Source organism: Schistocerca piceifrons, chromosome 3 (assembly GCF_021461385.2).
Source record: "Schistocerca piceifrons isolate TAMUIC-IGC-003096 chromosome 3, iqSchPice1.1, whole genome shotgun sequence".
Classification (NCBI taxonomy): domain Eukaryota; kingdom Metazoa; phylum Arthropoda; class Insecta; order Orthoptera; family Acrididae; genus Schistocerca; species Schistocerca piceifrons.
The window spans coordinates 599,069,546-599,141,634 of record NC_060140.1 but is presented as its reverse complement, the minus strand read 5'-3'; positions in this window follow the sequence as shown (position 1 = coordinate 599,141,634).

Genomic DNA, 72,089 nt, shown 5'->3' with positions numbered 1-72,089 from the left:
AATACAATATTGTCAATGTTTAACAACTACCATCACAGTTTCTTACTTAAGTAATTTATAGTGATATCCCAGTAGCAAAACAATTAGCATTGTGCAGCAACAATGCTCTAGATACTTGCTACAGTAAAGTATATTAGACTGGTGCAAAAGTTCGTATCGTTTTTGTTTCGCATGTTATTCTGGTTGCTAAGAGTCTATTTTTTATATGTAGTTCACTGTTGCTATTTGACTTTACATATTGTCATTTTTTCACGTGGAGATGGCATGACAAGGGGAGAAATCGGAACATTTCCGACATATTCTTCTGTTTGAGTTCACTAGAAGGGTGACAGCAGCAGAGGCAGTCAGAAATATTTGTGTCTTGTTTTGAAATAGCGCCACTGGAGATATCACGATAAGAAAATGGCTTTATGGTTGTAAGGAGGATGGTTTTGATATTAACGACTCTAGGCGTTCAGGGAGAGCTTCCGTGTTTAATGACTGTCGTTTATACGCATTAATCTACAATGATTCACGTCAGTGTAATCAAGAACTGGCAAATGTGATGAACTGTGATGATTCCACCATCATGCTACATTTGGATGCAATGGGGAAGGTTCGAAATCGGGGTGTATGTGTGCTGCCTGCCCTGAGTCAAAATCTCAAAATCATTGGGTGGCCTTATGTTTGTCTCTTCTTGCTCGTCATCAATTTGCTCGTGAGCAACGTCGACCATTCCTATACGGTACCCCTATTGGTGACGATAGATAATGTCTTTACACTAACGTAAGTAAAAGAAACGAATGACTGAGCCCAAACAAAGCAGCAATTCCTCGTAGAAAAACCTGCGTGCAACTACAGAAGATAATATTATTGCGTCTGGTGAAACAGCGACTAGGTGGTGTACTACGAATTGCTCCCTCTAGATGTAAAAACCACTGTTCAGTTTTACTATCAACAGCTGAGACGTCCTGCAGACGCAGTCCAAGAACAAGGACCAGGAAGACTGCGTGAAGTGATACTACTCCTCAGTCAAGCCAGCTCGCCTACTGCTAGCCTGACAAGAGGCGGTAAACAGGAGTTGGGTTGGGAAGTCATTCCGCACCCGCCTTATTCATTTGATCTTACACCATCATGTTTTCAGCTTTCCCAGTCTCTGCCTCTTCAAGGAACTTCCTTTCGGGAGAAAATATACTCCGAACACACCGAACATGGCTCGACAAGTTCTTCGTCTAAAAATGATGTGAGTTCTACAGTTGTGGAATCGAAATGTTAGTGCAGCGCTGGCAGAGTGTTGTAAATAGTGAAGGAGAATATGTTATTAATTACTAACGTCTCTGTTATGTGTATGTGTTAGTTTATTAAACTTACGGGTAAATGCTACGAATTTATCCACCAATCCAGTAGTAAATAACAGTGGGGAAATTTCTGCACTGTAAACAATTTTCCAAACTAGGTTTGGAGAGCTATGAATCTTATTTAAAACAAGCAAAGAAAAATCTTCCATGGCCCATGTCAGCACTACACTCGACCGAGGCAGCCCTATCTTTGCTTCTTCTGTGTAGTGACTCCGACAATACTGCTGAGCGGGTGGTGATTGACTGCGGCGGCCAGCCCAGGAGCCGTAGCACGGCTGTGCATGTGCCCCAACCTCCCCAGCACCTCGGTGCAAAGCATGTCTCTGCTGGTGTTGCTACATCCCATACGGTCATTCTGCAAACAGAAATGATAAGTACACAGAGGAGGAGATTAGGAGGAGGAGATTAGTGGTTAATAAAATGGTCACATGCAGCCGTCCTTACGATATTATTTGTTATATGGCTACCAGTCTCGGTGCTTCAGCGCACCAATTTCAGGCCTTAACTGGCGCTGGAGGGTTAACTCGAATCAAATACACGATTCTTCACTGGCCAACATCTATAAAGTGGTTTTCGCAGACTACCTGCAACAGTGATGTTGTGTCTCAAACCATCAACTACCAACGAGTCAGCTGGTTGTTGATGATGTGATAGGAGAAAAAACATGAGTCGATAAGAAAGGGGTAGAGGATCCATTATTAGAATCAGAAGAGCTTTGCGACACCTAATGCCAAATAAGACAGAAAGAATAGATAAAATTCGATCAGAATTTCTAAAATCATTAGAGGAAGTGGCAGTAAAACGACTATTCTCGTTGCTGTGTAGAATATATCAGACAGGCGATATACCATTAGGTCTTCGAAAAAGCATCATTTATTAAATTCTGAAGACAGCAAGAGCGTGCGAGAATTACAGGGCAGTAACATTAACAGCTAATTTTTCCAATTAGCTGAGAGGAATAATATACAGAAGAACGGAAAAGAAAATTGAGGATGTGTTAGAAGGCGATCACTTTGGCTTTAGGAAAGGTAAAGGCACCAGAGAGGCACTTCTGACGTTGCGGCTGATGATGGAAGCAAGAATAAAGAAGAATCAAGAAACGTCCATAGGATTCGTCGACCCGGAATAAGCATTCGACAATGTAAAATGGTGCAAGATGTTCGAATTTTGAGAAAAATAGGGGTAAGCTATAGGGAGAACCGGTAGTACACAGTGTGTACAAGAGCCAATAGGGGATAATAAGAGTGGACGACCATAAACGAAGTGGTCGGATTAAGAACAGTGTAAGACAGGAGTGTAATCTTTCCCTGCCACTGTTCTATCTATACATCAATGAAACCATGACAGAAATAAAAGCTGACTTTCAAAATCTGATTAAAATTCAAGGTGGAAGGATGGCAATGACAATATTCGTTAATGATATTGTTATCCTTAATGAAACTGAAGAAGAACTGCAGGATCTGTTGAATTTAATGAACAGTGAATTGAGTACACAATATGGGTTGAGCATAAACTGAAGAAAGACGAAAGTTATGAGAAGAACTAAAAAAAGGGAACAGCGAGAACGTTAGCACTAGAATTAATGAAGAAGGTGGACGAAGTTAACGAATTCTGCTACCTAGGCAGCAAAATAACCCGTGATGCGCGGAGCAAAGAGGACATGAAAAGCATACTAGCCCCGGGCAAAAGGTCATTCCAGGCCAAGAGAAGTCTCCTACTATCAAACATAGGCATTAATTTGAGGAAGAGATTTCTAAGAACGTACGTTTGGAGCACAGCGTGGTGTGGTAGCGAAACATGGGCTACGGGAATACCGGAGTAGAAGAGAATCGAAGGATTTGAAATGTGATGCTGCAGAAGAATGTCGTAAATTAGGTGGAATCTATATCTGGATGCATACTCTGCAAATCACATTTAAGTGGCTGGCACAAGGTTAATCGAACTACCTTCACAATTCTCTATTATTCCAATCTCGTATAGCGCGCGCAAAGAATGAACAAGTATATCTTTCTGGCCGCGCTTTGATTTCCCTTGTTTTATCGTGGTGATCGTTCCTCCCTATGTAGGTCGGTGTCAAAAAAATGTATTCGCATTCGGAGGAGAAAGTTGGTGATTGGAATTCCGTGAGAAGTTTCCGTCGCATTGAAAAACGCCTTTCTTTTAATGATGTCCATCCCAAATCCTGTATCATTTCAGCGACACTCTCTCCCGTATTTCGCGATAATACAAAACGTGCTGACTTCCTTTGAACTTTTTCGATGTACTCCGTCAGTCCTGTCTGGTAAGGATCCCACACCGCGCAGCAGTGTTCTAAAAGAGAATGGACAAGCGTAGTGTAGGCAGTCTCCTTAGTAGATCTGTTACATTTTCTAAGTGTACTGCCAATAAAACGCTGTCTTTGGTTAGCCTACTCCACAACATTTTCTGTGTTTCCTTCCAATTTAAGTTGTTCGTAATTGTAATTCCTAGGTATTTAGTTGAATTTACGTCCTTCAGATTTGACATATTTATCGTGTAACCGAAGTTTAACGAATTCTTTTAGTACTCTTATGGATGACTTCACATCTTTCGCTATTTAGGGTCAACTGCCAATTTTTGCGCCGTTCGCGTATAATTTCTAAATCGTTTTGAAATCTGTTTTGATCTTCTGATGACTTTATTAGTCGATAAACGACAGTGTCATCCGCAAACAACATAAGACGGCTGCTCAGATTGTCTCCCAAATCGTTTATATAGATAAGGAACAGCAAAGGGCCAGAAATCACTTCTGTTTTACTCGATGACTTCCCGTCAATTACTACGAACTGTGACCTCTCTGACAGGAAGTCACAAATCCAGTCATATAACTGAGACGATATTCCATAAGCACGCAATTTCAGTACAAGCCGCTTGTGTGGCACACTGTCTAAAGCCTTCCGGAAATCCAGAAATACGGAATCGATCTGGAATCCCTTGTCAATGGTACTCAACACTTCATGTGAATAAACAGCTAGTTGTGTTTCAGAAGAACGATGTTTCTAAACCCATGATAAAATAAGGAATGATGAGGTTTTTCGCAGAACTGGCCAGGAAAGAGATATATGGAAAATAATGACAAGAAGATGCGGGTAAGTTTATAGGAAATCTGCTAAGAAATTTGGAATGACTTCCAGGGTACTGGACGGAACTTAGAGGGTAAAACGTGTAGTGGAAGGTAAAACTTGGATTATATCCAACAAACAATTGAACGCATATGTAGCAGTTGCTGTTCTGAGATGAAAAGATTGGCAGACGAGGGGGATTTATGACGGGCCACGTAAAATGAAAATTTATGACGGGCCACATAAAATGAGTCAGAAAATTGAAAATATGTAGAGTGGAAATCAACTGTTATGTTTGGACACGAAAATTCATTAGGGTTACATGTAAGGTTTGAAGAAATGCACCCTTTGGTGAATGAAATAACTTGTTGACACTTCTTAAATTTAAGTTTTAGACGCTGAAAATGGAGACTCACTTTGCTTGGTTGGTTGGTTGATTGAGTGACAATCAACAGCCGATAAGAACTTATGGAAATGGATTATTAACCATCAGCAGTTTATTATAAATCTATTTTTCTACCGGTTTCAGTAATAGACAATCATCACTTGATCTGAATCAACATCGAAATTGAATACATTAAATGTGGAGTGAAAGTTAGTTGTTATATAAAGACATTAACATCAATCAGGGTTATAAGCAAGGTTTGAAGAAATCACCTTTTGGTGAATCTTTCCACATTCGGTTTCGTCTCTGCCAAAGCCGATAGCAAATCGTACTCCAGGTTCATCGGTTCCTAGATTTTGGTTTCTAATGATACAGAGTCGAAGTTCTGCTTTCAGATACGTAAGTCGTGGCGAACAGAATCGGTATCCTTAATGTTTTTTCAGATAATAATGGATAGTCTTGACCAACCTGTCTCCGAAACTTGGCTAGTCTGTTTTAGAGAATCCAAGAAATTCTGCTTTGGCCTTAATAGTGTCTTAATAATTTCCTTCGTTCACTAAAAATGTGCTTCAAGCACAGGCAGTTACCTATCACCCGAAGGTTCGGGAAAATAGTTATTCATAGAAATTTATTGCTGATGATAAATGCTGACTTATTTCCACTGTTAATGAGGATATTTCACAGCTGACGTCGAGCTTCCTATCACTTATGGGAACATCAAAATATATTGAACGTAAGCCCTGCGTTGCAAAAGCTCTAATCTGCGAGGAAAATTGGACAACTTTATCTTGTGCTGTCAAAATGTTCATCATATTTCCCGGGTAACTGTGGCTAACCGTATTTATTTCTACAAAAGAATCTCCAAGATACGCACTTTCTAAACAAATATATTATCCGTTATTTTGGTATGATATTTTTCTCCCTTTCCATCCTCGCCATTTCCAGAAACAAAGCGTTTTTATCTAAAGTCTAAGGCTCTCGGCAACACTTGGCCACGTATAGACATCGTGCGTCTGTGTGGAACAAGAGCACACCGAATTATGCTCCACCCTCTCTGCACAACAATTTCAGAACTCTAGCTTTTGCTGCATTACCTCGGATGTGTTTTATAGCCTTCACTGCCTGAGTGCGAGGACGTGCTGCAAAGTAATAACTCAGAATATTTATATGAAAAGTCTTAAAGATTCTTAAATAATACAAACATTTTTGACATTCTGCGTCTTTATTCTTCATGTCTACGTATTTCTTGCTCAAGAGTCACCTTACGACGAATACATTTCACTGAAAAAGCGAGTATTTTTTTGATACCGACAGTGTAGCATGTTTGAAATTGTTGCAGAAGTCACGACCTCACCTTTATTTGCACAGCTTCTTCACGGTGAAAGTGAAGTCCTAGAAGATATTCTATAAGTTCTGGAAGTAGATGAAAATCGGATGAGGCCTAACTGGGAATGTATGGAGGATGATAGGTGACAGCTGCAGTTATCGCAGTGCTCGTGTGGAGTGGTCTGGCATTATCATGCTAAAGGAGAGGGTGCTCCATGTGTAGACGGACTCTTCTAATTAGAAAGCCGGTTACAGCAAGCTGTTTCTCACGAAATGTCGTAGTTACGTTAATACTGCCTTGTTTCACACTACCATTCGGAGTCCTCTAACGGCAGAGAATAAACATCACATAACTATGAAATTTGACCAATACATTTTATTTTACTCTGAAAAAATTTTCACTGTCCGGAAAACGTCTTCGCCACGTGCAGCAGTGTCCGGTGATTCCGAGAACAAGCATTCTTCTTTCAGGTTGTCACTTTTTACGTCTCTGACATAGACAAGCTGCTGGTAATAAGCTGAAACGTCGGTACACTCATCGAACCAAAGTGCTAAGATATGACTTGATTTTATTTCGTTGAGCACCCTGTCAGAAGTATCCAAACGCATGTCCTATAGGCGCTACAGTCTGGAACCGCGCGACAGCTACGGTCGCAGATTCGAATCCTGTCTCGGGCATGGGTGTGTGTGATGTCCTTAGGTTGGTTAGGTTTAAGTAGTTCTAAGTCCTAGGGGACTGATGACCTCAGAAGTTAAGTCCCATAGTGCTCAGAGACATTTGAACCATGTCCTCTATACGACTTGTAATTGTGTTGTTAAAACGATATATTTTATTTATCTTTTCCACATGTGTCTTGCGTAGAACTAGCTTCATCATATGTACCAACGAGGCTTGACGAGATCCTCTTCTGTTGTATGAGGTATGATGGGTTCAGTGATTTGAAGTGTGGTTCGATATTGGTGAGTGGAAAAAGTAGCCCTTGAATCCAGACGTGAACTTTACAGTGCAGTTTCTTTCTATTCGAAAAGTTCAATGGCTTTTCCGTTGAGCTCTGCATGATTTCATTCAAAGAGGTCTTTTAATTACCTGTGTTTGGTACTCCCTGCTGTTAGCACTTCATCACACAGAACATGCTGGGGCGCCTCATTAACTTCACCAACTCTCTCGGTTAACACCCATTACAGAAGAGATTTTATGTAGGATTCTTTTTTCAGTCGTTATGGCTCCTGAAAGAGGGAAAATGTAATGCTTATAGTAATGAATGTAACGCATGAGTTTGGAGTTGCAACTGAATGAATGCAGTATGTATTTTACTATGGAGGTATCACCTCAATTTACTATGAAACGCCTTCCGTGGCATGAAGTAGGTCTATGAAAATATTTGCGTGTTGCTCATGACGTTATTTACATGCACATGGAGGTAAACTCAGAATCCTCAGCATAGTGTTGCAATATTTTGTTCGTAGTAAATTTAGCACGAATGTCAGCACTGCACTATGTATTACCTGCCAAAAGAAAGAGAAGATTGGGTAAAGGTAGCAGCAGGGCCGGTTTAAGGCTCAAGTGAAACAAGACGTGGTTTGGGGAGCGGCGATGCCACACCTGTAAGATTTCTAGATTAAAAACTAACACTACAGCTGTATTAATGGATAAATTGTGTTTCAGCGATGTAACAGCGTGGTGGAGGAGATATGTGGGGTATCAGGTACGTCGCCGGATTGTGTTTATGCACTTACCTTCTTCGTAGGTCAGCAAACTGAAGACAGAACAGGTAATTCCGCACTCTGCCTACCACACTACGTCACAAGAAACAACTGCAAGGCGTTGCACGAAGTTAAAGCGATCCTCCACAACTCGCCTTGTGAAACACTGGTGACGCAGTGCGAAATACGCCAGTGGTACGTTAATTTCACACACTCAATGCAAACAAAACATGAGTTAGTAATAATAACGTCGGAAAGAACGCACGTGGACCGAATGTACCTAACTCTCTGTACATTTTTCTACACTACTAGAGGGGAACTTAATTGTTAGCCATGCTATACAGCAGCTGTTGCATCTTTTGGGAGAGGCAACTTCACCACTATGAGCTCTGCTAGGTTTTCATTTACTGACTATAACTCCAGAGCACTTCCCATCCAGCTCTCTTATCTGAATAGACAAAATAAGTTCACGTAGCTCATATTTATATTGTGTAGTTTCTTTCAGTTTACTGAGTACTTATTTGCAATTGTCAATTCGGGTGTTATCTAATAAAGATCAGCATCTTCAGCTGTCAACTGTCTACAACATTGAAGAGCCTGTCTCAAGTTTAACATGCTGTCAACACGTTATCGACAATGTCGAATTCATTGTCTCCGCTATCTCACTCTGGAATATTTTCCCCAGAATATGCCTCAGCTCTTCCAACATCTGAAGAGACCCAAGGCTTAAATTAGCATCCCTCTACAACAGAAGTATGTACCCTAGATGTTATAGAACCTCAGATATTTTGGCACAAGTGAAACGATGAATAACGGCGGATTACTGTTCTAGACTTGAACATGACCAATCCATTCCATCGGACATATTCGCACCCATCTTGGAAGATATACTATGGATGTGTGGTAAGCGGCTCCACTCAGGGCAGCCAACTCTGCAAGCACCAGCAGTTTCTGAATGAAAAAGATTTATGCAAACTGTCACTAACGCAGTTCGTGGCGGGCGAAGTGCAGTGACTTTCTGGTCATTCAGTAATTCAGCACCAAACGAGTATGTCAGAATTAAATGGTTTTACAATGCACTGTCAATAATATACACCAGCAAGGTGTCACAATTACCAAATCAATCTCTTTCCCTCACTACCCTACACTACGTGGATTACTGACATGACGCTTACAAACTAAACACTTCTCAGCCGTTGTCTACAGGAAAGTATTTTATGTATAATCTCACGTAACATCTGGAAAAGGTACTGATTTGATAAACTGAAATTAGTTACGCTATGTAAAAAGGTGCTAAGTGAAGTTATTTTGTCTCTCCACGTAGGAATTCTGAACAGGAAATGCTGGGGAGGTATAGTCCGTAATTGGGAATGTAGCAGTGCTCATATTGGGAGAAGCTGCCTCCTCTGAAAGAACACAGTAGCTGCTGTAGAGAATCGCTAACAGTTAATTTCCCCTCTACCAGTGTACAACAGAGACTTAAGTACACTGTGTCCACATGCGTGTTCTGTGTTAGTGTTACTAGAAACTAATATCTGCGTTACATGTAACGTTCCCGCAGTTTATCGGATATAAACATTCCCTGTCACGTTACACAGTGCGTCGCCAGTGCTTCATGGATTATGCACTGGTTGCCTTGGAAATATTTTCGTACGATTCTGCGTTTGCCTTTTGTTGCATTCTGTTTTTGGATGCTTTTGCTGTCGTTGGGCTCCACTATTTCTCTCATTCTGGTCTGCAGCCTAACATTTGGTGCTGCAATATTTTAGTGTAAGCTGTTATATGTTGTTCAATCTCACGAGAACCATATTGATGTACATGTATTAATCCATACGAATGTTTCATTTTAACGTTTACTTAGCACATTAACAAAAATGGAAAACGTACTTTTAATTAAATATCATTGCGTGTTACTGTATTTCTACACTATTTTATTTTTTTTTGAGCGCTTCTCACTTTGTGATCTGCTGAAATAGTGTGAATCCCACGGATATTTGTCTGGTCTTACGAAAAATATTGCAAAATCCCGTGTTTTTACTTTTTGCCTGATGACACATCTGATGATGTCCTTTAGCCGAAACGTATAATCAAAATAAGGAATAATGAAGTGTGGTGAAAACTGAAAGATTTTGTTTGTTTTTGCCTACAGTGGAGCCGTTGTAGTGATGAATCACAGCCTGAGGTGCAGCTACAAATTGCAAGTTCACTCTGAGGCCGACAGAAAAGTATAAAACATGTACGTGCACTGTACAGTCCGTTCATTTGGTGAGTAGTCTTATGCATCCTCATCCCTTTAATTTTAGTGCATGTGGCTTTCTGAGACAGCACAGTAAACTACAAACAATCAATGTAGCGGTCTGAACAATAATAACGTGAGCACCCAACTATGATGCATTCGCAGCAATGGGAGGACGAATGCTCTATTGCAGTCCTTACCGTTGAAGCTGCTTGCTCGTACACATCGCTATGCATTGTCACATTCAAGGAACATAATCACACTTCAACCGCTCTGAGCCGTTAGATTCAATTATAAAAACTGTCACCTGAATAATAGGACATGCATGTACAATATAAACAATTACGGTGAATTTATAACTTTCTACAGACTGTAGTGTACTACCAGCGTTAAAGCAGAAGTATACAACACACACTTGTGAAAATATAAAATGAGTCCAGAAACTGTGTTGATTAAGAATTCTGATAAAACTTCTGTCAGCGTTAAGGCAGAGGTGTATTTCATACACTTTAATTGTTATGTAAGAAGTTCAGATAGTGTGTTCAGTAGGAGCTCTTGTAAATAAAATGTAAATGTCTTGTGACTAGGTCCTCCCGTTGGGTAGACCGTTCGCGGGTTACAAGTCTTTCGATTTGACGCCACTTCAGCGATTTGTGCGTCGATGGGGATGAAATGATGTTGATTAAGACAACACACAGCCATGGAGCGGAGAAACTCTCAGACCCAGACGGGAATCGAACCCGGGCCCTTAAGATTGACCTTCTGTAGCGCTGACCACTTACTTACCGGGTGCGGACGGTGCTCTGGTAAAAGTATTACATACTCCAAGAATGTTTGCTAAGAGCGAAGAATCTTAAAATTGCTCAACAGACTATAAATTCTGTCAGCAGTCGCTCTGTAAAATGAGTTGTATCAGCACCATGCCAGTGTCTGCTCTGGCTCTGAATGGTGGAAAATATGGCTAGGAGTTACCCCCCCCCCCCCCCCCATAGAAGGTAGCTCTTCACCACAAGACAATTAATATGACACACTGCAGGACCACATTTCATTCTTGTTCAGTCAGCCAAAGAAGTATCAGCTATGAAGCATAAGTGTTCCGAATCCTCTCATGGAGACGTGAGCAAACTCTCCAGCTTTCATGGCGACTAGTCTGCCAATACACACCGTGAATTATATGCCTTTATACTTGTTCGTAGTATGGGTGCAGTCTGACATTTTTTGTGTCGCAGATGGCAGTATTCCGTAGCCATTAATGGGGGCGATAGGCTTTATCTCCTGATCTCTGCTTCTCATGAGGGAGTCGGATGGTTCAGGGAATATAGAGATTGTAAGTACACATCCCTATATCTTTCTATGTGTGTACAAATGAATAAAATGGTTATGTGGCGTAATTATTCTTTTATTCCCTTTATGGAATTTTTCAGTGATGTTTTAGGGTGCGTATAGATCCGGTCAACATAAGTCCTCTGATTATACAACCCAAGGGTGTGTCCACTCCTGAACTGCTACTTAAAATTGGTGCCTGGGACGTAGGCAAAACGCTGACATCGTCTGCTTTAATCCAAATTCTGAAGGTTGGGCAGATAACCGATGGGACGCCTAGTCATCAAGTAGATTATGTTGTGTATGCCGTGACCCCATTTTCAGCCCTGAGCTCCCAGGGCTTTACGCAAATTACAGATGAGTGTCTGTGTATGTAGTCGTTATCCATATTTCTTGTGCAGTCATTATTATTTATGGTGTATTATTTGTAAGATATTTTTGTTCCTAGAGACTATTGACACAGATAATTACCCAGCCCATTGAATGACACCTTTCTCTAGCACGAGCACACAGCGATGGATTCCTATCATAGATGAGTGCATTCGTGTGTGGTAACTGATGTTTCTTCTATAATGATCATTTATGCTTGCATGTCCTGCCAATGAGATTCTTCTTTCTAGGAGCTCTCGATAACATTGTGGGCGTAAGGGAATAGGGTGGTGTCACAGCTTTGGAGACCGAGTGGAATGACTTATTCTTACTTCCCATCCCAGGCCACGACGCCTTTCTCTCCCTTGAGCTCACAGAGAAAGACTCTCATCATAGACAGACCGACATGTGAATAGCAATAATACATTTCTCTTGTACATTATTTTACAGTGGCATACAATGCTTGTGAGATTTTTTTTTTCTTGGTGCTCTTGATATTGACATCGCAGTGGAGGAGGACGTTGATCTGAATGCAGTGCTAGGAGGCACTGTGATGTGAGATCCATACTTAACGATGTGGATGCTGATAAACTTCTTCGTACCAGAAATTATTCTTATTGATGCTTGCATGTGATTCTTATCAACGTCATCATTTCTTCATCCTTCCAGGAATTTGGGTGCGTGCAGTTGTGGCAACAACACCACCGCTTACCTGTCGATGATGCGCTCGGCGTGCCCATTCTCAGGTGCATTATTGTGCTGCACTCCCCGCACTCGGTAGCAGCAGCTCTATTGCCTGTCTTATTGGTTAGGACAGCACTAGGTCAGATGAAGTATTCTGTGCTTGCAGGCACATTTGGGGATAGTGTCTCTAACACTCTAATAGATAACTACACTGCAGGCTACCGAGATCCCACCATTTCCCTTACTTTGTTTCTATCGATTATGGAAAGGGAGCTCCCCAAAGTCATTTATCGCGTTGTTGACAGCCCTGATGCCGGCTACGAGAGCTTTTCGCTTGCTGAGTTACGAGATAAGTAATTTAGCAGGTAAGTAATTCCTTCTGCTGTATATTATTTAGTATTTGCGTGCATTAGTGTCAGATAGACTTAATAAATTGAAGGTGTAAGTTTTTATTTGCGTCTGAATAAGAAAAGCGAAGTTTCTGTTTAGGACAGTTCCGCGTGGACGCAAACGTTTGTTTACATTCTTAACTGACGTTAAAGATGCGGGATTATCAATTAAGTCGGTGTACAATACTCAGTATTTACGTTTGTTAGTGTCATTTAGACTCGATACATTGAATGCAGCAGTTTTTATACGTTTTATTAGGTCAGTTTTCACGTGTACGTAAACGTTTGTTTACATTATTGAGACGAGGGTTAATAAGTTTAAGTTTGTGTACAATACTCAGCATTCATCTTTGTGAGTGTCATTTAGACACGATACATTGATGGTTGCCGTTTTTGTACGTTTTATTAGGAAAAGTGATACTGACAGCGAATTCTAACTTTACTTCTATACGTTTGATTAGCGCAACGTGCGAGAATTAACAGTTCAAAATGGTTCAAATGGCTCTGAGCACTATGGGATTTAACATCTGAGGTCAACAGTTTCCTAGAACTTAGAACTACTTAAACCTATCTAACCTAAGGACATCACATACATCCATGCCCAAGGCAGGATTTGAACCTGCGACCGGAGCGGTCGCGCCGTTCTAGACTGAAGCGCCTAGAACCGCTCGGCCATAACGGCCAGCGTTTGGAGTCGAGTGGAGGATCTAAACCAGAGGCTACGTCGACTCTGTGACGAAAATGGTTGTAGATTCCTCGTCCTACGGCATGGGCTAGAAGGTTGTAGGACGCCCCTCGATAGAGCAGGTGTGCACTGCACGCAGGTAGCTACATGGGTAGCACAGTATTTTTGGCATGCACATGGGGCTTTTTAGATTATTTCCTCCCCGCGGGAGACAAACCGTTGGCCTGAAAAACAACCAGTTCATGGCACTGATGTGGGTGTGCCAACTGTAAAAATTGTTAGTTCGCCTAAACAGGCCATTCAAAAGGATTTAAATACGCTAAATCTCATGTTAATAAACTGTCGAAATGTCTGTAACAAGATCCCCGAGTTACTCTCCGAAAGAAACCGTACTAAGACATAAATAGCAGTGAAATTTTGAACTCGGATTGGACAATGTTTAGGAAGGATAGGACTAATGCTATGGGAGGTGGTGTATTCATTGTAACCAAAAGCTGTTTAAACACAGTTGAGATCGATACTGGATCAGACTGTGAAGTAGTCTGGATAAAGCCGTCAATCAGACAAGGAGTGGCCATTCTATTAGGATGTTTATATAGACCACTAGCATCCGCAACAAACGTCGCAGAACGTTTCAGGTAAAGTCTTGAGTACATAAGAAATAAATATCCTAATAATCCGTTAGTTACAGGAAGGGACTTTAATCTACTGTCCTCTCTATTTCTTTCCAAGCATTTATCCCGACTGGCTGGAGTCTGCTGTAATGATTAACCGGATTTGGCGTGTTAATTTTAAGAGGTGGCCAGATACCCTTCCTGTCGCCATCCCGTACGCCCCCGGGACGGAATGTGTGTAACCCAACTGTCTGTATCAAGTGTAATCCATGGAAGAGTGCAAACGTGTTTCAAATTTCTGCGAGTCGAGTAACAGACGGAACGTGGGACCAGCCCGAAATTCACCTAACAGGATGTGGAGAAGTGCCTAAAAACCACATCAAGCTGGTCGGCACCCCGGCCCTCGTTAGTCCTGTGGGTGGATTTGATCTGTGGCCGGCACACCTACCCGAGTCCAGGAAGCAGCGCGTCAGCGCTCTCGGCTACCCTGGCGGGTTTAATCTGGCGTCCATTGACTGGGAAAATTACAAGTTATCTCAGGGGGCAGAAGAAAAGATTCGTGTGAAGTGTTTCTAGGTTCGCTCTCAACATATAACCTTGAGCAATTGGTTAGAAAACCAACTCGAGATGGGAACTTATTAGCGACCAACAAATCTGATCTTTTTGAGGTAGTTAATCTAGAAGAAGGTATTAGCGACCATAACGTCGTTGTGACTTCTATGTCAGTGGAAGCTGCAGAAAAACAAAGAAACAGCGTAGAGTTTTCTTCTTTGGGAAATAAAATAAAAGTGTAATTAATGAATATCGTCACTGTCAGCTCCAAGCATTCACTGCGGGACGCCAAGGTATGAGCATCTTTAGTCGGAATTTAAAGGTATTGTCCATCACGTACTAGACAAATATATGCCTAGCAATAATATAGGGGAGGAAAAGGATCCACCTTGGTTCAACAAATATATTAGGAAGTTGCTGAGAAAGCAGAGAATTTTGCACAGTCGTTTTAAACGTAGTCATTGCCCCGCTGACAAACAGAAATTATGCCAAATGAAAGGAAGTGTCAAAACGTCAATGACAGATTTCTTTAAAGAATTTGAAAGCAATATTTTATCTTCTTATTCTAAAAATAACCATAAAAAATTTTGGTCGTACGCAAAATCTATGAACGCTACAAATAATTCAATACCTTCTCTTGCTGACGGTACAGATAATGTAACGCATGATGATAAACAGAAGGCTGATTTTCTAAACCTAGCTTTCAAAACCTCGTTTATGGTAGAGGCCTGCAGCACCATTCCCCCCTTTCAATCATCGAACAAACGCAAGGATGACTGACTTAGTGTTTAGTGTATCTGGGATTGTAAAACCGTTAAGATCCTTAGACGCCAGGTAGACATCTGGCTCATACGGTATCCCCGTAAGATTTTATGTTGACTATGCTACAAATATAGCACCATTCGTATCCATCATCTATCAGAGATCATTGGAACAGTGGAAAGATCCACGGGACTGGAAGAAGGCCCAGGCCATAGCAATCTATAAAAAGGGTAGAAAATTGGATGCACATAATTACCGGCCAATTTCACTGACATCGATTTGTTGTAGAATCATGGGACATATTTGTTATTCAGACATAAAGACCTTTCTGGACTTTGAGAAGCTCATCTGCAGAAACGAGCACGGTTTTAGGAAACAGCGCTCATGCGATACACAGCCGGCCCTCTTTGTGCATGATATACATCCCGGGTTGATGCCATATTCCTCGACTCTCGAAAGGCGCTCGACCCAGTTCCGCACTGTCGCTTGCTCCTAAAAGTGCGCACTTACGGTCTATCCGATGACATATGCCTTAGGATAGAAACTTTCCTAACTGACAGAGAGCAGTACGTCGTCCTGAATTGGGAGACGTCAACAGAAACAAGCGTAATATCAGGTGTGCCCCAGGGCAACATAATAGATCCGCTGCTTTTTACGATTTACATAAACGATATGGTTCATCGTATTGACAGCGGCATCAGACTGTGCTGTAGTTTACAGGAAAGTATTATCACATGAAAGTTGTGAGCAAATCAATGAGGATTTGAAGAAACTAAATGCGTGGTGTAATGACTGGCAGTTATCTCTCAATATTACTAAGTGTAGCCCACTGCGTATAACAAAGTGAAGATCACCCTTAATGTACGAGTAGAAGATAAATGCCCAGTATTTGGAAGCGGTAACATCCATCAAGTGTCTGGGTGTGAATATTCGAAGTGTCTTAAATGGAACGATCAGATTACACAAGTAACGGGTGAGGCGAACTCTAGATTGCGGTTTATTGGTAGAATTCTGAAGCGATGCAGTCCTTCAAAAACGGGTATTGCTTACAATACCTTAATTCGTCCAGTCTCAGGGTATTGCTCGTCGGTATGGAACCCTTACCAGTAGGGTCTGATTCAAGAGATTGAGAAGGTCCAAAGAAGAGCGGCAGGGTTCATGAGTGGTACATTTAGCCACAGCAAGAGCGTTACTAATCTCATAGAGAGTTTGAAGTGGGACACACTTGCAGACAGACGACGAGCTAAACGAAAGAGGCTGCTCACTAAATTCCAAAATCCGATCTTTGCCGAGGATGTAGAGCATATATTATTACCACCAATTTTAAAATGGCGCAATGATCACCATTCGAAGATAAGGGAATTTAGAGCTCATACTGAGGCGTTCAGACAGTCGTTTTTCCCTCCTGCGATCCGATAGGGGAACAGAGGGGGGGAAATATGACTTTGGCACGAATAGTGCCCTCCGCAACACACGGCTTGGTGGCTAGCGGAGTATATATGTGCATGTAGATGTTGATGTAGATCTTCAGTAACCCATTATCATGTGTAGTGCAGTACTGTTCTGTGAATTAACGTAGCCCCAAAAGAAGATGGTAATGGAGTGCAGGAGAAATTCATCACCCACATTTGGGGGGGGGGGAGGGGGGGAGGGGGGGGAGGATGGCCTGATATCATGGGGCGATTCAGTTGCTGAGCGGATCCATGACTTTATGTTGAGTGTTATACTGGGCCCTTTCTCCAAAATGTAGGAATGATTTTCTGGTATGGAACTTATGGCCATTTTGGATCATAAATTACGGTAACTAAATGATAGTTGTGGGTTGTAAATTAGATTAGTCTAATTAGTCAGGTAAGTCAGAAATATTCATGAAGAGTAATATTAGTTGAAAATAAAATACCTGTCGTGGCACAGAAGTAATTATAAAATTATAAATTGAACGTATGTCCTACATTTAGTAAGAGTGGCGTGTTGTAATATTTTAAACACTCTATCAGTGACCACTCTACTTTCACAAAACATATAAATTCTCCATAGTAGATGCTCAAATCGACCTCCATGCATCTGCAATTTTTAATGACGAGCTGGAGTGTGTATCTCTGAATTCTTCGCTTGAAAGTGGGATAATGGTTCAAATGGATCTGAGCACTATGGGACTCAACTTAGAACTACTTAAACCTAACTAACCTAAGGACATCACACACATCCTTGCCCCAGGCAGGATTCGAACCTGCGACCGTAGCGGTCGGGCGGTTCCAGACTGTAGCGCCTAGAACCGCTCGGCCACCCCGGCTGGCGAAAGTGGGATAATGAAAACGACTGTACTCTCATTTATTTGTTAGAACTAACTAATTGCAATTATTTCGTAAGGTATGCTGACTGTACAATAAAGTGACAAAATTCATGGGATATCTTCTAACATCTCATAGAGCCGCGTTTTGTCTGAAATAGTGCAGCAACTCGATGTAGCGTGAACTCAATAAGTCATTGTAAACCCCAGCATAAATATTGAGCCCTGCTGAATCCAAAGCCGTCTATAATTGCGGAAGTGTTGCCGGTGGATGTGCCTGTGTATGGAGTAGCCTCTCAATTATGAACCATAAACGTTCGATTGGATACATGTCGGACGATCTGGGTGGCCAAATCATTCGCTCGAAATGTCCAGAATGTTCTTCAACCAATCACGAGAAGTGTGGCCCCATGACACGGTGTATTGTCACCGTAAAAATTTACGTAGTTGTTTGTGAACATGAAGTCCCTGAATAGCTGCAGACGGTCTCCAAGTAGCCGAACATAACCATCTCCAATCGATGATAGGGTTACAAGGGCCAGAGACCCACTCCACACAACCCACTCATTTATGGAGGCACTGCCAGACTGCATAGTGCCTTGTTGACTTGTTGGATCCGTGGATTTGTGTGATGTGCGCCACACTTGAACCCTGCCATCAGCTCTTACCACCTCAAATGCATGTGACTTTCCCATGGTTTTTCTGTCGTCTAGGGTCCAACCGAAATAGCCACGAGCCTAGGACTGGTGCTGCAGATGGTGTCGTGCTGTTAGCAAAGGCAACCCTACGTAGGTCGTCTGCTGTCATAGCTTATTAACCGCAAAATTTCGCAGCACTGTTCTAATGGATACTTTCGCCAAACGTCGCACAATGATTTCTGCGGCTGTTTCACGCAGTGCTGCTTTCTGTTAACACGGACAACTCTCCGCAAACGCCGCTGCTCTCTTTCGATAATTGAAGGCCATCTGCCACTGTGTTGTTCATGGTAAGAGGTAACGCCTGAAATTAGGTATAATAGGCACACTATTGAGACTATGGATCGCGGAATACTAATTTCCTAATGATTTCCGTAGTTGACTTCCCCATCGCCTATAGTTCCAATCGACATTCCACTTTCAGCATCTGCTACTCCCCGTGCGGCCATAATCTCCTCGGAAAGCTTTTCACAGGTGTAACCTGAATACAAATGACAGTTCCCCCTAATGCACTGCCCTTTTGTACCTTGTTTATACGAGTGTATGCGTTACTACCACCACCTGTATATGTGTGTATTGCTCGCTATTCCATGAATTTTGCCACCTCACAGTATAGCGATTTAAGGGTCAGATACCACATGTTGTGTAAAATAAGGAAACTAAAAAAATTATACCTAGACTTGGACTCGAACTAGCGAACTTGAACCGGGCTAGGTGTTGCAGTGTTTGGCACCGTAGACTCGCATTCGGCAGGACGGCGGTTCAGAATCCCGTGCAACCGTTCGATTTTAAGTTTTCTGTGATTTCCGTAAATCATATGGCAAACGCCAGGATAGTTCCTTGGGATGGACACGGCCGAATTCCTTCCCCATCCTTCATTAATCCGTGCTTGTGCTCCGTCTCTAATGACCTTGTCGTCGATGGTACGTTAAACATTAACCTTCTTTCCTTTCTTCCTTTTGCGAACTCGAGTATTCTAACGCAAAAATTATCCACTGCAGTAACTGGGCAGCTTCACTATAGCGTACTGAGTGATAGGGTTACCAGACACTGCATTGTTAAGAGAGTCCTCCGTTATTCGGCCCAAATTTTCTTCCTTATTCTGTGTTTTACGCGGAGTGATTAATTCTCCACGCTTGTATTCAAGTCTATCACGAATTATATTTTATGGAATAATTAGATTCTTAAAACATACTTCCTTGAAAAATGACTTTGTGGTAGTTTCTTCAGTCATGTTGAATTTTATGAGTGGTGTCGACGCTTGAGCTTCCAGACCGAAGCAACAACTAACGGTGGTAATTTACATTGATATCTCTAGCGTCTGCAGTATGATTCAGGAATGGTCCGGAGCGTGTTCTTAATGCGTTCGTTTTAGCTAAAATAATTAGTTTCACCTCAAAAACTGTTTGATGGCGAAGAAGATCCATCAAAGACTGCATTGACATTTAGTTACTAAAAATGCCAAAAGTTCGTTGAAATAAATTAGTCAACCTGAATCTGACTGACAAGCTCTTGAAAATGATGAATATATTACTTTTGTGTTATTTAGATCTGTGCTTCCCCACTGTTTTGTGCACTGTATTAAATGTATAAAATGGTTACGTATTTTTTGTGTGCTGTATATGTCTATTTTAGTTACGAAAATGTTGTTGTAAACAAATAATAAGTCATCACTCTGCCTTTTGTTTTATAAAACCTGGCTACCGCACAGAGTGAAGGTACAATATTTGCATGTGATTACAGAACAACCAAACTGTTCCTAAAAGAAGATATGCACGGGACGAGATTTTGTAATAGAATTTTTGTACACGTAGTATGCAAGGAGTCCCACTGTGACGTCTGTCTGTGTGAATTTCGGTTCACCCTGCAGAGCCACTACGGGTCGGAACTCAGGAGAACTCGCCTGGCTCAACATTTCACTCTGCAGGGAGGCACAAGTATCAAAAGCGGATACGATGAACAGTATAAAATCCTTTTGTAGTGCAATATTATTGTTCGAATGTTCCATCTATACCTCTGCACATGCCTACCCTATGAAGAAATGATATGTATCTTAAACGCTGCGCACGTCATTAACCTGCATCAGCGTGGAAGCAGTGTTCGTACGTCAATCCGTATATAATTTACACTGATTGGGCAGTTTAGCGATATTTTCCGTCTTTGATCTGAAATATATATCTCTTGTACAGAGATAAAGGAAAGTGATTAGACACAGATGACTACGTGTTAGCAGTTTCAATCTTCAGGCACTAGAAACGTGTTACGTACTAGGCTTAGCACCCGCTGCCTCGCTCGTGTAGAGTGCGCATGATATTTATTTTTACTTTTCTTGAGTTGAATTTTTACGTACTCACGAATTGCTACACCTTCTATACTACTCACTCTAATTAAGGCCATAAAAGCATGGTTTTTTCCGAATGAACTTCTCACCAAAAAGCGATTTTGGTAGCTGGAGTCGAAGGTTTTTTATAAGCCTGCGTTTTTAGTACTTGTGCTGATATTTCCACAGAAACTTTCATCCCCCAACACTTTCTTCATTGCAAACGAAGTAACGTAGTAACGAGTTCTGGAGAATAATATGATTTCGCCTTCAAGCGTCTTCTTTAGTCTGGAACCGCACTTCCGCTACGGTTGCATGGGGGCTTAATTAAATATCATTGAAAATATTTTTGGTAGCTGTAAGTCCGATTACGCATGTCTCGTAAACGGTTGGCCCTTACTAGTTTTTGTCCTCAATCTGACTGCATGGAACAACAACAAACAATGAAAGAAAATTTTCGTTAACACAGTTAATTAATTAAGTCCCCAGCAACTATAAAACCTACTAAAATAAGCACAAGTGTAATTGTTCTGTGTTTGGGAGTGTGACTCAACGTACACATCGGCACGGTTCTTCTCCAACAAGACAAGAATTTTTAAATACCAATTTTACTGACGTGATAAAAGAAAATTAGAAATACTATAATTGCGTAAGGAAAGCAGAATTAAACTCTAATACAAGAACACACGCCAGATGCTTTGTTGACTGAACCTGTAATAACGCATTATTTAGGACACTGAAATAAAAAGAAACGGAGCTTGTTACCTCATTTATATTGATGAAAATCACTCTAATCCTTACAATATATCTCCACACCGATTCTCTACTACCACATCTCAACAAGACTCTCCAATATCACATCTCAGCAAGCACTGCCTACTAGCTCATCTCAACAAACACTCTTCACTGCGACATCTCAGCACAGACTGCTCCGAGTCCTCGACAGGCACAGACTACTACGAGCTCTCGACATGCACTGTGTAGGCAGCTTAATAATACTCTTTGGCGCAATCTCTGGTGCAGTGGCTCAGTGTAGCCACCTTTCATATGCCCCTCCTCCACAGGCCAGAATTTGATGGTATTTTTGCCAGCATTGGTGGTGAAAATACCACCAAATTCGTCCACAAAATTACAGACAAAAATAAAAGATAATATTAATACCTAAATATCACATAATTAGTTAAAATTTTGGCTTTGCACTGACCTTTCAATAACCTAATATATAAAATACAGTAGGCAATACAAATTCTTTCATACATGTGGCTTTACATAATAGTTTACACAATACACAAAAAATCAGTTTATACAAATGTTCACATAAAATGCTTTCAATTATTAGTTCCAATAGTAGCACCCAGCGATGGTCAACAGGTGTAGACACCAACAAGTGACATTATTTCAATAGAAGCAATCCATCAGTTGCACCCAGCAATGTTGAGCAGTTGCAGAGAGCAGTCTATAAAATTCACTATCACTAATCACACTGTTCATCAGCAGAAATTAAACATGTCCAAGTGGCACCAATCAATTAGAAAAAGTACAAGTAACAGTCCATAATATTTACTATCACTGATCACACAGTTCATCAGCAGAAATTAAACATGTCCTAGTGGCACCAATCATGTAGAAAAAGTACAAGTAACAGTCCATAATATTCACCATCACTAATCAGACAGTTCAGGCATGAACAATAGTTTGAATCCACATACAAATGCTTTTACACTAAACATACAATCATAACAAACACACAAATGATATCAGATAATTGTCATGTTAACTATTACAAATACTCAAATATCAGTAAACCTATAATATTTATGGGTGTCAGTGCAAGCCACTACAAACAAATAAAATAATATTCAGGAGATAGGTGGGTAGGATTAGGAAAGGAAAACACACAAAACACACTCACTCATCTTTCATCCACATTAAGTACTACTGTGTAATTGAATAGTGTTAACTGTGTAAATACAATTCTGTCAAAATCTGATTTTCATCATGTGTATCAAGTAGTAGTGGCAGCAATGTATAACAGTCAATAAAAGTTAAGTCAACGTCATAGTCATCATGTCAAGACCAATGTTTGCCAACCCAGATCAAAACGTATTGCTGCTGAACAACTGTCAGTGTGCCAAGATATGCAAATACTTCCTCTCTTCAAAAAAAAAGTTATATACTGCTTAGTGATTTAACAAAGTGTGTGTAGACAATCTTCCTTCCACTTTAGTGTTCTAGTCTGCTATCTTCATCTTCCTTGTTCCATATAGACCAACAAAAAAAATATGCTCCTCACTTACTTTACCTCTTATACACCAAAACTCCAATAATCATCAGTATCACATAATCTCAATACTTCAATAATACCTCTTACGTCGATACATATAAACCTTATTACCAATATCATTTCACTTCCATAACAACTCTTTCCTCTAGTCAGTCTCCTTGAACAAGTACAGATAAAATCCTAATACAAACCTCATCATCCCATACAATCCGAAGACACACTGTCAACACACAACCTCTGTGTAATCCATCTGACCAAAATCTTCTACTCATTATGAATTATAAACGAAAGAAATGCATACATGACCTCTAACAGACTTAGTTCGAATAACTCTCAGTAATTAAGTACGATTACAGAGTGTGAATGATCATAATATTTCACAGTGTGTACATCACTTCAAGAATTATGGCAGAAGCAAACATGTGGAGTATTTTTTGTGTCAAGTGTCACTTACTATTTCAATTGCTCACGAAAAATGCAGTGTAATGACTGTCAATGGTCTAAACCTAGTGTTGGTATGTCATGTCGTTAGCTTCCTTCCTATTAGCATAAATTTATACAGTTTCCATAAAACCTCCAGCTCATGTGACTTCTATGAAGTTTCTTGTACTAATGTTGTTCATCGAATTATAGCAGTTCATTTTCTTATCTTAAAATATAAGGCGCTGAGCGTAAGCAAAACAAGCAATAGCGAGTAAATATACCAGTAGTGAACAGAATGTCAACAAGTGGATGCAGCACAATTCTTACAACGAGGCTCTGCCAAGCGAACAATCTATAATTAATACAATAGTGTGACCTAAACTCTATGTTTATACACAGTATATCAGCATTTCTATATACTAAATTAAAGAGTAGTTGTGACGACAAGCAGAAATGTATAAATATGCAATCCATACGCATAGCAGTAAACATCTCTTATGTAATAAACAGGTCATTAGCATCACATCAGCATAAGCAAATAAATGTTCATATGTCATCTTAATAAGTAAACATGAAGGCGCAAGCAGATAAATCACAAAGCATAACTTACATACATAATCACAGTCAGCACAATTAATCAGGTTACAATTATAATTTAAATAAATAAGCACAGCAGGCACATAATTAAAAAATATGACATCAGTGAAAAAGCGGTGCAGCCAAGCGATGCATAATATACACAAGTTACAACCCAGTTCATTAATAATCATTGTCAAAATCAGTTAACGTACGCAAGCACGTCGCTTCACAAGTAATTTCATAGAACTTGAAATTAGCACAAAGTATGAATCACGTAATCGCGAGCAGCAAATTACGTCTAAAGTACGTACCTAAGTGGAAATATGTTACCTGAAAAATGAACTCAATTAATAGTTACCTTTTTAGTTTATTAGTTTCTTCTTGGAAATTACATTCTTCCTGAAAATTTCTCGATAGTAAGTGGTCTTAACGTCGGAGACACACAGAATTTACCTGAAGTTTTTAAATATTTTATACAACCGTATCCTGGAAAATACTGAATGTTAATAACATAATTCATCAAGTCACTATAGCTTTATACTGAATTTAATCAGAGAAATTAAACTGTGTATTTGTTTACGGCTGTCAGTGCATTCGCACTGAGCGCTCGATCAGCTGTAGGCGCGTGACGTAGGAAGCAATTGTTAGCGGTCAACGACTGCCTTGTGCGGCGCGCAGACTTGACTGTTGCTTTGAGTATGTGCTGCCGCCAAAACACAGCGCGGTATCCTTGTACTCTCCGCATGTTTACGTGTAGCTGTTAGTTTCTCACAAGTATGTCATTCCACAAAAATTTTGACGTTTGATATATGATGTATTCCCTTAGAGCGTCGTGATTTAAGAGTTTCTACTTCAACAGTGTTATTATGTATAATTTTGCGAATTCTATATGGACCGTTATAAAGCAGAAAAAATTTGCGACACAAGCCCTTTCCTTTGTGAGACAAACGATGAGACTTAATTAATACTTTTTGACCAACTGACAAAATTTTTAAACGACCAGGACGCTTAGCTGATTTCCCTCTTCTAGCAGCCGCAGATGCAATATTTTGCAGAGCCATGTTCACAACTTCAGAATGCCACAGTTTCCGTGTAGGCGGAAAAGGAACGATTTCAGAAATGCGATTTGTCGGTGCTTTGTTTTTTAATGTCAGTATAGGAGGTAAAGAAGTTGAATCATTAGGAAGTTCATTCAGAATGTTTTGAAAAATATGAAGATACTGATCCCACGTTCTGTGATTCTGATGACAATAAAGACGACACAATTTATTGATTTCCTTCATCCATCTCTCTGAAGCGTTAGATTGAGGGTGAAAAAGTGAAATGAAGATTGGTTTAATTTTACGACGCTGTAGAGTATGAAGCCAAATTTTAGAACGAAACTGTGATCCATTATCTGATATAACCTTATCAACATGACCAACTTCTTTAAGAAAATGTTTGATGAAAGCATTAGATACTGAACGAGCTGTTGCTTTGCGTAAAGGTGTAAAACACACATATTTTGACGTCAACTCCCCTGCTACGAAAATGTACGCAAAACCATTAGTAGAACGAACCACTGGACTGAACAAATCAACTGCAGCCATCTCCTTTAATTTCGCTGGAATGATAGGAAACAACGGTGCTCTGTGAGAAACTGTTGGCGGCTTAGCCTTTTGACATAATTTGCATTTGGCCAGAAAAGATCGAATACGTTTTTCCATATTACTGAAGTAGCAATTTTCTCGTAATTTATGAAAGCATTTTCTGGGACCAAAGTGTGCATAACTGAAATGCGTATACCAAATCAGCTTATTAATCCACTCATCAGGAATACAAACTAACCAAACAGAGTTGTCGACCGATTTTCGTTTAAAAAGAATGTCATTGCGGACTAAATAATGCTGTCTAATCGCTACGCTTTCCTCCTCCACTTCTCCTTAATGTCCTTCCAAATTGGATCCTTATTTTGCTCCTTAGCGATGTCCTGGAGCGAAGACGAAATAAAGTTCTCAAACGCAACACCTTGAATATACATCAAACAATAATTGTTTTCTATGCAGTCCTCTTCAGCACTTTGTTTCAAACCAATAGGTGCACGCGATAAAGCATCAGCAACAATATTTGAAGAACCCTGTATGTAAACAATACTAAAATCAAACTCCTGTAGGTACAACGCCCATCGTGACAATCTGCCGTGAGTTAATTTTGTTGACATAAGAAATTCCAGAGCTCGATGATCGGTGTAAACCTTAGTATGTCTGCCAAACAAAAATGTCCGAAATTTTGTAAAAGCCCAAACAACAGCCAAAGCTTCAAGTTCCGTAATCGAATAATTCTTTTCTGATTTAGAGAGAACACGACTTCCAAATGCAATAGTCTTCTGTACTACAACGCCGTTTTCTTCTGTCTCTTGAAATAAATGTGCACCTAGGCCCTTGTATGATGAGTCCGTCGCCAAACAAAAATCTTTAGATAAATCCGGATGTGAAAGAAGTGGAGCAGCAACTAAAGCATCAGGAAGTTGTTAAAATTCTGATTGAGCTTCCTCATCCCAACACCAATTAGAATTCTTTCCGGATAGTTCACATAAACGAGGTGTGGCCAAATTGTCCAATCTAACAAAGCGTCTAAGAAAATTACAGACACCAAGGAAACTACGAACATCACGTTTTGTGGTAGGAACAGCATAATTACCAATAGCGTCAAGTGTTTCTGGATCAGGAACAATACCTTCTGTAGAAATAATGTGACCGAGAAATTTTACCTGAGAACGACCAAATTCAGATTTTTCTAAGTTCACTGTAATGCCAACTCGTGCAAAAATACGTAATAATGAATCCAAAATTTTGTTATGCTCACTCCAAAAACGTTTAGCAATAAGAATATCGTCAACATATGAAGTAATGTTGTCACGAAGATAAACAGGTAAAATTTCGTTTAATCTACGAATGAATGCTGCCGTAGATACAGTAAGTCCAAACGGTAATTTCCGAAACTGGTAACAGTTACCAAAGGCTAAAAAGACCGTGTATTTTCTACAATCAGGGTGGAGTTCTATTTGCCAAAAACTTGCGCGCATATCAATCGTGGATAAAACTTTAATTCCATGGAAATGTTGAAGAAGTTCATCTAAATTTTGTGAGCGGTCAGTTTCAGGAATGATGATATTATTTATCTGTCTGGAATCCAGAACCAAACGAATTGACCCATCCATTTTAAGAACAACGTGTAATGGACTGGTATAAGGACTGACTGCAGGCTCAATAATGCCCTGATCTAACATGTACTGAAGTTCATTCTTAACCTTGTCTCTGTAAGCCAAACGAATTGCGTACGTTTTCCCCCGAAATGGTGTGTGTTCTTTTACTTTAAATAAATATTGTAAGCCTTGTATAGTTCCTGTGTGATGACTAAACACTGTAGCATATGAAGTCAAAATTTGGTGCAGCTCTTCTCTTGCAACGTCATCTGGCACTTCAGCTTTCTTAACCTTTTCATTAATTAATTCTTCGCTATTAATTACATCATCCATCGCGTCTCTGTATCTGTTGTCATTGTCGTGAATAAACGCACTGTCGTCATAATGCTCAACGAAAACAGCAGAAGTAAGAAACCTTAAACATTCTGTATCTGATTCAGATCTTGCTAAACACTCGAAAAATTTCAAACATATCGGCATTCCTTCTTTAAAGTTCAAAATTGCCTTATGTGCGTTAATAAACTCCATACCTAATATAATTTGTGTACTGAGTAATGGAACAATAATAAAATTAGCAGAAAATTCGTATCCTTGACAAATGAAATTTAAATTGGTCTGTTGTTTGACTTCCACACTTTTTCCACAAATCGCTCCTCGAATTGTAGTTTTAGAAATAGGTAACACAGGACAGGCAATAGTTCTTTCACATATACGAAAAACTGATTCACTAATGACATTCAATGGGCTCCCAGAATCTAAAACTGCAGTGAACTTATTCTTACCCACACATACTTCAATAACAGGATGTAAAAACGCGTCTACATTATTTTCCTTTTCGTCTAGCAAAATGTCTCTCATGTCTTCCAGGCGTACGTAGTGTAAAGTCGTAGTGTCATTACTTTCTGAACCGTCTACATTGCTGCCAGAAGCCGAAGCTACAAGTCATTGCCGATTGTTTGCGTCACGTCTTTGAGTATTCGCGTCATTTCGCGGATCAATTTCTACGATTTGCACTTGTCTCTCTGAAGTTCTGTCACGTGGAGGATGCCAATTAGGTCCTTCCTGTCTGTTGGATGCAAATTCTTGGCTGTGTCTGTTATTAAAATTTCTGTTTTCCTGTCTATCTGCATAACTACTTCTTGTGTAATTTCGACTGTCACTTCTGAAATTATTGTTGTATCTACTACCCTGGTTATTTCTGTAGTAAGAATTTCTATTACTGTATGAATAATTTCTGTCCTGATGATACCGATTACTGTTTCCGTATGATTGATCATTCCGGTACGAATTACCGCTATTGTAATTGTCTTTGTAATTTCTGTTAGAACGTCTGTTATTGTCATAGGGCTGGTATCTATTGTCCTGTCTGTTACGTCTGTCATTCTCAACATTACCCATATAACGCCCGTTCCGATCACTATCCCTTTTCTCTGAAAATCTATTGTAATTACTGTTACTGAAAAAATTACAGGAAGTCCCATCGTCGTTGTCATACTCGAGTTCTTGTAGCAAGGTCTTAAAAGTCTCAATGTCGTCTTTACATCTTCCGGCTAAAGCAATTTGTCTTATGGATTTTGGCAGCTTAGTTAAACAAATGCGAATTAATTCAGTCGGGCTATAAGGGTTGGACAGGAACTGATTCTTTCGAATCATGTCTTCAAAGTACTCTGCCGGCGTGCGGAACTCAGACTGTTTAAAATTACGCTGCATAATCAGACTATGTTTGACTCTGTCTTGTGTGTTTTCGGACCAATATGCCGATAGAAATGCATGATAAAAATCATTTAGATTATTACAATCTCTAATGAGTGCGCGCATCCGCGTCGCCGGTTCGTTTTCTAAATATCCACACATAAATTCCAGTTTGTGACTTAGTGGCCAATTTGGTGGAAGTGCGTACATAAAAAATTGATCTAACCATGCACATGGATGTATGTCATTCTTAGAGTTGCGGAAGATCTTAAATTTCCGAACAGTCAAAAAGTGTTTATAGTCAAAACTTTCGCCTAGTGGCGACAAAGACCTACCGCGTCTGTCCCAGTCCCAATGACGATTATTGTCAAGTTCGCGCGCCTGGCGCTCTCTTGTTGCTTCTCGTAAATGAAACAAATTATTTTCTTCAAATCCCTCTGATATCTGTGATTCCAAATTTCTTTTGCTGTCTTTTCCTACAATTTCGCCTTCGATCTGTTTGACTGGCTTTCTTAATGCCTCAACTTCCCTTTTAACGCGTTCATCAAATTTTCCCTGATTTTCAACATGTTTATTTATGTTCTGGTACTCTTCGGTTTCTGCGAATGGTAATGGAGCTGTATCATCCGAATCTCTGTCCCCATGTAAACTAAGATTTGTCAATTTATCTGATATCTCCTCAACTCTTTCCGCTAAATCACCTATTTTTTCTTTCTGTTTATTTACGTCTTCCGTAAGTGTCGCGACTCGGGTTTCAGTATTGACACATTTGGTAGTTAACTGTTCATATGGTTGTGTTAGATTATTTATTCTGTCATCTGGTACGGATTCCTCGATTCTTTCAAATATTTCTTTCTTATCATGTGCACGTTGTAAATTTAAGTCTGAAAATTTTTGTACTATCACGCGATCTCTTTCTTCCTGTTATCTATCCTGTTCCCTTTGTCTAATCTCTACTGCAATTAATCTATTATTGTGAGCATTCAAAATCAGTTGTACTTCTTCTCTGATTTCTTTCTTTAATTCATCTTTCATGTTTCTGAAACATGTCCCTATTCGTGAGTCTAACCGTGTTTCCATTGTTCCCATCTCAGTTTTAATTGTCCCTATCTCTGTTTTTAATTCAGATCCTAACTGTGATCCCAATGAGTCTAACCGTGTTTCCATTGTTCCCATATCAGTTTTAATTGTTCCCATCTCAGTTTTAATTGTTCCTATCACAGTTTTAATTGTTCCTATCTCTGTTTTAAATTCAGATCGTAACTGTGATCTCACATTTAATATAGCACTCATCAACTGCTCCATAGTAACTGTTTCAAAATTCTTTTCACCCCTAACATTTCCCACGAAACCACTTTCCTTCGTCATAGCTGCAAAGCTATCTGAGTTCGATAATATTCCAGAATCTTCTGTCGTTAATCTCGGATCCTGAAAATTTTTTGATTGTGAAAAATTTTGAAATGATTCCGGACTATTTTCCCGACTTATTACATTGTTTTCCACTTCATTATTCATCACACTGTTTTCCTCTGTTGGCGAGTTCGCCATGTTAACAATTTCGTCATTCTCACTATCCATCATTTTTGCCTTCTTCATCGATCGCGTAATCATTTAAAAAACATACAAAACTCGTCACTGTACGAAAATTACACACAATGACTCTTTATCTCCAACAATACCATTTACATGAAAGGTTTCCCTCAAACACGATTAATCGAACAATTGAAATAATTGCACTAAATTGTCAAACCCATAGACAAGACAATAAAAATTAAATTTTGAAAAATACCATTAGAAGAATGCCAATTACCAAATCTACACATGCAATATAAACTACAATTACTACACTACAAATTACTACAACAATACTACTGTCTACTATTTTTACAATCAGAAGAATTCCAAGGGACGATCCGAAGCAGCGGTCGCCACGTGCATGGGGGCTTAATTAAATATCATTGAAAATATTTTTGGTAGCTGTAAGTCCGATTACGCATGTCTCGTAAACGGTTGGCCCTGACTAGTTTTTGTCCGCAATCTGACTGCATGGAACAACAACAAACAATGAAAGAAAATTTTCGTTAACACAGTTAATTAATTAAGTCCCCAGCAACTATAAAACCTACTAAACCAAAGCACAAGTGTAATTGTTCTGTGTTTGGGAGTGTGACTCAACGTACACATCTCGCACGGTTCTTCTCCAACAAGACAAGAATTTTTAAATACCAATTTTACTGACGTGATAAAAGAAAATTAGAAATACTATAATTGCGTAAGGAAAGCAGAATTAAACTCTAATACAAGAACACACGCCAGATGCTTTGTTGACTGAACCTGTAATAACGCATTATTTAGGACACTGAAATAAAAAGAAACGGAGTTTGTTACCTCATTTATATTGATGAAAATCACTCTAATCCTTACAATATATCTCCACACCGATTCTCTACTACCACATCTCAACAAGACTCTCCAATATCACATCTCAGCAAGCACTGCCTACTAGCTCATCTCAACAAACACTCTTCACTACGACATCTCAGCACAGACTGCTCCGAGTCCTCGACAGGCACAGACTACTACGAGCTCTCGACAAGCACTGTGTAGGCGGCTTAATAATACTCTTTGGCGCAATCTCTGGCGCAGTGTCTCAGTGTAGCCACCTTTCACGGTCGCAGGTTCGAATCCTGCCTCGGGCATGGATGTGTGTGATGTCCTTAGGTTAGTTAGCTTTAAATAGTTCTAAGTTCTAGGGCACTGATGAGCTCAGATGTTAAGTCCCATAGCGCTCAGAGCCATTTGAACCATTCAAGCGTCTTCTATGTAAAATGAAGTGGTAAATAAACTTTAATTTGCGAAGGTTTACAAATATAGTGTCATATAAGGACTGTGGCAAATATTACACAGTAGAGAGAGCCATGAAATATTAAACGCCTGCTGTTTATTAAAATTAGAGCTACAACAATAGTTTGAAAAGAAGACAGTTACACTGTTATTATTGCCTGTGACCACGTAACCAGTTATTTTGTGCTGGTGATGGCATGTTTAATGTATGATATACAGCTTGTCACATGCAAACAACACAATTTTTTTCTCTTTCTGTTTTTCTTTCATTTGAGATTGAGAACTGCTGTATAAAATCGCATATTTGGCACGTCACATATATTTACTGGTACTACTGTTTTTTTTTTCAATTGTATCACACGTTTTAAGGGATTTATTACGTTCACTTTTGATGCTTCATTAACCAGAAGCGCATTTTACTTACCTTTACCGTGAAACTGTCATCAGATCATTGCTACTGCAGCTGTATCACATAATAACAAGTATACAGAAAGGAAAGCAGAGGACGGATCCTTTGATTTGTATGAAGTCGAGCACTGCTCTCAACGCCATATTGAAACAGAATAAACGCGAAATCGTAGCTGCTTACTACAATGGCTCGAAATGGACTTACCTAGGAAATGGAAGTAATTTAACCGACTAAATTAAAACTTTTACGAAAGGAAACGCTAATGAAACAAGTTGTAAAAAACATGTTAAAAATTATCAGGTAAACATTTAAATTAATTACTGTTCACATGTGCAAGCTGTGAGCTGCCACTGCATTTAGCTTCAGATGACAACTACTTTGTTTAGAAAATATCGTTTTTTTTCTTGGAGCAATTTTATTTTACTTCTTAATTGTTCTTTTCCGACAGAAAAAGCTTTATCGGTCAGACTGCAGGAGTTTCAGTGTTTGTATTGGTGCTGGAATTTTCATTCATGTTTTCGGCCTGTGTGGATAAACATTCATAAATGACGATTGACAGCTATCGGAAATTAATGGTAAATAAATGTGCGTGCACAGAGGGCCGAAGTGGTAATGGCGACCGCTTGTGTTTAGTGGGGAATCTGGATTCGAGTCCTGGTCTGGGACAAATTTTTACACTTATGTCCAGAAGAAATAGAACACCTTGAACGACTAGAAACAGCACGTTCATATTCACAGCACTCGTCTAGTGATATGGCGGGCAAGGGCAGGCTGAAATCCAGTGACAAGAAGATGGCACATCTTTGTGCAGAAACATGTGGTCGTGCATTATCTTGCTCAGAAATGGCGCCTGCGGTGTTGTGTAGAAAGGGTATGGCTACGGGTCACACGATGTCATTCATGGTCACAATTCCCCGGAGACGAACCGAAAGTAATTTCTGGTTCTAGCCAATAGCACTCCACAACACGGCCTCGAGTTGGCGCTATACTTCTTGTGCAAATGCAGTCACTGTGAAGCCGCATCCACCTGCCTGCGGCGAACCAAAAGTGTGGCTATCGTTTTCAGACAAACAGATCCTGGATTCGCCAGAAAGGACAATCTAATCCCGTTCCTGTCCCCAGTGACATCATTCCACACAACACAACCACTAGGCATGTTTCTGCGTATTCGCCGAAGATAGGCGGAGAAGTGAGCGACGCGCACGTACCCAGTCCTTAATAAACGGCGACAGACTGGCATCCCTTATAGTGTACTATAGTGTTCGATGCGTTACACTGTTCCACTGTTACGCCAGAGCCGAGCAGAAGGCAGATCTGTCCTGCAGTGACTTTCGGACGAGGTGCCGACAATCCAGGGGGGTGGGGGAGGGGGGGGGTGGTCTTGGTGCTGCGACCTGACCCATCCCGTCGTGTTCTACGACCTCCCGTGAATCATTCTACACATACCCGTGCCACTGCCGAAACACTTCGTCCCATACCAGTAGCAATTTGCCAGATGGCTGCAACATATTCATTCATGCCAACGATGCATCTCTATCATATTCGCTGATCTGACGGGACTGTTCGTGCATACGTCTGCGAGGTATCCTGCACGTCTGGTCGTTCGCGTTATAGCGACAACGGGAGCCGTAGGCACATTTTACCGGTAGGTGGTGCTGCACCGCGACTTCTATGTTGACCTCGAACCCGTGGGGTGACATGGTTCAAAAAATCAAATGGTTGAAATGGCTATGAGCACTATGGGACTTAACATCTGAGGTCATCAGTCCCCTAGAACTTAGAACTACTTAAACCTAACTAAGCTAAGGACACCACACGCATCCATGCCCGAGGCAGGATTCGACCCAGCGACAGTAGCTGTCGCGCGGTCCCAGACTGAAGCGCCTAGAACCGCTCGACCACACCGGCCGGCGGTGACGTGGTTCAAATGCTAATCATTGCTGCAGGATGTAATAATGTACATATCCTGTGAATATGATCATCGTCTTTCTAGACATTCAAGCTGTTCTCTTTTTTTTCTGAACCCGAGTGTAATATATCACTGAAATATAGCATATCTATCCCTAAGACAGCTGACGCCTAGGCATTCGCAGCCACCGGGTTTATTTCAAATTAGCCGACCGCGGTGGCCACGCGGTTCTAGGCGCTGCAGTCCGGAACTGCGCGACTGCTATGGTCGCAGGTTCGAATCGAATCCTGCCTCGGGCATGGATGTGTGTGATGTCCTTAGGTTAGTTAGGTTTAAGTAGTTCTAAGTTCTAGGGGACTGATGACCTCAGATGTTAAGTCCCATAGTGCTCAGAGCCATTTGAACCATTATTTCAAATTAATATAGGTATTTCTTTAAAGGAATGTTGTAAGCTGCATTAAAATTTAAGTTACACAAATATTTTGAATTAGGCTCAGAACGATATGCTCACTCTCACATAATCTGCAATGTGAATCATATTCTTTTAATAAATGACAGTTGATAAGTGTCGCAAAGGAACTTTTGTCAAGCTTTGTACAAAATACGAGATGTATTTCAGCGTTTCCATTATGTGATTGTTTGTGTGCAGTTCCTTCTCTTTCATCATTATTTTGGCCAGCTGTAAGTACAACAATATATCACGGTCACTTATTTTGGAAATGTGCGTCTACAAGCACGAACTATTCACGCCTGAGCTACTGGGTACATGTAAGTGGCGCCATCAGGCAGCACGCTCAAATGAAATACTTAAATTTCTGTTTTATCCATACTGTAGTAAAATGTGCCTTTTCTAACAATTTAAAAACACTTTCATATGTTATCTACATTTTGTGCACAGCATCGTATCACCCAAAATGAACCAAACGTAAAGCAGCCAGCGACCACATTTTTCACTGCAAACCCTTAAACTTTTGTGCCACAGAGTACTAGAAAATTAAATATCACTGTAACTACCACGAATACCGAAAAATAGACACTTCGCTATCGAAATGTGATGTGAAACTGTACGAAACGAAAGAAATGCGGTTTGTGCACCAATTATTTTCCTTAGTTTCAAGTGGGAGGTATCATGTCCAGCAGTGAAGAAAACGCTTAATTTGGAACAAGGCGTTTTTAATGTATTAAAGATAAAGGAGAACTTTTATCGACAAACTAACTCCAGGAGTTATTGCAGCTTTGCTTCATTTACATCCAATATCTTTTCGCAGTTTAAAGACTGTTTACAGCAAGAACATGGGAAAATATTTTGTTCATGTACTGCTATCAGCCGCTTTGTGGGACAGGAGCGTTGATTATCATGTTGCTCAACTACGAGCGCCATTGCACCATTTCACTGCCACTGCGTTTTCCTTTGTGGTGCACAGAGGATAAGAAACTTTACCACGGTCATACTAAATGAAAGGGAAGATAACGTACAACTGCTATTTTGTAGTGGCAAGCAGCGTTCATATTGCAGCACACATGAATACATGAAAGAAAGGTATCTTCTTCAAAGCGTCGTGGCAGCTTTGAGCAGTTCGCACCATTGCGGAACATCAACTATATGTAAATATACCAGTTAGGAACATGTAGTAACTGAAATGACACAAATAGTACTTCCTAGCCCAAATATTATCCAAAGCAATGGTAGTTTATATGTTACCCTCTGTTAGGGCATATCAGTTCGGTGTACTCACAGCTAACGTTGTCAGATGTTACTACATGACTGCAGTCTGTGTTATGTCTCTGAAGCAGTGAGTCGTAGAATTTTTTTGTTAAATGTGGATATTCTAATGAACTAGTAACAATAGATTATGTTATTAATGTAGCTTGGTCAAAATGTTGGCAAGAAATATGCAAAGATTTGTGAGGTACATAGTCGTCACAGAGAAATTCGACTTAGAAAGTCTAGGATTCTAAGGAAAGTATTTCAGTAATTTCGAGGTCAACTTAAATCTCGTTTACGGAATATGTGAATGGTATTTTACGGTCTCTTGACACTGATGCCGCAAATAGAAAAGCTGAATGTTCTTTTCCTGTTTCCTAGGACTACCACTGTTATGATATCCATGCCATTCCAATATATTCAGTTTACACACTCAATGAGATGACAAAAGTCATGGGATATCTCCTAATATCCTTTCGTCAGCGTAGTCCAGCTGTTCGACGTGAGATGGACTCAACAAGTCGTTGGTCGATCCTTGCAGAAATTTTGAGCCGTGCTGCCTCTATAGCCGTCGATAATAGAGAGTGTCACCGGTGGTTGTTTTGAGCCCGAACTGACACCTCGATTATATCTCATAAATGTTCAACAGTATTCGTGTCTGGTGATCTGGCTGTCCAAGTCATTCGCTCGAACTGTCCAGAAAGTTCTTCAGACTAATAGCGTACTGTTGTGGCCCGGTGACAGGGCGCATTGTCATCCATAAATATTCCACCGCTGTTTGTGAACATGAAGTCCACGAATGGCTGAAAATTCTCACCAAATAGCCGAAAATAACCATCTCCAGTCAATGATTGGGCCACTTTCTCCATTCCGTTCCATACTACAGGGTGATTATAATTAAAGTTAAACTTTCAAATCGCTGTAGAAATAGCACCACTGGTCAGAATGAGGCGGACAAGGTGGAAATCGTATGGTAGAAGAAAAACCAATAGTTACAAAATGTAGCAATATGTGGCGCTGTAAGCATGATAATTTAACAGTGGTCGACTATAAATGATGAATGAATCATATAACAATGCCTATGGTGTACGTTTGACAGTAAACAAACTGTACTACTCAGTGTGCATAGGTGTACAGGTGTGATAGTTACGTAAGCCCATCCGCCACGGCAAGGTCATATCACATCGGATGGGAAAAAATTTGTTTTTAATTGTCCTGTGGCCAAAAATCGAATAAAAAAGTTTAAGGTTTTTAATTGTCCTGGGACCAAAAACAGCATAAAAAGCATCAATCAAAATCAAATCCGATTATTAATTCCCGTGTGACTGGCGCATAACATGTTCAATATGCTGTCCACCCTTTTCTGCAACAAGTTGAAATCGAGAATCAGCCCGTTCCGCAACTGATCGAAGTGTTTCCGAGGTCACGTTCAGAAAGTGTTGCGCAATGCGTGCCTTCAATGCAGCTGAGTTTGGAATCGGAACATTGAACACATCTATGAGACAGCCCCACAACCAGAAGTCATACTGATTAAGATGAGCTGATCGGGATTGCCTGACTGTAGAAAAATAGCGCCTGCTAATTCTAGCATTTCAGAAATGGCACTTTAGGAGATGCTTGACTGGATCTGCAATGTGCGGAGGTGCGCCATCTTGCATAAAAATGATCTCATACACACATCCACGCTGTTAGAGAGCTAGAATGATGTCGTTGGCCAAAAGACAATCTTAGCGCTTACCAGTAAACAGTACAGGTAACAGGATTGGAAGAACCTGACTCTTCGAAAAAATATGGCCCCATGATAAATGATGCAGTAAACCCGCACCACACATTGACCTTTTCAGGATGAAGTGGTACTGATTGATTTGTACGTGGATTTTCCGTTGCCAATATTCGACAGTTTTATGTGTTGACATATCCTGTCTGTCCACAAAACCGTCCACGGCTAACCATTGTCCACTTCTATGCGAGGAGGCCAATAGGGAGCAACTCGTGCAAATAGGTAATTCTGAATGGATAGCAAAGGTGGATGTTTCCTAGGATTTTACCCACCGTGATCACTGGTATGTCCAACATTCGGGCAATTCTCCGTGCACTATAGTTTTGCCCACCACCATTCGTCTCCTCCTGCATTGTAGTGGCCATGTTTTCACTGACGTCGGATCAATTCGTTTCCTTCCTCTACCAGGTTGCACACCTAACTAACCCGTCTTTTCGAATTTCCGAATCATTTTCTCCATACCCACGGCAGTCATCGGACTAACACCTTTTTTCAAACCCTTGTGTGTCAGGAACTTCTGCAGAGCGGCGTGTGCACAATCATCATTCTTGTAATACAGTTTTACAAGCGGGGCGCGATCCTGAATTGAGACAGTCACGGCGAACGTCGCAGACCGTGTACCCGACATGTTTATACCAACTTCAATGCGTCATGCGCATGACAGGTCTCTTCATTTACGTATTCTGACACATACTGCGTCAGCTATTGATCAATTTTCATACTATTTTTTTTTCTTCTACCTTACATTACCCCTTCTCCGATAACATTCCGTTGCAATTTGACGTCAATCTGACCAGTGGTGTTATTTCTACAGCGTTTTCAAAGTTTGACTTTAATTATAATCATCCTGTGTATAAATCATAAGGAAAACATACCTCTAGAAATTAACAATAATGCAGGAGTTAGAGGAAATTAAATGTTTTGTCTCTGCTATTAGAATTTCAAAAACTGTATCATTAAATACTTACTTGATTTATGAGACGTATTATAGTTTCCAAAACAGTAGAAATACAGGTTCAGCGATATCAGGTCAAAAAAAGTGGATATTCACGGGTTATACAAGAATGACTCTGCTATGGGCATAGAAATAGATCCAAATGGGCCCCTGGAAAAACTTCGAAACTATTTAATATGAAATGGTAATAAGCCATCGACGATGCTTAAGGACAGAAAGATTTGGATATGACTGATTCCGAATACATCAGAATAGTATGATCTTAAGTATAGAGATAAAGCTGAAGTGAAAAAAAAATTATCGATTCAATAATCGGAGTGGTACCTTGTAGCCAATATAATTCTTGATATACATGGATAAAATTTATTACATTATTAAGAACAATAAGACATATCATTTTGATAATGACTGAAACACTGTAGTCACAGACAGCAAACCACACATCTGGTAGTTAGTAAATGAAGCACCCAAGGATGTTAAAAGTTGGTCTGTAAGCCCTTACCTAATATTGAACGTAATGGAAACAAACACTTGAACTTCTGCTGAAAGAGAATAATTAGCACTGTGGAATTAAGTCAAGTTGATAATTTGATGAGAACTGTAACAATTCCAAACTTTAGTTGGGATAAATATTGAAAAAATGGTTCACATGGCTCTGAGCACTATGGGACTCAACTTCTGAGGTCATTAGTCCCCTAGAACTTAGAACTAGTTAAACCTAACTAACATAAGGACATCACACACATCCAAGCCCGAGGCAGGATTCGAACCTGCGACCGTAGCGGTCTCGCGGTTCCAGACTACAGCGCCTAGAACCGCACGGCCACTTCGGCCGGCATATATTGAAAGGCCATAAAAAAACTACATGGAAACACAAGGTACTACAGAAAATATTATTAACATGTTACGTATTTACAGCCCTGTTATCAGTACCAGACAGCCAACTTTTTGTAGCTGTGACGTTCCCTTATGGATTATTAATTATCTACACTTCGGCAAGGAACATTTTTTGTGTGTCGTAACAAGAAACAGTAACTGTGCTGTCAATACAGGCCTTTTAAAGAGCTGTAATGTGAGTACAGTACATTCAGCAGTCGCGTGCATTAAGAAAAAAACATTAGTAATTGCTGCACTACCAGCTGCATCAGTTATAAGGGAGCAATATAAAGACTCAACTATACTACAACAAGCAAACCTGGCAAAAATACGGAAACATTTTTCCCATTACTCAAGTAGTTGACACAGATTGAAGTATACGAAAAGCTATATTGGTTACAAATATAACACTTTTATCATTCTACAATAGATTTTCTGTGTATGATGAGTCCTACTGTTAAACCTTATCGATTACATCCGTTTTTTTTCTTTTTCTTTTTTTCAAGAGGAGGAGCCCCTCCACGCCCACACCAGAATGATGGCCAACCCAAAAAGTCTACTGCCATCCCTGCATGAGGGCTAGTTTTCACTAAAGTGAGGTGTCGCAGGGTGTGGGTACTGTGATGTTTGCGTATGTCTAGTTAAGGTTAACCATTAATACGCGCTCATCTGGAGATACATTGGGTCGAAATTCGAACGAAGGGTAGCAGTTTGAAGGGCAGAGAAAAAAAAAAAAAAAAGAATGACGTGGCAAGAGCGAAGGGAAAAAAACCTCTGCGATAGTTAGATCGGGTGGTAAGAGCAGTAGCGGATGTCTTGCTGCCTGCGACAGGTCATGCAAGGGTAGGCTTGGTTAGTAGTGGGTATCATGCATGTTATTACCTGTGACGTTGTGTGGTGCTGTTACTCGGCGGCTGCCGTTGGGTGCCGGTGTTGATCTGTCGGTCAGCGTCAGCATACCTGTAACTGTTAGGTTCATCATCGTTTTGTGACCGATAGGTCATATGTCAGATGCACAGTGTAGGGTGATGTTGGAGATTTGTTAGTGCGTCAGTTGGTGAACTCGTCGGTTTACCTGCTGTACCTGTTCGTCGGCTTTAGTAGCAGCTGGTACTCGTATTTCCAGTCAATGTTGCTGATATGCAGGGGCTTGCCGACGTTTGTCGCTTGTTGGTGTGTTTTATCTTGCCATAGGTGGTTATTCCCTAGCTAACAGTGTCTTTGTGCTTCCACCTATGGTTGTGATCATAGTGCATTCGTAATGCACAATGATAATTTGTTTCATTTTCCAGTTTTCTGTGTCTCATCGTTGCAATGCCGGAATAGCTACAGACAAGAGGTTGCAAACAGTGGAGGGTTGACGAATCACGGAAACCTAAAATTAGATAGCCACAAACACTTGTTTAAACTGGCATGGAGTTCCAGAAAAGTAACTCATTTTTGATGATACCGAATGTTTCGAAGGACCCTTTGTATCCACAATGAAAGATTATTTGGGGATATGTTTTACATAGACATATGTTCGTATCAGTACATCGAGCTTACACCTAATTGATGTTTGTTTACTACGCTACGACTTCTGGGATATTTACAACTTTTCTGCGACATGTTAGTTCAGTGACGGCCTTAAATGTAATACCAAGCACAGTGTTATATTAACCGTAGATGTGCAAACTCACAGTTGCAAATTAAGGTTCTGATTACAATGATTCCAGTGAAGGTCTTCAAGAATATGTGTTACGGAACTGCAAATGTAAGTCAGAATTATAGTCCTGATTTTACTAGTCGGTTAAAGTCGTGTTTTAAAAATAAATCGTGTGAGTTTGTAGCTTTGTGAGAGCTGAAAAATTCACGTCATGTCATCGAGGACTTATTTGAAGGAGTCTGACAACTTAAAGTGACTTGTGTATACCACAATGCAACGTATTTCAAGTTAGAAATTTATGGATATTGAAAATAAAATATTAAGATGTCATATCACTCCAGCTGACTGGTCATATAATGAATTTTTTTTTTTTTTTTTTTTTTTTTTTTGCATTCGTGTTTACATGTATTGCACATGCTGGAAATCCACAGATAGTTCAAGCGAAATTAATTTCATTAAAAATGACGGCATTCCAGCGGAAAACGGACAAGTGTGATCCAAGCGATTTACGTACTATAATCTCCTACTATGCAACCAGAAGTCAGAATTTTGACATTTTACTTACGCACGAAGAAATTTTTTACGTTTCTCTTCTTAGTAAGTAGTAGATACTATTTAACTGATGCACCATTCGTAACTTACAGAGTACAGATATGCATGTTGCTCTCTCTGGTTGTCAGAAAGGTACTCTCATATTGCTCTTAACGAAGATTTTATTGAATTCTGATTGGGCAATACCATTTTGATAATCGCACAGCACTTCCTCATAAATGGCCATGTCCTCTTTCATGGTGTCACACTGACCAGAAATCATGTTGAAAAATAGGGTCACCCAACCAGAGGAGTTGGCCATAATATGGTATTTAGGAATCCTGAAAAAAGAGAATGGCATCACTTACTGGACTCCCTTTTAGTTTCAGGAGAAGCAGTTTGGAAAATTTTGCAACCATTTTTGAAATATACTCGTGATTTTCTATTGTTACTATTAAGTTCCCGAGTATATTACTAGGTTGTGAGATTCATATTTTGCATTGTAAGTCTGTCTTTCCCCGCCAGGATTCCATGGCCATGGTTTCCTAATCTCGATAACATTTGGTAGCGATTATCATGTGGTGGTTCGTGCTTCCCATTTGCCGAAGGACCCCATCTGAGGATATTTTAAGTGTAGCGAGTGCGTTGCAAATGAAATTCTCAGTAATGTAAGCCACAACACGAAATATTTTCTTAACGAATCCAAAATAACAGTGATAATAATAATAATTCCATTGTTATATGTGAAGTTCCATCACAGAAAAAGAGATTTCCTATTAGCACCATTAACTGACTGACATGTCTTCAATTTCGGTGAAAAACCTTACTTTCCGGGTAATACCAAACGCGATACATAGGATTCATTTAGATTCTGCGGTTACCTACATGCAATTGTTGTCAACTTTTTCATACGTGAATAATACAGGTGTATGACTAAGTGATGAATATCTCTAGGGATTTTCGGGTGTCATAAAAATACTTTGATGGAACTTACCTGAGAGTTGCGATCGTAGCTGAGGGGTAATACGTGGATTCCTAACAAAATAGGCATTTCGATTCAACGACTTTTCCCATTGTACAGAATCTTGATACCAGCAGACTTCTGCAGTCATTCTAATTAGTGTGTTGCCATGTGAATTTCAAGTAACTTGTGATGACGCTCTATGTGCAACAGGAAGCGCCTATTCTGTCATAATAAAGGTATCTTTCCGGCGCAAAATCTAGCTGAATATAAAGAACTTCATTTAACGTAATGGCCTAGCATAATTGAAGGCATTGCTGCTGCTTATTTATAGTTTCAATCATTATTTTCTTAAAACCCTGTTAATATGTGCCGCTGATAATGCTGTTTATTCGTCTTTTATGCCTTCCTCTTCGAGTGAACATTTTCAGTGCAAGTGTTTTGTTTGTCTCCCTAATTAAAACAGTTGAACTACTTATTTATTGGAACAATAAAAACACATTTTTACGTCTTAAGATTCCTAGATGTAACATTCAAAAACAATATGATTCCTTAGTAGCTACATGAGTTTTTCTTTTCACAACTACCTGAACATGTGTTTTTATATTTCTTCTGCCACAATCTGTCTGGAAAAACCACCAATTTTTGTTTTGGTATATTTTGATTACAGATTTTTCGAGGTCTCGTCCGTCGCATATTTACTGTTAACGGGCTGTCATTAGTGCTCACTTGCAATTACTTTGATATCGTGTGTTCTACTCATGTCTAGCATTAATTTTGTTTTACTGTGATCGTTAATGTAATTTAGATTGTTGTATAGGAACTGCTTATTCGGGAATTAGTGCTAATCCTTTTACCCATTTGATTCCTTCACATTTATTTATTGTTGAACTATAATATTTTAATTAAATTACCATTACACTGTCAAAGATGATGTCTTCGCACCTTCATCGCGATGTCTAACACTTCTTTAATGATGTTCACGAATCTTGTACCCTCATTATCTGCCATAGTCGGCTAAAGGCCGACGATGGCTTTCTAAGGTGGCAGTCGGTTAACAAAGTAAAATAAAACTGTAGAACATACACGGTATTGTGGTTTTCATTAATAGTTACGAAGCTATTTTAGCAAGAAGCAGTAAGAAACAGTTCACATAACAATTTCGTCTTTCCGAAAAACAGTAAGTAAATATACTTCAAATTTTTTAGTCGCTGTCCGGAATAAATAATTGTTTTGTGCTCCTCACAAGCTTTTCTTACTCATTTTATTTTATATTTCAGTCGATGAGCAGCATTTCGAGAACACATATATCCTTTTATTTCCTCCACCCTCTTTGGAACACAGATTATTACCTCTGAAGCATTGTACGCAGCAGATGTTATCTACTGTGAGCATTCCACATCGACTTTGATTCCTTAAATGTATATCATTCTGACGTCTATCTTGCCTGTCAAGACAGTTAAAACAGTCAATCACCAAGCGAATCACGTTGTGCGACCTTGTGAAGAGAGATAACTACCATCAGACATACTCCGTTCATTTTTTAAGCTTCCTTGATTAGTGTTAGCAGTCGTTCACAAAAATAGCTTTTAGATGGTTGACATCGGACTGGGTTCCAGGAAAACTACTGGCGGATGGGGCTGTTCTTTAACTGTGGGCGAATTCCAGATCAATCGTAGAATGGGTCTAGCAATTACCAACAGAGTTAGGATTTATAGATCACAGGGAGAACACAGAGCATCTGACACAAGCTTCTCTGTATTTTACAGGTCAGGAAAGTACTAGCTGATCAAAAGAATCCGGAAATCCCTGTAATACAAAAGGAGGCAGAGAGTATGCGTTGTTAGCAGAGAAGCGCTAACTTCAGAACTGGTCTGTCAGGACAGCTCAGCGGCTTCGAAACTGTACTAGTCACTGGATGTCACCTCAACTATTAAATCCATCTTGGATATATCACTCCTTCAAAAGTTGCTCAAGTCGTTTGGTGATGATGTAAAAATTTAGCGAAGATGCGAAGGAACAACTAAAGCTAAACCAGGACGAGGCCACCTTCGTATACTGGTGGACTGGATATGTCGAGAATTGGGGAGGGTGTCTGTATAAATCACGCGATGCCAGCAGAAAGAATCGCTCATGAGTTCCAGGTGCTACCAGAAGTCTAACTGATACAGTGCCTTTGTTTAGAGAGTTATGGAGAAACCTCGTTTAAGTCATACATTTCTGTAGACAGTGCTAAGCGACTCCTGAAGTGATGTAAAATTATGACGGGAAACGAGATATTTGGAATGATGCATCTATGCTGTGCCAATCCGGTAACATAGTTTGGGTTTGTCGAATGACTGGAAAACATTACCTGCCACCATGTGTAGCGTCAACGGTGAAGTACGGAATAGGTGGTAATAGGCTAAGATGGTATTTTTGCGTGGTTAGAGTGTAGTTCCTTATTGCGCTTCAGAAAACGCGGGAAGTGCACACATTTAACATCACTGTGTAGTCTACAGTAGAGAAACGATTCGGAGGCGATGTCTGTTTGTTGCAGCACGGCAGTGTACCCTGTTATAAAGCAGCCTGATGAGGCAATGCTCTGTGGACAGCAACATTCCTGAAATGGACTATCCTGTCCTGAATCCCGATGTGAGCCCCGTGGAACACCTGGAGAGATGAGACACAACGGCGACTTCGCTCCAAACCCCAGCGTCTAACATCTATATTGCCTTTGGTTTCGGCTCTTGAGGAAGACTGGGCTGCCATTACTCCACTGGCATTCTGACGCCTCATTGTGTTTCCAGCAGAGTTCAAGTCATACAGATGAAGGGTCATACATCTCATACCAATGCCCACTAATAGGTATCCACATATTTTGATCAGACAGTGTACATACAAGCTTCCAACATCCGGAATTCAGATCCTTGCGCCCTCCACGGGATAACATGAAATGAACTAGTGACACGAAGCTAAACATGTATTCTCAGGTCAATGTAACGGTGTTGAAAAGTTGGTAGGTCAGTTCTTGCATTTGTGAGCGAAAAATAAGATGCATATAAAATACATTAGTGGTAATGACATCAGCGCACCATCGTGTGCTAAAAGGACGTAAGGTCTAACATAGAAATATAGTTATTTATTTTTATTTAATTATTTACATATTTATTTACCATTGCCTATATGTCTGACACTTGTCACCTACAATCAAATGTGGGTCGCATTTCCGAATAGTACAGTAAACTGTATACATCTGTTATCAATATTCACTTAAAGGTTTTTGAATTAAGTATTTCCAATAATGAGTGAAATTAATTTTAAAGGAAGTATAAAGTATATTAAATATTCAGCGGAAAAGCAAAACACTCAAAATCCATAAACCATGATATTACATTTGTTAATAATCTGTATTATCTTGGCTTACTGCGAATTTCTAATCTCAACGAGTGTAAACATATTTTCCAGGAAGCCTCTGTTATGGATTTGTGAATCTATCATTCATGCTGCCATTACTTATTTCTACATGAGTGAGTCGTCTATGGGTGGGAACAGCATGCCAAATGTCTAGAACTGGACTTCCAAGAAACCCATACCTTTGCCAGATAGTCTCGATCCCACAGTACGTCAGCGCTGAGATGGGGCCTCTGGTGAGGTAGGCTATCGTCCGCAGTCCCATTGAAGTCAATGCCAGTGGAGTCAACCAATGGAATTTAACGTATTCACCACACCAAACTGTCTGTTCTTGCTGGAGACCTATAATCTCCGATTCATTCGGTCAGTTCTGCCATAACTGCCACTTTGTTCGTGACATATAAACTGCTACTGGACCTCCTGTGTGTGGAAATTAAGTCTGGATCTGGTGAATCCACGGTGTTATGCGTTTACTCACTCCTCTCTCACTCACTCTCCTAGACTCTAAATATTTTTAAGTTCCCTCCCAGGTATTTTATTTGCTACTTCGTTCACTAGGTGCTATTTATCTTTATCTCTAAGAATTTCAGTCATTGTACCAGTGACAGTTGTTTAAGTCTGTAGATCTTCCTATACATTAACACTATAGTACAATATGGTCTGGTGCACCAATGTTACCACGTGTATACATATCTGTCGGCCGTTTCTTTATCCTGTGTAAATATTCAGGGTATGGTCTGTGGACAGAGAGGCAGTGAATCATACCTCCATATGGGTTTAGGTGGGTCATAAGCATGTGCCACAAACCCTGCGACCTGTTGTGTTATTAATCCAGTTTCTTTGTCAGTCACGTGCTTTCCATGATTTGAACTCTTGTTCGTTTGTTATTTCTTTTAACTTGGCAAGTTTCCCTTTGCGAAGCCAGTATAGAGACCTCAGCTTTTTCCAGTAATATCCACTGAGCAAACACCTCTTTTCTTTTCTTTTGCTTTTTTTTCAGTTATCTTTCTTCTGACTGGTTTGATGCGGCCCGCCACTAATTCCTCTCCTGTACCAACTTCTTCATCTCAGAGCACTACTTGCAACCTATGACCTCAATTATTTGCTGTGTGTATTTCAATCTCTGTCTTCCTCTTCAGTTTTTACGCTCTATAGCTCCTTCTAGTTCCATACAAGTTGTTTCCTGGTGTCTTAACAGATGACCTGTTAGAATTTTTTGAAAAATAGTACCAAATTATTAATAGTTGTCGTCTTGCATTGAAAACGTAGCTTGCCGTAGAGTCGGAAGGAGAACAGATTTTTATTCGCACGCCGTTACAGCTTATACTGGCTACTGGCCCGTGCGAACCGTGTGCTCGTTTAACGCTGCATGCAATACTTACTCATACGGTCTATGAATCTGAAGAACTGTTATTAAATTTCAGTCCAGTTCTTACACACTCAGTACACCAAAAACTATGGATACCACAACCATACTGTAAAAATTTCAAATCAGGAACCTGAATACTTTCGATTATACAAATTTTTACCTAAAACACGTAATAACTATGCCAGCACTGGGGAACGGAGTTATGGAGTGTAATGTATTCATCTGTAGCATCAATTGAAACTACAGCATAGAGGATAGGTTCATATAATCAAATGTTCTGGAATTTTCTTTTCGTTCATTACCACAGATTTCTGAAATTGGAAAATTATTAATTAATCTTATTTTGATTGTGTGAGTGTTTTGCGGAGACTGAGAAAGTCAATGGAGGATATACGTAACGTGAGAAGGTGATATTTTAGTGAAGCTATATATATTCGTGAGAAAGTTGTTGTTCGATAGGGGAGTGTGTGACGTATGTCCGAGTGAGCTTAATTATGTGAAGGGGTGTTGAGTATTAAATTTATTAGTAATTTATTTTGTTGGACTGAATCGTATTTTCTCGTCATTAAACTTTGTTTAGTTTCGGAATTACGAAATTTCTAGTCTCTAGTGCTTGTGGTAATCTTATTCGCTGACGTTAGAAATATCATGAGTATAAAAGTTCTCGAGATGATCTGATTGGCTGCTTCACATACTAGCCGATAGGAATTCGGCATTTTCCACGCTTTTGAGTAGGGATTTGGGCCTCAGATTTATGTCGATAGAGCTGCTTGGGAGCCGTCTTCTAGTAAACACCTATGTTAAACCGTGCTGATCCAATTTGTAGCAAAATGAAGAAATTCGCGCGTTAGATCGGTTGCCGTTGTCGAAACAACGCTTACATTGTTGTGTATTTTTTGAAAGTCATATAATTGTGTCACTAGTAGCGCCACTGAGGATGGCAATCAGGATTGCTTTAAATATACGAGGTGACGGTCGTTAGCGTTAGTTGTCTTTGAGACTGGACATGGTGAGTTGATGTTGGTCAAGAATGCCATTAAGATGGCAGAAATGCCATTATCAGCAGTTTGAACTAGGTAGTGTAACAGGGCTACAAGAAGCTGGAGGTTCCTTATGTGAGATTGCAGAAAGGTTTGGCAGCAATGTAGCCACTTACATGCTTGCTGGCAGCGGTGGTCATGAAGGAAGACCATCGTTTTCGGTCTATGACCCTTGCGTATCATAGTGCATCTGCAGCAGCAATTTGAGCAGCAGTTGGCACCACAGTGACTTAAAGAATTTTACAAATCGGTAACTTCAACAACACTTCCGACCCAGGTGCTCTGTAGCGTGTATTCCACTGACCCCGACCCACCGTTATTTTGCGATTTCTCACTCTCGTGGTTATCCCTCGAGCCTTGACTGGCGATTCAAATGGTTCAAATGTCTCTGAGCACTATGTGACTTAACATCTGACGTCATCAGTCCCCTATACTTAGAACCACGTAGACCTAACTAACCTAAGGACATCACACCCATCCATGCCTGAGACAGGATTCGAACCTGCGACCGTAGCAGCAGCGTGGTTCCGGACTGAAGCGCCTACAACAGCTCGGCCACAGCGGCCGGCTCTGGTGATTCGATCTTTTGTGATACCACTCACGAAGAGCATTCCAGGGGGCGTTTTCCAATAGGATAACGCTCGTCCACATACCGCTGTGTTAATCCAAAATGCTTTACAGAATGTTGACAGTTGCCTTGGCCTACTTGATCGCCGGCCGGTGTCGCCGAGCGGTTTTAGGCGCTTCAGTCTGGAACCGCGCGACCGCTACGGTCGCAGGTTCGAATCCTGCCTCGGGCATGATTGTGTGTGATGTCCTTAGGTTAGTTAGGTTTAAGTAGTTCTATGTTATAGGGGACTGATGCCCTCAGATGTTAAGTCCCATAGTGCTCAGAGCCAACATCGTGTTCCTCATAAATAACGAACGTAATACAGGAATTGTGGTACTGCGTCATGAAGAAGTCACCGAGAAGGCATAATGCCTTTGAGTGAAAGTTATCACCTTAAGGAATCCAAACAAATTTGTTTTATTTTAGCAAAAGTACTAGTTAAGACCAGTTGCTGCATCCGTTAAGGTGAGAATGTACTTGCAGTACGGAATGCATCATACTGGCATACAAGAGGGGAACTCTTCGCAAACTTCCGTGATTATCACTCTGACCTCGTCCATCAAGTTGGTGAGTGACTTATTGATGAGGAAAAACTGAAAAACTGCGATATAGTCAAGGCGTTGTCATTTCAATAAATCCATTAACTGAGATGACAAGCGTATCGTGTGCGAAAGTACTAAGAATAAGATAATGAATTTGATGGCAGAACGAGACTTCGTACTCAGAATTGACTGGCAGGGTGGTACCAAAATTTTTAAATTGACATATTTAAAAGGCAGTTCATATCATGCTAGGTTGGCTCTGAAGTAATTTTTTATCATGGAATGAAATGACGGACAAAAATTAATGTTTTCAAAGGAAAATTACTTCTGAAACCTGGAGGATCTCTCTGTTCAAAACCGTACAGTAAGGTATTAAAACATTAACGCTTAATTGCATTTTTATAGGATACATCATGGCTTTTGAGAATTTCGTAAATGTTTTTATGGAACCCACTGAATTTCCAGTTATGGAAAATGTGGATAAAACATCAGATTACCAGCAAAGTCTGATGTTATAAAATTTTTAAAGGAAGGATTGACTTTCATTTGATTGGTATCTATGCGAATCGCCAACGTTTCTGAAGGTATGAGGAATTGGTTGGACATTGGAGTTCATGTAGATTAATCTTTTGAATAAAAATGAATCCCGCAAACAACAATCGTATGAAACCCACCTTCTTTGTTTAGTCTACGATGCCAAAAAGTTAGTACATACCAGAACCCAGGCTGTTACCCTGCCTTTGACCTCGGAACACGTTCGACACGGCTCCACACTCTCACCTAAGCATAATACTAGCCTACGGAATATCTGATCGACTTCGTACTTCGATGGAAGAGATTATTGCAAGTAGCACACGTCAAGTCATTCTTAGCAGACAGAAATCTCTAGAAGTGGAAATAATCTCCAGTGAACCCCAAGGAAGTTTCATGGAACCATTAACTTCAGCAATATATATTATGGTCCAACAGGGTAATGTCGGATGCTCCATGAACCTGTTCGTGGGAGGTGATGTTGTGTACAGAGAGTCGCAATGCTGGAAACTTGGTGTAGAGGAAAATGCAGAGAATGGACCCTTAGTGTAGGTGTTGGAAGATATCTCTCAAAATAGAGCATAAACAACCTAAAAGAGAAGAGATAACTATATAACTGTACGATTGCGAGGCAATCACTGGAAGCAGCAAATCCATTAAATAACTTGAGAAAGGGACACCGTGGCACGTTTACACATGGGACACGTTTACGCAGAGTACTACTTCTCGCAAGAACCCCTTCTTGCTAGAGCTCTACCGACAGTTGAGGACTAATTCTACCATCTACTGAGCGCTCTCACAAAGTTTATGGCCCCAGTTGAATAAATGTCTTAACGAGAACAACATATTTGTGTTTTTGTGCGGGGTGAGTAAATTTTATTACTCAAATATCGAAGTTACTAGGGAGCATACTGTATACAAATGAGAACAGATAAATGGGCATTCGCCTACAGGAGATTATTGTACTTTAAGAGGTACATTTGTATAATTTGAAAGCGTGAAAGTTATTACTGAAGTTTCGGAACTACTTGAAACATGGCGACCTGACAGTAAACCTGTCAGGTCGCCGTTGTGTTGTAGTAGATTTACGCACTATTTTTCAGTGTCAGCCTGGTAAACCAGTCAAGGAACTTTAAGATAACAGTAGATCGAAATGCTATCTAAAAAGTCTGGACGTCCATCATTTTAGAGATGGTTGCGAAACTCGGCCGTTCGATAGAGGACGTCGGATTAAACACCTTTCAGCCGTCATTTTCAACATTACCATATTTGACAACCAGTTTCAGCATTTTACTACGCCATCTTCAGCTCCTGACAGACTTGTAGAAAGAATCTACATACCTTGTGATCATGACAGGGACCACCAATACTGGTGTTAGTACATATCTATTTGTTACAGTGATCACTTCAACCCTCACCTGGTCGGCAGGTTAGGGGCGTGAAGATGTACTAGGAAACATTGAAACTAGTTGAAAATTGACGGCTGAAAAGTGTTAAATTTGACATCCGCAATCTAAAATGGTGAAGCCACATGAGAATAGACGATCAAAACTGATAAGAAAACTGTTTGAATGTAATGAATCTTAAACAGAAGTATAATTCTATGAGAGCAAGAACTAATAAGCGCAAGAAACTGCTAAATGTAAGAAGAGGGAAAAATTCTGGATTGACCAACTTCTGCTGTCGTCATTAGTGTTCTGACCAAAGGCAGGTTTTCACATGGCAACTCTTCTGCCACCCGGTTTAGGCCACACAGTTTCCACTTCCTTTTATGTCGTCCACCTTCTTGTATCTCCTCCATCTTCTCAGACTGTTCTCACAAAATAGTCCTTCCAAAGCGTCTGTGGCAAGCTCTCCCACCTCCAGGAATGTCCTAGACAGTTCTCATCACTTATAAACTGCAGCCATCTGATTAAGATGAAAAATGTGTTTGTATTTACTGCTCGAAACTACACAAGCTTTCAAAAAGAAATCAAGAATAAATCCAGTGCTTTAAATGTAAAAGGTGGCCACACGATTATTGTATCACAGGAGACAAATTATTTTTTACATGCATAAACTGCAAGTCGGACAGCAATGACGAATAGGCCTTTAATTAACATTCAAACTTCTTTGTGGGCTTCAGTTAGTAGTAAATTTTTTAATTTATTCCAGGACCAGTTTAGAAATTTAATGCTTCATCTTCAGGTCGCACTTGGAGACGAAGCCTTAAGCTTTGGAACCTGTCGTGGAGTAAATTAAGAATTTTGCTACCAACTGAAGAGGATTTTTTATTCTATAAATATGCTCCACAGTGGTTGATAGTCACCTGATAAAATATTTTGATCCATGTTGGCCATATTATGCTAACAGGTGGAAGTTCGCCATAAGATTTGTTTTCTGTCAGTAAAAGTTTCGTGTTTTACCATGTTAATTTCTGTAAGGATGCCTTTAATTTTGGTTAGTGGCAACAAAACATATTTAAAAAATTTTCTTTTTTCATTACTGTGTTCTATGACATAGTAAATACGCCTCCATAGATGCATAAAATTCGCGCTCAAATGTAATATTGATTTACAAGCATATATTCCAATTTATACCTTAATACCATGTTACAAGAGTAAACAATTTTAAACAGAATAAATCTGACCAAATGAATAAGTAAGTAAAAAAATCCCGAAGAGAAATCCGCGTAAATGTGCTCCAGTCTTCTCTATGCATATGAAGCGGTTTAAAATGGCACGCCCAAGTGCCGGACAGGTTCATCGCAAGAGTCCTCATGAAATGTAGCCCAACCACCACGCAGGTAGCTAACTAATTAAGCCTTCTTTTGATTGGTACTTGAATGTTGCCCGATTGTCTGGGAGCTATGCCAGATATGACGGTAGAGGAAACTGAGGAGATCCAAAGACGAGTAGCGTATATCTTTACAGGCTTGTTTAGTTAGCGCGAAAACGTCTAGGAGATGCTTATCCAAACTTATTGGAAAATGCTGCAAAAGAAGCATTGTACATTACAGTGAGGTTTAGGCCTACCGTTAAATTTCCAAGATTTTGCTTTTTCTAGTAGATGTATTTATGCAGACGGAAGTGACGAATAGAAATTTTTACCGAGGCTGTTATTCGGGACGACGTCGCCTCCTCACTAGGCGGATATGCTAAGCACTACGCCACCCTGCCACAGTGACTTGCACAGCTGAACGGAGTACCCTAGCATGCCTCCGTCACTGATGCAAATTCTCATTCAGGCCTCAGCCCACTCTGTATTCCCCCCAAACTTTACCAGCAGTGTAGAGGCTCTCCAACTGTATTGGAAGAGTGTCGCAGCATCTAACGAAACGGTGGTTCCTGCCTGAAACATAGGCGTAGTTGCTTTAATCACATGAAACTGTATGGTTCCAGAGACCTTCCCAAATCTGAGACATATATATATATATATATATATATAGGGTGAGTCACGTAGACGTAACACCCTTTTAATTTCGTGAAAGTTTACACATATCGAAACGTGGTTTTACACAAATCTTAGAGCGACGAGGTGAATGTATGTTTCAGTTTTGTTAACGTCTTTAGCGCTGGTATGAGCGTAGATAATGAAATAAGTACTTTTTTGTAAATTGAACTATATACTTTTTATAACTGCATGAAAAGCTCTCGACAAGACAATTACAGAGATACAGCGTTTGTTAATGTTGACGTTGAAAGCTGTCGTAAGAAAGTTCGAGAAACGTCCCATAATTTGAGAGCACGTTGACCTGATTCGGCATTAGTGGGGCAAACACCCCCCAAGCAGAGCTCTCGTGTTACGCTGTGTTAGAATGTCAACACATTTTTCTGTTTATTTCTCTGCACTGCAGGCCACTCATTTCTGCTGCAACATTCTTTGCGTGGAGACATGTGGGCCTACACCAGTGAAGAGAAGTTACAGACAGTATTTTTATAAGATGAATGTAAAATAAATGCCGCGAAAGCAATACACTGGTAGAAGGATATCTATCCGAGTCGCCAATGTCCGACGCAACAGGCAGTTGCGCGAAATATTAAGTCGCTAGTGAGGACAGGCTGATTGAACGTCGTAAAGAGGACAAGAAAGAAGACCGTACCTGACAGAGAACACGAAGAAGCTGTTCTGGCAAGTACTCTAAAGAATCCGCACAGTGATACGAGACATACTGCCAAGGAATGTGGAATCAGCCAGACGAGTGTCATTAGTATCCTGCATCGCGAGAATTTCCATCCCTATCATCTGTCACTTGACAACCGTGGTGTCGAACGTACTAGAGAATTGTCAGTTTGGCCTTGAGCAACTGACAGACAACGCTACGCTTTTCCAACATGTGCTCTTTACCGATGAAGCAACGTTTACGAAACGAATGATGTAAATTTGCATAATATGCCTACGGGGCAGCCGAAAATCCACATTGGCTTCGTCAGATGCAACATCGATGGCTGTGGAGCGTAAACATATGGTCGGCATCATATTAACTTACGTTCTGGCACCACACGTCAACTCAGGCGTACTAAACGGGCGTTCGTATGCTCACTTCCTGACGAACGTTCTACCGGTTCTTCTAGAGGAGGTACCACTGGATATTCGACAGTGTATGTGGCTGCAACACGACGGATTTACATTTCACTCGTTCCGCGTTGCAACACAAATATTGAATGAGAATTTTCCTGAACGAAGCATAGGACGAAATTCTGTTGTCAAATGACCTGCGAGATCCCCCGATTTGACTCCTCTTGAATCCCTTCTTTGCGGACCAGTCAAAGAGCCAGTATATGACGATGCTCCACCTACGCCAGGCGATATATTTCGTGGAATTGCCAGTGCATGCTCTGGCTTGCTACAGTTACACTTGGATGAGGTGTACAGGGAACCTGATGCTAATATAAAACTTAACCTACTTCATGATGCCTTTGTGAGTGTATTTGAAGAGTTTCCCAAGAAAACAGTGAAACATTATTGTAAGCCATGGCTTACTAAAGGGATAAAAATATCTTGTAAACTGAAAAGGGAAATGTATCTTATAGCTAGAAGGAGTAATGAACCAGAAACAACCAAACATTATAAAAACTACTGCACTATATTAAGAAAAGTTATTAAAAACTCCAGATGTATGTGAATTATGTCTGATATTAGCATCTCTGATAATAAAATTAAAACAATTTGCAATATAGTTAAAAGGGAAACGGTGAAAATCAGAGAACAGGAAGACTATTTGCATCAAACTCAATGAAAAGTTTGTTAACAAAAAGTCAGAGGTAGAAAATATTTTAATAATCATTTTTAAATGTTGTAGAGAAAATCTAAGGCTGTGTATGGAAGAGGATATATCTATGCTATTTGACAAAATTTAAATTCAACGCACCACACCTATTGAGATTAGGAAAACGATAAATTCACTCAAAAATGAAAGCTCACATGGGCCTGATGGCATTTCCAACACAGTACTAAAAGCTAGTTTCCAACAGCTCAGTAGGATTCTCAGCCACATGTTTAGCAGATCAGTGAAACAGGTCAATTTTTCAGATGTACTGAAATATGCTGTTGTTAAACTATTACATAAAAAGGGTAGGTCTGATGCTAACAACTACCACCCAATCTCACTTCTGACAGCTTTATCCAAAATTTTTGAAAAAGTAATGTATTCAAGAGTAGCTTCACATATTTGTAAAAATGACGTACTAATAAGTTGTCAGTTTGGTTTTTAGAAAGGCCTCTCAACACAAAAAGTTATATATGCTTTCACTCATCAAATACTCGTATTAAATGCTCCAAATAACCACACATCACTCATTTGGGTATTTTGTGACCTCTCAGTGGCTTTTGACTGTGAATCATGAAATTCTTCTAGATAAGCTTAAGTATTGTGTTACGAGTGGAGCAGTCTAGATTTGGTTTAATTAATATTTATCTAGAAGACTGCAGAAGCTTGAAATTAATAGTACAGATAGTCTGCAAGAATCAACAGAGTCCTCTAACTGGGGAGTATCAAGAACGGTCTACCAAGGCATTCATTCTTGGTACCTTACTGTTCTCAATATATATTAATGATTTGCCATTATATATTCATGAAGATGCAAAGCTAGTTCTTTTCACTGTTGATACAAGTATAGTAATGACGTCCAACAAACAAGAATTAACTGAGTAAATTGTAAACAATGTCTTTCAGAAAATTATTAGGTACTTCTCTGCAAATGGACTCTCACTAAATGTTGAGAAAACACAGTATATACAGTTATGTTCAGTAAATGCCATAACACCATTAATAAATATAGACTTTGAACAGAAGTCCGTTGATAAAGCAAGATATTTATAATATCTGGGTGTGTGCACTGATGAGAAACTTAATTGGAGAAACACATTGATGATATGCTGAAATGGTTAAGTCCAGCTACTTATGCTATTACGGTTATTGCAAATTTTGGTGACAAACATATCAATAAATTAGCCTGCTATGCATATTTTCGTTCACTGCTTTCATATTGCGTTATATTTTGTGGTAATTCACTATTAAGAGAAAAAGAATTCATTGCTCAAAGGCGTGAAATCAAAATAATAGCTGGAGCCAATCCAAGATCATCTTGCTGACATTTATTTACGGAATTTGGTATATTCACACTACCTTCGCAATACATATATTCACTCACGATTTTTTTTATTAATAACCCTTCCCAACTCATAAATAATAGCGAACTTCATAGCTACAACACTAGAAGAAAGGATGATCTTCACTATTCTTGGTTGAAACTCACTTTGGCACAGAAATGGCTGAATTATGAAGCCACAAAGGATTAAAAGTGTTACAGATAGCCAACCAACATTTAAAAACAAATAGAAAAAATTTCTGAATGACAGCGCCTTTTATTCAATATATGAATGTTTTAGATACGAAGTAGTAAGTGTAAGAAAAATTATGTTGTTTAATGAAATCGTATGTCAAACTTCCAATTTCCACATCATCACGAAATGTCACAAAATGTCACATTCATGATACCTGCAACAGGTATTAATGTAATGCAATGTAATAACGTTTACGAATCAAAGCATGGAATGTCAGAACTTCGAACGTATGATGAAAGTCAAAAAATGCGAAAAGGGAGATTCAAAGGCTGAATCTAAATAGAGTGGGAGTCAATGAAGTGAAATGGAAAGAAGGTAAAGATTTCTGGTCAGACGAATGTACGGTAATATCAACAGCAGCAGAAAATGATACAACGAGAGTAGGATTTGATATGCATAGGAAGGTAGAACAGAGAGTGTGTTACTCCGAACAGTTCAGTGACAGGATTATTATCATCAGATTCGACAGCAAACCAAAGCCGACAACTACAGTTCAGCTACTCAAGCCAACGTAGCAAGTAGAAGATGAAGAGACAGAGGAGGAATATGAGGATATCGACCGGGTAACGCAGTAAGTAGAGGGAGACGACAATTTAAAGTCATGGGGGACTGGAATGCGGTTGTAGCGCAATGAGTAGCAGAAAGTGTCACGGAAGATCGTGCGCCCGGCAGGGGAACGAGTAACTGAGTTCTGCCATAAATTTCAGATGGTAACAGCGAATACTCTGTTGACATGTAGCAAGGGGATGAGGTGTAATTGGGAAAGACCTAGAAACACGGGAAAGTTCCAGCTGGATTGTATTAAGGTCACATAGAAGTTCCGAAATCGTTTATCGAACTATTGGGCATACCCAGGTGCCGACATAGACTTACTCTACAATTTAGTAGTCATGAAGAGTGGACTAAAGTTTAAGATAATCGCTGGAAAGAATCAATGTGGAAGGAAGTGTCATAATGAAGTACTTAGGAATGAAGAAACGCGGTTGATGTTTGCTAGGGATGTAGATATCGCGATAAAGAATGCAATAGTAGAAGTGGACATCTAACAGATGAAATACTTCAATTGGTTGAAAAAAGAAGGCAGTACAAAAATTTCATGGAAGGACAGCAGTATAAATCCGTCAGGAATGTACCAAATACGAAGTGAAGGGCAGCCAAGGTGATATGACTGCGGTACAGATGTGAAGAAATCGAAGAAGCAATGGTCGTCGGGAGGACTGACACAGCGTATGGTTAAGTCGAAGCAACATTCGGTAAAAATTGAAAGCAATAGGGTGATTACTAAAAGTTTAATGGGAATTATACTGTTAAGCGCAGAGGAGAGAGCGCATGGGTGGAAAGAGTACATTGAAGGCGTATTAGAGGGGAAAGACTTGTCTGATGATGTGACAGAAGAAGAAAGAGAAGTCCATACGTATGACACAGGGGATCCAGAATTTGACTCATAATTTGTAGCAGCTCAGGAAGACTTCAGAACAGATGAGGCAGAAGGGGTAAATACATTCCATCGGAATTTCTAAAATCATTGGGAGAATGGAAACCAGATGGCTATTCAAATATGTAGAATCTATGAGACTGGTGACGTACCATCAGACATTTCTGATGTTGGGCTTGATGAAGAAACCAAAGCACAAGAATAATTAGAATTCCTCATCCCAGAAAAGTGTTGGACAGTTAAATTGGAGCAAAACGTTCAGAGTTCTGAGAAAAATAGCAATAAACTATAGGGAAAGGCGAGTAATATGATTTGAGTAAAAGAACCAAGAGGGGACAATGAGACTGGAAGACCCAGAGCGAATTGCTCGGATTAAAAAGACAGGGATGCAGACTACCACCCCTCCTTTTATGTCTGTACATCGAAGAAGACATGACGGAAATAAAAGAAAGGTTCAAGAGTGGGTGTAAAATTCATGGCGAAAGGGTATGAATGATAGGATCGCTATTGTCAGTGAATGCGAAGAAGAATAACAGGACCGTTTTCATGAAGTGAATAGTCTGGTGAGAACGGAATATGGATGGAGAGAACCGTAAAAAGAAATGAGAATAGCGAGAAACTTAACATCAAAGCAAACGAAGTTAAGGAATTATGTTACCCCAGAAGCAAAATACCCCATAGCGGAAGAACAAGGATTACATTAGAGGCAGACTAGCACAGACAAAGAGGGCATTCCTGACCAAGAGAAGTCTACTGGTATCAAACATAGGCCTTAATTCGAGGATGAAAATTCTGGGGCTGCACGTTTGGAGCACAGTTTATATGGTACTGAATCATCGACAGTGGAAAAATTTAAACATAAAAGAATTGAAGCGTTTGAGATGTGGTGCTACAGAAAAACGTTGAAAATTGGGTGTAGGGATAAGATAAAGAATGAGAAGTATCTCTGCAGACTCGGTGAAGTAGTAAGGTGCGTGATCGTGGGACATGAGTCACGACATCAGAGAATAACCTATACGTCATTAGAGGTAGCTGAAGAGGGTGAAAACTACAGGGAAAGACAAAGTTTTTAATACAAACAACAAACAATTCTAGCGGTGCTACTTCTCTGTACACAACGTCGCCGTCCGCTGCTGAGGGCGTGGCGTGCAAGTACTACCCGGAAATGAAGAGGTTAGCGTAAATAAGGAATTCATGGCGGGCCTCATCAAACCAGACAGAAGACTAAAAGAAACCTTATTCATGTTGTCTTGCAGTCTTTATTCCTTTAATTACTGTATAATGTCGACTGTGAAGTCTAAATTTCGATCCATAGATCTATAACATCGAGGAGATGAAATTTGGAAGGTAAGAAAAATATTGACGTAGGTGGCTATGGAGCACATCTTACCCCTGCTTTCTGACCAATGGTTTACTCCTGTACATCGTAGTACGGGCCGTTTTCTAAAAATTTTGTGAGCATTTTAGTACAGACCCTGCAACGTAGAAGAAAAAGAGAGCACTGACGTTGGCGTCACTGCTTATTAAAATCGATAAAATTAACAAATTACGGCAACTGCATCAAAATGGTGGGGTATTTAAAATAAGATCAGCTCTATTGGGTTAGAACATTCCTAAGTCACAGTCATAAGGCGACATGTCAGTTCACCGAATCATACACTTATTACCTCCTCACTTCTCCTCCTTTCCATTAGCAGCACTTTTTTAATGTTTCAGGTCTTAAGAAATACCTGGTTTGCCTCACCAAAAGCCAGTTGTAACTCGACAGATACATACAACCCCTTCCCCCCTCCCAACGCGCGCACACACACACACACACACACACACGCACACACGCTCTGTATTGATCCTCTGGCAGCGAGAAACATTTATTTATGGTTCACATGAATGTAATAAAAGGAACTGTTATTCTGTGCACAAAAGAGATCGTGAAACTACGTATTAATTATCTCACTTTGATGTAAAGCAGTGTCGATTTCTCAAGACAGTGGAACTACGTTTTGGAGTGAAGATACTGAAGTCTATGAAAACAATAGAAATATATTTTCCTAATCTTTTTATTCTGGTTTGAATCTTTCTACGAGCAAGACGTGGATGGAGACATATGTATCTTGTAACGTATTACTGGTAAATACACGCTGTTACTGATAGCACAACCACATATTACAGTAGCATTAGCATTCCTGCATGTATGAAAATTTGATTGTGAATTTTCCAGAGATCAATATGCGCGGTACAGCGCGAGCTGCAATTAGTATTGTTGGCCGCCAATTGCAAGATGGCAGATCTTTTTCTAAATAACTCAAATATTACGTGGCGTAAAGCCAGAAGGAGATGGTTTACAATTAATTCCTTGAATAAACAGACTAAAATCAGGGTAATTTGATTCATTTTACAAACAGTAGTATCGATATCAAAACTGATTCTAGTAGTTGCCGCTTCACGGCTATCTTTTGTTCAAGTGACAAAATTTTTCACAGTTGAGAAAGTGCTCACCTTTGAATTAATAATAAGTGTACCACGCAAAAGGTGTTTCTTCATACGAACCTACGAAAGTATAAGTTATTATTGTAGCTAAAAGACATTCCATTAAAGCCCTAAGATATTTCTAAAAGTAAACGATTAACGTGCTACACAGCGATCTGTTCCTAATCTATTTTTCGTCTGTACACACACTCCAAAGTGATTTATTTATCGGGCAATTGAATATAGAAAGCCTGACCTGTATCTAAGATGAAATTACTTGCCCGTGGAACGAAACCGTTGTGAATATGTTGTAGGTAGGTAGCCTCATGTGACCTTACGATCTGTTATTAACAGCACAAGTGTACTCACACCTATTGTTGAGTGACTCCTACCCACACACGATACACACACACGTAAAAGACACCACACTGACTCTACAACGAATCTACACACACATGTACACACAAAAATCACCATTTGTATTTTATTGAAATTTGTGTTGTATTTTCTTTCATGTACACTATTGCCTGCAACAACGAGGTTGCAAATTGATAGGCAAGACATTAGCCTGACAGAAGTTGTTGGTAATCAGATCCTGAGAAATACTATAACACTGCATAACATCCAAGGCAAGGATATGGTGGCACGCAACTCCAAGCTTCAAGAGTAAAGGTAATAAGTGTCTGTGTGGGCATGCGATAATTGACATTTTATTTGTGCATTTTCAAAATTTGCAGTGCTGTGTTGGTAACTTATTGATTTAGAAAAATGCTTTTGTAGTTTATCATCAAAGAGTAGGGATTGGTAGTGGGAGTGAATTTTTGTTTAGATTATTGTGGCGTTTCAGTGTGTTAATCTTTCTTGTGACTTGTATTTTGTCACATTTGATTGTATACTGTGCATAGTGCATTTAGGTATTGTATTTTGTCACATTTGATTGTACATTGTGCATAGTGAATTTAGGTATCCAGCATGGGTAGACCTATGAGGTAAGTAAAGTTAGAGGAAGATAATTTGACAGAATCATAGCAAATTGAAACACAGTATAACATCGCGGAATTCCAGACTTTGGAAACCCAGAAATCGGAGATCGATAGTGTGGGAGCACTGGAACAACAGACAAGCGCCAGATTAGATGACGCTACTAGCAATACAGCAGAAGCCGTAGCGACAGAGGAGGTGCTGTTATTTACGACAGAAAACAATTTACTTTCTCTGTTGGTACAGAAACCAGACGTGAGAGAGAATATAAAGGAACAGCAAAGGGAAGAAAGAGAAGATATTAGGGAAACGGAACGAGAGGAATGAGAATAGGCAAAAGAAAAGGAACGAGAGGAAAGGGTAGGAATACGCGAACACGAAAAAAACAATAGGTTGACCGAAGATATAAACAAGGTTCTCTATGATCGCAGTAAGGGTATCGTGGATCCCATAAAGGAGGAAATGTATAGCATACGAACACAAATGGAAGAACTAGTTACTCAAAATAAGGATTTGCCTAGTAAAGTAAGTTACCTGGACTCACGAATAGACAGACTAGTAGACACTCACCAAACAATTGAAGTCCAGGTAAAAAAGTTGTGATGTGGGTGATTTTTACAGCAATCTATAGAAGAAAATAGAAACGAAAGTCATCGCAACACTGCAACGTTTGAACATTGCAGTAAAACGCGAGAAAGATGACCTTTAAATGAACTACCACAGAAAACACAGCAGCGTGTTGTTGTGGTAGGCCATGAGACTAACGAGAACAGATTGAGAGAATCTAATGAAACCCCATATAGTAATTATCGGTATGGTAACAACCTCATTAACACCGCACACTGCGAGATTTTAGACTGCCGTTAAGCTGGTAAAAGCAGTCCGAGCAGTGACGAGCATATTGTCGGTACAACAGCCGCTGACGTTGCAGCCTTGTCGCATATAAAGAACGGAGAGTTGCTTGTAAGACATATCAATTCCAGATGTTCTCGGAAGAGAAAGAGACGATGCATCCTGTAATTTTCATTAAGAGTTTTAGGAATGCGTTGTCTGCTTCCTGGTCAGAGAGGCAAACGGTCAGTTTGTGATTTCTTTCATAACTGGCGATGCAGCGTTGTGGGCGATGAAAATCACCGACTCATGTAAGAACTTCTTGGGATTCGAAAAGTTATTTCTATCACGCTTCTGATGTATGTTCAAGATACCTTGAGCAAGTAGGTTTACAATCCCGAACCATACAACCCCAGACAGGGAAACTTACATAGGTACTTTGAAAAGTGCTTAAATTAGACTCGGTATGTGGATGAGCCAATGTAACAAATACTGAAACGAAAATTACCAATTGCTATTAGGTGAAACTTTTCTACGTCTCTGATACCGACCTGGGACAGCTTATGGCCACTGTTGACCTCATACAGGAACAGGCAAAGCAAAGCGAAATAAGGACAGTGGCATAGTTAAATAATAATTTTGACAAAAGTAGGTATCAAAACAGAAACAGTCCAAGGAAAAACGGACATCAAAGGGACAAAGAGCTCAGTGCCTGGGCCAGTGGCAACTTCCAAAACAGGTACGAAAGTCAAGGATATTATAGAAGTAATAATAAAAAATCCAATGGAAATCTTTTTAAGAACGGGAGGAACAACTGTAATGAAAAAAGGCGAAATGAAAGAGCCCATAACGCTTTATTTCAGCCAAAAAATATGAGGGACATGAATGAACAAGGACCAAAGATAGAGACAGCAAACTGGCGCTCCAACCAAACACAACAATGTAGGAACCATTCTGTGAAAAACATAAATGTTGCACTAATGCCAGCTCCTAATCAGAAACCAGAGTGGGTGCAGCCATAGAATAAGATGCCGCAACACATGCAGCAATCTCGTAGTGTCACAATAGTGGAAATGATGGATGACCCACAACCAAGTACATCCCAAGCCTCAAACACCACACGCCCAATGTAAGCCTTCCTCATTGGTCGTGGGGGCGCAAAAACGATTCAGTCGATAGGTAAATGTATCCATATTCAGGTACAACGAAGGGCTGGATCTGAAAGAGGAGCATTGTGCTGATTCAAGAAAGTGTGGTCACCGAGATATTGAGTTTGTACAAGCTGCAATCCAAGGAAACATACACAGCATGCCCGAGAATGCAATTATTGATATCAATGCCAGCTACGGATTAAGACCTATTCAAATGCATCTGCCAGGTGAACAAGTGGCCAATATTGCCGGTTCAAAATTGTAGAAGCCATACATGGATATACGCAGCGAATTCAGTCAGGTACGTGCCCTCATTCAAGCAGGAAACGAGGTGATAAGATGCTCATTCCTCTTTGTGAAAATTTAGCTGTTCCCTATATCCTAAGCTGAGAATTTTTAAAAGAACAGGACGCTGTAAGCTATATGCTAACATACGAACGAAGGAAGGTTATTTGAAGTGACAGTGATACAAAAAAGTCCTTTACGTGGACAGTATTGCACAATGTTGAAGAAAACCTATTGCACATAACCAGCCTCTATACTCGATCAAACTACCCATGTATAATTGAAAACAGTGAAAGTGAGGTCGACTACGTAAGAAAAAAACATAGATGCTAAGGTCACCGAATCGAGTTTTCTCAGTGGTAAACAGCCACGAGAACTCGCATGGTTATTGAAACATTGTGCAATGGTATTCGCCAAAAAGTCAGGGATAATTAAGGGATACATTTATGATATGCTTGGAAATATTGCCGTGCCACTATTTGGTACCATGGAGCAAAAAGACGGTAGTGTCTAAGGAGATAAAGCGTATGATTAAATGGAGGATGATAGAAGCTTCCCTAGCTCCCTATAGCAGTCTGTTAGTTGCTGTCCCCGAAACCGATGATGCGCGATATATCAATACGATTATCGTATCATTGTGAACAGATACAAAAATTTCAAGGAGTACAATATTTAACGAGCTTCGACTTAAATGCTCATACTGGCAAGTCTTATTATCAGAAGTTTGTAGGAAGTATACTGCCTTCATTTTTGCTGGCCGAAATTGTCAGTTTAGAGTGTCACCCTTCGTGCTCAAAGTGAACGCCAGAGGTTTCATTGCGGCCTTAGATATAGTTATAGGTCCTGATTTCCTAGACAAGTTAACGCTCTATGTTGATGACTTATTTACAGCTACAGAGCTATGGCCAGAACATTTACAACTCATAGATTGTGTGCTGAAGATATTTGCCGAGCTCGGTGTCACGGTTAATTTAAAAAACTCGAAATTAGGACAAGGGGAGATAAAGTTCTTCAGTCACATTATCTCGCCTGTGGGGATAATGACTGATCTGGCTTAGCATTATCCGATACGGTATTTACCTTACCCAGGTATGAAGAAACAGTTACAAGCTTTCCTATGCCTAGTGTTTAGACGTTTTGTGCCTGTGCAGATGCCAACCAGTGATGGGCTGATAAACCTGCTAAGCAAGACACCTTTGTTTTTCTCTGAGGAGTACAAGACAGCTTCTGATAGAATCAGAGAGGTTGTAATCATGTCTGAATCATTACATCATCCAAAAATGACGAAAGACTTTTTCTAGCGACAGATGCTTCAACCTGTGGGTTAGGAACGTGTTTGTTCCAAGTCGACGAGACCTTGGGACAATCTGAAAATTATAGGTTTTCCAAATCGTGTCTTATACGGTTGTGACCGAGCTTATTTTGCAACCGAAATCGAGATACTGGCTGTGGTTTGGGCACTAAAGAAGTACCATTGTTATGTGTATGATAATCACGTAGTGTTTTTCTGCGACCAGCAAGCTCCGAGTTTTATCCTGTCATGCAGGTTGTTACATGTCAGGCTAATCTGGTCGGTATTACACTTGTAAGACGACGATTTTGAAATAAGACGCATGAAAGGAAAGGACAATGTGGTGGCGGATGCGTTGTCGTATTTGCCAGAAGGATTGCCCAGACCACAGAGGTTGTAGAACAATCAACAGAATATTAGATCCTGTTGATACAAGATGCAAGTCGGAGACAAACATATCAGACAACGTGTAAGAACGTAAGGGACCTGCAAAATGCAGATCCCTTCTGGAAGAATGTAAAAGATCTATTAAAAATTAATACAAAAACATATATTTGAAAGCAATAAAGCTGTAGAATGATGTTTTATTCCATAGCGATCACCCCGATTCAGAGCATTGCTGTATATGTATCAAAGCAGAGAATATACATAATGTTATCTGGTACACACACCACAGCTTGGGTCACGTTGGCATAAAGCAATGTGCAAGCAAAATAGCGACCTTTTGCCATATTCTCAATTTGCATGAACGTACCAGGAAGTTAATAAGGAGCTACCTACTGTTATATAACCAATTCTCATGAACGTGTTAGGAAGTTAATAGGACATGTCTGGTTTGTCAAAGGGTAAAGCTGACAAAATGTAGTATGTTTAATGAACTACATACAATATAGCATCACAACCAGTACAATAGAAGCCATTGATGTGATGGGACCCTTACCAACAGCTAATGGGGCATTAACTACCTGGCAGCTGTTGTTGTTGTTGTGGTCTTCAGTCCTGAGACTGGTTTGATGCAGCTCTCCATGCTACTCTATCCTGTGCAAGCTTCTTCATCTCCCAGTACCTACTGCAACCTACACCCTTCTGAATCTGCTTGGTGTATTCATCTCTTGGTCTCCCTCTACGATTTTTACCCTCCACACTGCCCTCCAATACTAAATTGGTGATCCCTTGATGCCTCAGAAAATGTCCTACCAACCGATCCCTTCTTCTAGTCAAGTTGTGCCACAAGCTCGTCTTCTCCCCAATACTATTCAACACCTCCTCATTAATTATGTGATCTACTCATCTAATCTTCAGTATTCTTCTGTAGCATCACATGTCGAAAGCTTCTATTTTCTTGTTGTCTAAACTATTTATCGTCCACGTTTCACTTCCATACACGGCTACACTCCATACAAATACTTTCAGAAATGACTTCCTGACACTTAAATCTATACTCAATGTTAATAATTTTCTCTTCTTCAGAAACGCTTTCCTTCCCATTGCCAGTCTACATTTTATATCCACCTGGTAGCTATTTATGATGTATTCTCCAAGTACATAAAATGCTACCATACTGGGAATCCTACAACCACTTCCCTTGTAAGAAAATTAATAAGTGACTAAATTCCACAAGCTAGGAAACCAGTCACCTTCTTGACAGACTACTCACTTTAAAAGCAATAAATCGTAGACTTTTATAAGAGAACAAAGTGTTAAACGCATTTTGATACCCATGTTTAACGCTAGAGCGAACCAGGTTGAAAGAATATTTAGTAAGTTCAACCGCTTTGTAAGAACTTACTCACCAACACAGCATACTAATTGGGTGCAATATGCCCCTCTATTTGAGAGTATTTGTAATAATTTATCCCATGAGTCGACATGGTTCACACTCACTGAGCTCGTGTCGTGTGAGATTGGCTGTAATGAATGGTTGAAACCATTACCTCAAAGTCATGGAGAGGAGGCGAGGGAAGAGAATGTGTATAAGGAGACAGGCTCAACCTACGAGCTGAAAACACAATAAGCAACAGAGTTGTACCCTCGTTGCTAATCCAAGGACAGTGATGGTGAAAGGTCCATATCCATACTGGGATTTAGAAACATTAATTGCCCCAGAATAAGTTGATACTAAAGGTGTGATAGCAAGAAAAAGAAACCTATTATTTTTGTAAATAGCACAGGTCTGCGACATAAAAATTGTTTCAAATTTATTAAGCGATATTTATAATGTTTTCAACACTGATTTCGGGAAAAATGGTGAAAAAATTCCATCACGTACAGCTATTTTACAAGCTGCTTGTGCAATTTTACCTTTTTTCGATATATCATCATTCTAGTGAGTTTGAGTTTTGGTGTTTAGGATCTCCATATACTGTTATTTAGCCTCCAGGTTCTTTAGATGATATAGATGATCACGAACCATTGGCTGAGCAAGGTGATAGTGAAGAAGACAGAGATTGCTACGATCCTGGCACAACCGATCCCGTTACAATCTCACAACCTGAACTGAACGACTTAGTTAGAGACCTAGGCCTTTCTAAAGAATTGGCAGAGGTTTTGGGATGTAGATTAAAAGATAAACATATGTTGGCTCTGGGTACATCCTCTTCTTGTTATCGATCGAGGGAAAAGAAGTTTGTATCTTCCTTCTCTCAAGAAGGTGACTTGGTGTTTTGCAGTGATGTTGCTGGACTTATGGCACGTTTCAAAACAGAATATGCTCCTGATGAATGGAGACTTTTCATTGAGTCTTCAAAAAGAAGCCTTAAAGCAGTACTTCTAAACAATGACAATAAGTATGCTTCTATACCAGTTGGACACTCGGTTCACTTAAAAGAATGTTACGAGAACCTTGAACTGGTTTTAAGCAAACTCTGCTATTCAGACCACAAACAGACACTGTGTGGTGATTTAAAAGAGATTTCAATGCTGCTTGGTCAACAAATTGGCTATACAAAGATCCCTTGCTTTATCTGTGAATGGGACAGTAGAGATAGAAAGAAACACTACATAAAAAAAGCTTGGACCTTGAGAGAGACCTTACGGCGAGGGGTTAAAAATGTTGAGAGGAAAAGCCTTGCGGATCCTAAAAATGTGTTACTTACACCAGTTCACATTAAGTTGGAGCTGATGAAACCATGTGTTAAGGCATTGCCAAAGAAGGTGAGTGTTTCAGATATCTTTATGGACAGTTTCCTGGTTTATCCGAGGCAAAGCTAAAGGAAGGAATCTTTGTCGGACCAGACATCAGGAAACTAATGACAGATCCCAAATCTGTGGACAAAATGGAAGCAAAAGAAAAGGCAGCTTCGACATATTTAAATTAGCTGCTACCGGTTTCCTAGGAAACAAAAGACATCCAAACTACAAAACAATCGTCGCAGACATGCTCGAGAACTTTAAGAAGCTGGGCTATAACATGAGCATTAAAGCTCATTTTCTCCCCTCACATCTTGACTACTTCCGTTAAACCTTGGTGATGTAAATGAAGAGCAGGGTGAAAGATTCCACCAAGACATCAAAGAATTGGAAAGAAGATATAAAGGAAGATGGAACGTCAACAGGATAACGGACTACTGCTGGATGGTAAGAAGAGATGGTCCTCAACGAGTCCACAGCCGGAAAACCAATAAAAGAAGCTTCGACAGAAAGCGAAAGCTTTATTATAAGGACTTATGAGCTTAAAGAGAAATGGAAGTGTACTGTACATGTAGTTTAGAAGATGATTTATAAATAATATAAAATTTTATAACGTTGGAAAAATGTGATAAATTGCTTAAATTTTGTTTTTATACCCAAAAATACCCCCTTTTTTGTGAGAAAACCTGACGTGATAGGAAAAAAATTGCGTTTTTGAAATCAGAGCTAAAAAGTACATAAAAGTCAATTATCAAATTTTTAACAACTTTCAAATAATGTTTTTTTGCCGACATGTGTAGTTAGTGTAGGTATGGCATTTGTATTTCGTTGATTTGTATTTATGTTTGTTTGTAGTATTAATATTTTTCATGTTTTGTGTAATTTATATGTGTAGCAACATATTTAACCATGAGATGGAGATGATTTGAATACATTATATATACATTACGGTGTGGGGGCCAATTTCGAATCCAGTTGTGTGGCTCTCAGTAAGCAAATATTGACGTACAGCGTGTGTGTGTGTGTGTGGGGGGGGGGGGGGCACATATTACTTATTTCATGTTTTGAACTTCTGATCAGATCGCTCTGATTTCCTGTTTTGCTAGTAATTACATCGCATTTGGGTTGAGATCTATTCTAATTTTGGACGTTTGAACAAAGTGATGCATGTTTCATAACTGTTACATTCTTTCTAGAAGAAGCTTTCTTCATGCTATAACGAAGCTTAGGGGGGGGGGGGGTGTCCTGTGTTTAAATATCGCACTATGAGGTTACGTTGTGGAATGACTCTGTATGAATGATGGTAGAACCACGAGAATTATTTAGTCCAGATGACCTAATGGTCAGCTTTTCGAAATGGAAGGATGCTTAGTTATTTTCTGCAGCGGTCAAAAGTAACGGTAAATAACAAAATACAAATGAAATGAAAAGTGACACTCAGATGTAAGCTACATTCTCTGTGAGCAAACGATCTTTAACGAACAAAATACTTACAATGTTTGTTTCCTTTCATCACGTACAATGTACGAACTTGCTGACGTAAGAGGACATTATAAGTATCACGCTCTGTACGAGTGATTGGACTGTGAGTGACGCTAAGGAACATAAACTGCATAATCGCAGCAAGCGAATGACTTACACATTAATCAGTGATTTTTCAGTCCGCAATTTACGAGTTTCTTTAGTTTAAACATCCCATCCAACTGAGACTATGCTATACGAGTTAGAACAGATTGTGTCTACTCTCGAAGCAGCTGGAATCGTAGCATCTGAAAGTTGCGACCCCAGAAGTACCATTACTGAATACGTAAATACTTTACGTCTGTAATGAACATTCGCCATAGTATATACAGACAGTGATGGCTAATAATGTGCAGTGACGGCTAGGAAAGTAACGCTCTCTGTTGGTCAATTAAAACAATTAATGCCTACAACCCAGAAATGTACGAAATATTGGACTGAGTAACTGTTTCATCCTACACACAAAAAATTGTCCACACACACAAGACTAACTGAGGGATGATTGGAAACTAATCATGACTCTTGTCAGCTAAATCGACAATGATGATAAGTATATTACTACTGTGTCGGTATTATTTGACGTTCAGGTGGTTACAGTACCGGCGACAAAAAGCTGATTGACCCTGGGGGCGAAGCCGGCTGCAACAGCTGACCACCGATGGAGCGTGGCCTTGACCCCACTTCATCGCAGCTCACCGGCCAACCCACTTCGATCTACGAGAGTCGTTTCCCGTACCTTGAGTCAGCGTTGCTGACACTGATATTCGAAGAACAAAACATTTACGTATTTTGCTGCAAGATTGTAAGAAACCAATTCTCCAACATGTTTTGTTATACATGAATAATTAATCCATTATTTTCTCATAGACTGTTGCATACATTTGCATTCTTGATATTCAAAGAGCAATGTAATGAGAACTACTGCAATGACTCCGTTTAACAAACATAAATTTATACTGGTACTTCATAATGTGAATTTTGAAAATATAGTTGCTAATTTTAATTGCCTGGTTTATAACTAAATATAACATTAATGTAAAAATACTCATATGGGAACACTCTGACAACTCCGGGATGGCTTTTTGTCGTTCTTTGTTCTTTGGAAGTGCCTGTAATCCGAATGGGTAACTTAACAAGTATCTTTCCAGGGCGTGATAAACTTCACCAGACTGTTTTCATTGGTTGCAGTAGTACAGCGAATAATGGACCAAAATTCATTTATATAATGCCCACGTAATAGCAAATAACAATACAAAAACCTTAATTAATAGCTGTCTTTAAACACGAAATGATGATTTTTTTAAACGAAATTCTGTACTCACAGCCGATGTCATCGTGTGTACGTAACAATGCCTTGTGAACTGATTAGCTGATAACTGCTTAAAGCAGATGCATTTACAAACCTACTATAAATGTGAAAATGTATATCTGAAAACTATATATGCACTGATTAATTAATAACTGGGTAAAACAAACACAATTAGGAACCCACAGTTGATCTAAGTGTGTCCAGATAACAAAGGTTTATGAACTGTCATTTTGGTTTTACGAGTGGGCATTGTAACAAACCGTGATATAAATCATTGATGGACAGTATGTGTGGAATTCCGTCCACAAAACTTCGTATATGAGGTCCACTCATCCCAGTGGGCCGTTTTACTAGTCCTCTGGGAACGGGAAATATTTATTTATGATTGACATGAAATGTTTATGGAATAAAACGAACTGTTACTCTGTGTTCAAAATAGTCCGTAAAAATGTTAGTTATCTTTCTGTAACGTATATGAAGAACAGTATCGACATTTCATGATAATAAATCTACGTTTTATAATAAAAGTACCGAATACAATGAAAACAATAGAAATAGATTTTCGTAGTCTTTTTACTCTTGTTAGAATCGTGGCTGGAGACGTATGTATCTTGTAACGTATTTCTGGTGTATGTATGTGCTAGTATTGACAACCAAACCACTTCAGTAGCGCTATCATCCCTATCTATAGGGATCCCCGGAGTCTTCAGACACTTCCCATTCGAGCATTCGCACAGTAATTACTTACTTAGTTACAAACTAGGCTGTTAAAGTTGTTAACGATGTTTTCAAAATTAACATTATAAAGATTTCAAAATACCAGTACAAAAATTAACTGTGGAATTTTCAGAG